Source organism: Lepus europaeus, chromosome 17 (genome assembly GCF_033115175.1).
Source record: "Lepus europaeus isolate LE1 chromosome 17, mLepTim1.pri, whole genome shotgun sequence".
Lineage (NCBI taxonomy): Eukaryota > Metazoa > Chordata > Mammalia > Lagomorpha > Leporidae > Lepus > Lepus europaeus.
In genome coordinates, this window is record NC_084843.1 from 79,211,415 (window position 1) to 79,273,722 (window position 62,308).

General features: G+C 53.5%; 1 pseudogene; it reads left to right on the forward strand.

Moving 5' to 3' along the window:
• The first annotated feature begins 30,667 nt into the window (after positions 1–30,667).
• LOC133775832 (low-density lipoprotein receptor-like) lies at positions 30,668–60,309 on the forward strand (annotated as a pseudogene).
• Positions 60,310–62,308: the final 1,999 nt, after the last annotated feature.

Sequence of the window (62,308 nt, forward strand, 5' to 3'; positions counted from 1 at the left end):
CAACCAACAGAATGGGAAAAAATATTCGCAAACTATACTACAGATAAAGGATTGATAACCAGAATCTACAAAGAAATCAAGAAAATCCACAACAACAAAACAAACAACCCACTTAAGAGATGGGCCAAGGACCTCAATAGACATTTTTCGAAAGAGGAAATCCAAATGGCCAACAGACACATGAAAAAATGTTCAAGATCACTAGCAATCAGAGAAATGCAAATCAAAACCACAATGAGGTTCCATCTCACCCCGGTGAGAATGGCTCACATTCAGAAATCTACCAACAACAGATGCTGGAGAGGATGTGGGGAAAAAGGGACACTAACCCACTGTTGGTGGGAATGCAAACTGGTTAAGCCACTATGGAAGTCTGTCTGGAGATTCCTCAGAAACCTGAACATAACCCTACCATACAACCCAGCCATCCCACTCCTTGGAATTTACCCAAAGGAAATTAATTTGGCAAATAAAAAAGCCATCTGCAAAAAAAAAAAATAAATAAAAATTATCATGTCAATCTTCCATCCTTCAAAAATTTCCATTCATAGAACAAAAAAGACCTCTGCGACCACCTGACGTGGACCACGCCTCTTCCCCACACCTGACCCCATTCTTCCCGCACACTGCTCTCTGGTCAGGGCACCAGGCATGGCTCCTGTCATCTTTCACATCTGAGATTGAATGTGACTTCTTTGCAGTGGTCTTTCCTTGTTGCCTGTGTACAGCAACCTGCTTGTTTTCCTGCTGCACTCTGTAATTTCATACTATTTGTTTTCATATTAATACTTGCATTGGTTTTTTTCACTTGTTTAATAGGTGGGCTCCAACATTTTTGTTTTAAGACCTTATCTTTAGCCGGCGCCATGGCTCAATTGGTTAATCCTCCGCCTTGCGGCGCCGGCACACCAGCTTCTAGTCCCGGTCAGGGTGCCCGATTCTGTCCCAGTTGCCCCTCTTCCAGGCCAGCTCTCTGCTGTGGCCAGGGAGTGCAGTGGAGGATGGCCCAAGTGCTTGGGCCCTGCACCCCATGGGAGACCAGGAGAAGCACCTGGCTCCTGCCTTCAGATCAGCGCAGTGCACCGGCCGCAGCGCACTGGCCACGGTGGCCATTGGAGGGTGAACCAACTGCAAAGGAAGACCTTTCTCTTTCTCTCTCTCTAACTGTCCACTTTGCCTGTCAAAAAATAAAAAAAGACCTTATCTTTAAACCACTGTGTCTCCAGGAGCTACCACAGTGTCTGCCACACAGAGGCTTTCAGCAAATGTGTATTGAATTATTGAGGGCTGTGAGAGCATCTAAATTCCAGTTATTTCCATGTGCATTAATCTGGGTGAATTCAAATAAAAAGCAAACCAGCATGCAAGAGTAAGCTCTCTTATGTCTAGAAAGTAGCCTAGAAATGTTTGTTTTAAAGATAGCGCATCAAAGAGTGGCACCAGCAGTCTCCACCTACCCAACCATTTACACTTCAAGTTCCTGCTGGGCCCTTCTCCAGGCTGAATTGCTGATGATGACCAGCTCGCTGGCCCAGGTCGCCTCCCTACCCCAGGTCGCCTCCCCGCATCTGAGCAGATTTCTTAATGTCCATTTGATGAAAAGGGGCCACACATCTTACCCTGATGGCCAATTTTGACATTGTTTTAAAATATTTATTTATTTACTTGACAAAGTAAAAGAGAGGGAGAGATAGAGAGATACAGGGATACTTCCATCCCAAATGCCCACAACAGTCAGGGTTAGGCCAGGTTGAAACCATGAGCCAGGAACTTTCCTTGGGTCTCTCTGTGTATTTGGGGCTTCATCCACTGCCTCCCAGATACACTAGCTGGATTGGAAGCTCAGAGTAGCCAGGACTCAAGCCAGAGAGTCTTTTTCCTGATACGGGATGAGAGCGTCCCAAGCAGCAGGTTAACCCGCTATGCTAAAAAAAATGCCATGGCTGCCATGACATGAATTTTTGTCTTCTTTTCCAGCCAGCAGCTTAGAACATGGTGCAGGGGAGAGACCATGGAATCCAAGAGATCCAATTTAGATCTGTTTTTCACACTGCTCACTTTGTTGGCATCTCTGACTTTTAGTTTCCTCATTGTAATGTGCTACAAGTAATATTTGTATCATAGGATGTCTGTGAGGATTAACATAAATAAAATATTTAAAGTGTGTGGTACAAATTGCCAGGAATTCTGTGAGGCTCACCTTGTGGTGTTCAGAATTTAGGAGAAAGCTGTCAGCACAAGCTCATTTCCTCTGCTTCCCTCTGGGTCTGTATTTGCTGGCTAGGAGTCATCCTCCAGCTCCGGGCTGTCTTTCCTTTCCTTCCCAGGATCCTTTCTTTACTGTTGTCCATTTTGCTCTTGGCCAGAAGGTCCCCCTCTGATTGGGGCCCTGAGAAGCACTGGTGGGGTTAGCAGGAGCCTGTATTCCCGGCTGCCTCCCTGTGGGACTGCCAGGAGGGTCTGTGTTCCTCGGCCAGTGGTCTGGGCTCTGACAGAGACCCTGTGAAGGGCATCCTCTCTGCCTCTGGGCTGCTGTAACTGATCTTTGCCCTTGCTCCTTTGAGGAAGGTGATGCCTCTCTGCTTTACTCAAGGTACCGGACTTCCTTCTGTGGGCCCCTGGTATCCTACTCACCCCCTTGTCAGTGGTCTTTTTGTTAAGCTGTCTTTGAACTATTCTAATTTGGGTGTGTCATCTATTTCTGCCTGAACTGGCCTGATCTAAGTAGCCAGTAGTGTACTCTCAGTCCTGATCCACACTTTGTCCAGCTTGAATACACACACACACACACATGCACAAACAGATACGAGTCATGTACTTGCTTCTACCATTTCCCCTTGTGGGGACCAGAGAGCACTTCCTCGCTACTGTTTCACTCTAGATGAACCTGTATGGCCTGTGGCAGCCATAAGCCCAGCCAATGGGCCCAGGCATCTCTCTGCCAATACACTCCCTTGCAGGACTGTGACTGCTCTCTAGTGACTGCTCCAGTTGGCCATCCCATCAGTGTCCTAATCTGAGTAGGCACTTTCAGCCTCCCTGGTCTGGGAACAGCACCAGTGCTGTGGGTCTCTGACACCTGTAGAAGTGGCTGTCAGCTGTTGTCTCAGCTGAAACTCTCCTGCAAGATCTACTCCCTTTCTCTGTTCACCTCTGCCAGGATGGGGAGCAAAGTGTTTCCTCATGTCCTGGTCACTTGCACAGCCGCCAGGTGTGTGGAAGCATCAGGGCTGCCAGGCAACGGAGTGAGTGGCAAAGAGGCCAGCATGGTGGAACTGTGGTCCAGCTCCCTGGACTACAGTTAGGCCAGTATTTTTGGTAAGGGCCCTGGGATGCTATTGTTTTACAAATCAAGAACCCAGCTTGAGACAGCTGTGATGTTGTGGCTCCATGCATCCTTCATACTTCCTTGCAGATTTCAAGTTGCTGATTGTTATGATGTTTGAAAAAGATGTTCAACTCACAAAAGATTTTCCTTGTTACTACCAGGGCACACTTCTAGCCTCTAAAACACAGGTGAAAGGATACAATCTGCCTTTCCTGGTGGGACTCACTGTCTTGCTTCCCTTAACTCTGGAGTCAGACTTTATACACTGCCCTAAAGTCTGTCAGCCAAAGCCACAAACAGCTGCTGACCCTCTCCAGGCTTACCCACAATGCCCTGGGCATGGAAGGAGTGCCATGAGTTATTACATATTTTAAGATTTATTTTATTTATTTGAAAGGCAGATTGACACGGAGAGATGGAGAAAGGGATCTTCCATCCATTGATTCACTCCACAAATGACCGCAAGAGCTGGGCTGGGCCAGGCACATAACAGGAACCTGGACCTGTATCCTTGTTTCCACATGGGTGGCTGAGGCCCAGCTACTTGGGCCATCTCCCACTGCCTTCCCAGGCCCATTAGCAGAGCTGGATGAGAAGCAATGCAGGGCCCCAACCAGTGATCCGATACAGGATGCTGGTGTTGCAGGTGGTAACTTAACCTGCTATGCCACAAAGCCAGTCCTACTTTTATTTTTGAAGCTCTGTCTTTGAAAGGACTGGTGAAGAGGAGAAGCATAATAGACAAATGGGACCATTTGAGATGGTCCTTCTTGACAATATGGAGAAATAGAGGTGGGCTCAGACAGAAATTAGTGGCATTGTAACTGGTGACCTCTGCTAGCAAAGGCTGTCTATTAATAACATGTCCATGTGGAGAGAGGCCTCTGAGAAGCTGCTCGTATGTAATACTCCCTCCTGTCCTGCTCAAGACCCTCTCACAAAATTCAGTAAAGAGCTAAAAGGACTACTTATTGATATCACTTATGACATACAACTAGGCCATATAGAAGGCATTTGGGTGGCAAAAATAGGATCCAGATGCTCTCAGTTGTTGGGAAAAATGGGCTAAAATTTGCAAGGAAAAATCAGAAAAATTCAGAGCTACACACACACACACACACACGCAAAGACAGCTTCTTCTTCTTCTTCTTTTTTTTTTTTTTTTTTTTTTTTTTTTTTTTTGACAAGCAGAGTTAGGTGCTTCCTCCTGGTCTCCCAGGCGGGTGCAGGGCCCAAGCACTTGGCCCATCCTCCACTGCCTTCCCAGGCCACAGCAGAGAGCTGGCCTGGAAGAGGAGCAACCGGGACAGAATCCGGTGCCCCGACTGGGAGTAGAACCCGGGGTGCTGGTGCTACAGGTGGAGGATTAGCCAATGAGCCGCGGCGCCGACCAAGACAGCAGCTTCTAAAAGCAGGCACTATCTGATGGGAATTTCCACCAACCACAAAGCAAAGCAAACTGTTTTTGAAAAGCTCCTACCCAAGTTCAGCCTCAGGATGTGACCACGTGAAAACAGCCGGGAATACCATTTATCCTGCCTCTGCTGTCTGCCTCCTCACTCTTATCCTGGGTTGGCCAAAGCTGAAAACATATCAGCGTTCACCGGCAGTCCCTGCGAGGAGGCTGACTCCAGGTGGTCCAAGAGCCTGACAGGACTGCCTCAACCTTGCATTTTTCTATCAGGAGCCACTGACTCAAATAGCTCCAGGGTCTAGGTGGGAGGTCAGCTGAATGAAGTGTGGGGGTGGGAGAGGTGGGGCTGTAGTGAGCCCAGGATGCTGAGGGAGTCCTGATGCACACCCACATCTGGCAGCCTCGCTCAGTTCCAGCTGCTGCCAGCTTTGACGGGAGCGCTCTGTCACCTTCTGGCCTCTGCTTTCAGCTTCTGTTAAATCTCTGAGTTAGTTAACGTTGGCATTGATTTTTCTTTTTTCTTTTTTTGTGGTAGACTTTGTGCAGCATAAAGTTTACCGTTGTAACCATTTTCAAGCACATAATTCAGTGGCATTAACTACATTCACAGTGTTAAGCAACCATTGCCACCATCCATTTCTGAAGCGTTTTCATGTTCTCCAACAGAAGGCCTGGCCCTGTTAACAATAACTGCCATGCCCCACTCCCTTTCAGCCCCTGGCAAAGTGCATTCTAGTTTGTCTTTATGAACTGGAGTAATCCAGGTACCTCATCTAAGCGGAACCATTACAATAGTTGTTCTTTTGTGTCTGACTTACTCATTTAGCATAATGTCTTCAAGATTCAGCGTTGTTGCCACGTATGTCAGATTTTCACTCTTTTTAAGAAGTATTTTTGTTTTTTATTATGGTAAACATAAAATTTGCCATCCTAGCAATTTTAAGATTTATTTGTAATTATTTGAAAGGTAGAGTTAGAGAGAGAATCCATCTTCTATCCACTGGTTCGCTCCCCAGTGAAAGGCTGGAGCTGGGCTGATCTGAAGCCAGGAGCTTCTTCCAGGTTTCCCCCATGGGTGTAGCGGCCCAAGCACTCAGGCCATCTTCCGCAGCTTTCCCAGGCCACAGTGGGGAGCTGAGTTGGAAGTGGAGCAGCCAGGACTCGAACCAGCACCCATATGGGATGCTGGTGCAGCAGACAGCAGCTTAACCCACTGTGCTACAGCACTGATTCCCATCTTAGCATGACTGAACTGTAATTTTTAAAAACTGTTAAGTGTATATTCACATGGTTGTACATTTTTTTTTTCTTTAAGACAGAGTTACAAAGAGGGAGAGACACTTTTTAAGGCTGGACCAGATTTCCACATGTATACCACATGGGTCTCCATCTGTTGTAGGCTCTTAGGATGCTGCCACCTTTTGGTTGTTGTGAGTAATGCTGTGACTAACATCAATGGGCACATGCTTGTTTCAGCCCTGTGTTTGTCCAGAACTGGAATTAATGGGTTGTCTGGCAATTCTGTGTTTAATTTTTTGAGGGTGTCCTGTTTCATTCAATGTTTTACATTCCCACTGGAAATGCAGAGATTTCAAATTTCTCCACATCCCACCGACCACTCGTTACTTTCTGTTTTGTTTGTTTGCTTGCTTTTATAATAGCCATCCAAATGGGTTGAAGTGGTTTGATTAGTTTTTCTGTAATGAGTAGGGTGTTGATTAGTGAATTTAGGTGTTTATACTGCCTGTATATCTTATTTGAAGAAACATCTGTTCAAATATTTTGCCAGTTTTTAAACTGGGCTTTTCATTTTTAAACTATTGAGGCATAGTTCTTTGTACATTCTGGATATCGATCACAGAGCATAAGATTTTCAGCTATTTCGATTATTCTGTTTTGTCTTTCACATTGTTGATAATGTCATATGATTCCTAAAAGCTTTTAGTTTTGATGAAATCCAACTAGTTTATTTTTCTTTTGTTTGCATGTGCTTTTGGTGGGTATCAGATCCAAGAAATCATTGCCAAATCCTAAGTAATGAAGCTTTCTCCTTGTGTTTTCTTCTGAACATTTTTTTAAAAAGAAAGTTAACTCTTATATTTAGATCTTTGATGAATTTTCTAAAAATAATTTTAATGTATATATTATTGGTATACAATATGATGTGTTGGAACACATATAGATCGAAAAAGAGCTACCATAGTGAAACATTAACACCATCATCACATAGAGCTACCTTTTAAACCTTTGTATGTTTTCGGCCATAGTGTATTTTCACTTATTTAAGTTTAAACATCAAAATATTTTATTAGCAATAATTGTACGTATTTATGAGGCACAGTATGGCATTTCAGCACATGTATACAGTATGTATTGACCAGATCAGGGTGATTGGCATTTCCCTCTCTTTGTCATTAATTCACGATTAGCGTCTTGAAGCCTCTCTCCTTTATTTGCTTAGAAGCTGTATGATAGGTTGTTGTGACCCGCAGCTACCCCACCGTGCTGTGCAACACCAGGAGCTTACTCCTTTTGTCTAACTCTGACTTAGTACTGATCTAGTCCATTCTGTTTCCCCACCCCAGGCTCTAACTCTAGGCTCAGATTGAGTTTTGCAGCTTGCAGCTATGAGGAAGAACATGTAATATTTGTCTTTATGTATCTGGCTTATTTTACTTAACATAATATCCTCCAGCTCTATTCATTTTTTTCTGCAAATGACAGGATTTCTTACTTTCTTATGGGTAAAGAATACTCCATTGTGTACATATGCCACTTTCTCTACCTGTTCACCTGTTGATGAACATCTTGGTTGATTCCATATCTTGGCCATTGTAAATAATGCTGCAGTGAATGTGGTGGTGCAGGTTTGCTCTCTCTGATACAGTGATGTCATATCTTTGGGATATTTACTCAGTAGTAGGACTACTGGATCATTTGGCAGGTTTATTTCTAGTTTCTTAAGGAATTGCCAAAATGTTTTCTATTTCTGTTTGTTTTTGTGGCACATGTAGCTAAAATCTTACTCATTCAGCATGAATCCTAATACAGTTGATTTGTGGCTACTCTATAAAGTATGAAGATCCAGTTAAATTTTTTTGCATGTAGACTGCAGTATCCCCAATGCCATTTGTTGAAAGAATGCTATTTTTCCCACTGAATGGTCTTAACACTCAACCATATACTTATATAAGGGTATATTTATGGACTTTCTATTTCTATTCATTTATTTCAATTTCTAGTCAGTGTATTTCCTATTACATTGGTCTATATGTCTGGCTTTATATTTGTACCATTAAGTTTTTTTTTCAAGATTTATTTATTTATTTGAAAGGCAGAGTTACAGAGAGGCAGAAGCAGAGGGAGAGGTCTTCAATCCCCTGGTTCACTTCCCAAATGGCTACAACTGCTGGAGCTGCTCTGATCTGAAGTCAGAAGCTTATTCCTGGTTTCCCACATGGGTGCAGGGGGTCCAAGGACTTGGGCCATCTTCCACTTTCCCAGGTGCATTAGCAAAGAGCTGGATTGGAAGTGGAGCAGCCGGGACTCGAACTGGTGGCCATATGGGATACCAGCACTGCAGGCAGAGGTTTTACCTGTTACACCACAGCACTGGCCTCAGTAGGTCCACTTCTAAGTGAGACATACACACATACACACACCCCTGTTAGTATCTAGACAGAAAATAACGATAGATTCCCACAAAGAAACAAGTCTCAGACTACCCTGATTCTATCTACAGCATGAAAATCTGAAATACCATAAAGCAGTGTCTAAAGACGATTGATGCAAGAATGTTTCTTAATCTAAGAACTTCAAACTAAATACAGTTGTCTGTTGATAGCAAACAGCAGACATTTTCAGATGTGAAAGATTTCAGAAAACTTCTGTATACACAGTTGTCTCTTGATAGCCATAGGGGATTGGTCCCTGGATCCCTGGAAGATAGCCAAATTGGCAGATAATCATATAAATCACACACATGCTCTTATACTTTAAATCTTGTCTAGATTACTTATAACACTCAGTACTGTGTAAATACTATGTAAATAGTTGTATACTGTATTATTTAGGGACTAATAACAAGATGAAAATTTTGTACACGTTTGGTACAGTCGTGACTATTTTTAAAGCTTAATTATTGAAAGGCAGAGAGACTCAGAGAGATCCCATCCACTGCTCCACTCTCCGACGCTGACAATGGCCAGATTTAGGCGGAGTCCAGGAGCCCCGAATTCAATCCAGGTCTCCACTTGGGTGGTGGAAACCCAAGCACGTGAGCCATCCCTGCTGCCTCTCAGGGTCTGCATTGATGGTTGCTGGAGTCAGGAGCCGGAGTCAGGCATTGAACCCATTCGCTCTGACAGGGAGTGTGGGTGTCTTCAGTGCTGTGCCAAACGTCTGCCCCCAGGTGTGGTTGCTTTCTTGAGTATTTTCAGTCTGTGACTGTTTAAGTCCATGGGTGTGGAACTCACAGCAATGGAGGGCTGACTTTCTGTGTCTAATTTCACTAACAATTATTTGAAGACAAACTCCAGTGTCCTTAAAGATGAATCAAAATGAGTTTCTCCAAAAAGTGAAGAGATCATAGCATGGAAGTATCAGAGGGATATCTGACTTGGAGCAAAACCAGCTGGCTCAGCTACATCAACAGGAATCATCACACAACCAGAGGGGACATTGAGAAAACTGGGCTCAGTGTCTTCTGTGGAATGCTCCGGTGTTTGCCAGTGAAACAGAGAGACGCTGCCTCACACAGAGCTTTTCAATTTTTCAATTTTATTTCCTAACACATCCTGGACTTCCCTACTATTCAAACCCTCTCAAGTAGCCCTTTTTAAAAGAATTGTTTTAATTTTTATTTAAAGGAAGAAAGGGAGGGAGGAAAGGAGGAAGAGAGACATGTAGCTTCTGTTTACTAGTTCATACCCCAAATGCCCACAACAGCCAGGGTTGAGAGAGAAGAGAGACAGAGACACAGAGAGACAGAGACAAATATATTGATTCAGAGAGATAGATAGATCTCCTCTCTGCTAGTTCACACACAAGATGCCTGCAACAGCCAGGACTGAGCCAGGCCAAAGCAGGAGCTGGGAACTCAACCTGGGTCTCCCATGTGAATGGCAGAGACCCAAATACTAGAGCCACTACCTGCTGCCTTCTAGGATGTGCATTAGCAGGAAGCTGGAATTGGGAGTGGAGCCAGGATGTGACCCCAGGCACTCTAGTACTGGATGTGGGTGTCCCAAGTGTTGTCTTAACTGCTGTGTCAAATCAGATACTCACCCATCTTACATAACCTTCTAACAATTTCTTTCACATCCCTTTTTCTTTGACTGCTTTATTTCTAGTTTTCATATTCTTTGAGTCATGATCCAAATGAAGTCCATCTATTACAGTTATTTCATAAGTCTCTTAAATCTGTTTTAATCAATAGATTGGAAGACATTTTCTGTAAATGGCTGGATAATTAATATTTCTGTCTTTGAAGGCCAGATACTCTGTCACAACTACTCAAGTCTGACATTTGACCATGGAAGCAGCTATAGATAATAGATAATGAATTGACATGACTATGCGCCAGTGAAGCCTCATTTACAGAAATGCTGTGGTGGCTGGATGTGGCCCATCGACCATGGTTTGTTGACCCCTGTTTTAATCTATACATGCTCTCTTTCTCCTGTTTCCCCTGTGCTCTTTGCTTGTTGAAGACATCGTGTCATTTATTGTATGGAGTTTTCCCCAGCCTAGATCCTACTGATCGCAGGGCCCTCTGTGCTCTGCATTTCCTGTAAGTTTTTGTGGATCCACAGGCACCATCAGACTCAATTATGATGTTTTAACAAGAAGCCGGTTGTTTGCTCTTCTGTCACCCAGTGCATACAGTGAAGTTGACTGTCCTTTTATGATGCTGGTGGTGACCACCACCTAGATCTGTTAGTCCATGAGGATGGTGTTTTGTAATTATGCTCTCCCTTCTCCTTTACTAGCATGGACCGTCCTAGAAAAGAAATGTTCCCCCATCAGCTGTCTCTTACCCAGGTATGTGTTTTCTATAGGAGAGGCAGGAACAGTGTTTGATTAGTTCTCATTACTTGCCAGCTTCAAAATAATGAATTGGTTATCCAGTATCCTCCAAAGTCAACCAGTGAGTCGGCACGTTCTATTGCCTGTGCTGTTTGTGTGCGGGGGGAGCTTCCTCAAGGTGTCACCGCCATCTTCAGGGAGTCCCTCAGGGGGTTGACGCATTCTTTGCGTTCAGGTAGGAAGAGCTGTTCAGCACATCGTCCGTGATTCCTGCTCTGCGTGGTTCTTTTCAGAGGGACACAGTGTTTAGAGAATACAACCTGGAAGAGAAGGTGCTCATGGCTGCTGAGTCAATCTTTATTTCTAGGCTTTTGCAGTAAACAGATGTAGGAAGTGGTGTTTTAAAGTTAAAAATCACTGTAGCTTCATATTGATGCTTCCGCTCAAATAAGAGTGTAGGATCCTAAAGGTTTTATTCAGCGTTGTTTAGTAGGCATGCATTAGAACACTTTCTCTGCATGTGCTGCCACCATGTGGTGACACCCCCAGTTCAGCAGAGAGTTAGGTTCACTGGCTTCATGTATCTTTCTAATTTTAGAAGTTTAAAAGTTGCTTTTGTTTTATAATTCTGTAAAACATTTATAGAGTTCCAAAGTAAAGTTGCAAACATGAGAACTATAGATTTTCTCCTTGACCTTGCCCTTCTGTTTCTTCTCACCATCTATTGAAAGCTATTTTTTCTACTTTAAATAAAAAAGCAAATACTTGCATATCTGCATAACACTCCCTTCTTAGAACACTCATAAGCTAAAAATACTTTTGCTTCTTTGCCATTTCACTCAATAATATATCCTGGGCACCATTTCATAGCAGATATGGAAATCTCCCCAAATCCTTGTATGTTTATTTTTATTAAGGCAGAGTGACACACAGAGAAAGGTGGGGGTAGAAAGATCTTCCATCCTTGGTTCTCTCCTCAAATGCCCACAATCGCTGGGGCTCAGCCATGATGGTGTTAGGAGGCAGGACCTCCATCTAGGACTCACATGGCAGTGGCCCAATTACTTTGGCCATCATATGCTGTCTCCCAGATGTATTAACAGGAAGCTGTTTCAGAAACAAAGGAAGTACTTGATCATGAACACTCTTGGTGTGGGATGTGGCATCCTAAGGGACAGCCGAACAGTGTGTGTCCTAAGGGACAGCTGAACCTGCTGTGTCCCAGTTCACGTTCTTTTATCCCTAGTGTCTGTCTCTCTCTCTCTCTCACCATACCCAGAAAAGACCCTTTGCTTCTGAGGAGTCAAGTGATAAGAAATGGATTATCTAGGATAATATCCTTACCAAGGTCTTTAATTATTTTTTAAAACAAATTTTATTTATTTGTTTGATAAGCAAAGTGGCAGAGAGAGAGAGAGGGAGAGATCTTCTATCCACTGGTTTACTCCCCACATGGCCACAGCAGCTGGGGCTAGGAGGGGTTAGGCTGAAGCCAGGAGCCTCTAACTTCATCCAGGTCTCCCGCATGGGTGAAAGGGGCCTGAGATCTTGGACTATCACGTGCCGCCTCCCAGGCAGTTTGCCAGGGAGCTGGATCAGAAGCAAGACAACCTGGACTAGAACTAACACTCCAGTATGGGATGCTGACATCACAGGTGGCAGCTTAACCCACTGTGCCACCACTACGTAGGCCCCAAGGTCTTTAACCTTGAAATCACATCTACAAGGTCACTCTTGCTAGCTAAGGAATGTTCAAAGCAGTTTATTTGTGATAACCAAATATTGGAAAGGACCCAAATGCCCTTTGGAGGGTGAATAGCTAAACCATGCTACACTCACACCATGGAATACTATGCAGTAATAAAAAGGGGGCAGGCTGTGCATAGATCTCAAGGGCACTATGGCTAGTGAAAAAAGTTAATCTGAAAAGGTCATTGCCGGCCCGTGCTGTGCCATAGTAGGTTAAGCCTCCACCTGTGCTGCCAGCATCCCAGATGGGCACTGGTTCGTGACCCGGCTGCTCTACTTCCCATCCGGCTCTCTACTATGGCTTAGGAAAGCAATGGAAGATGGCCCAAGTCCTTGGACCCCTGCACCCATGTGGGAGTTCAGAAGAAGCTCCTGGCTCCTGGCTTCAGATTGGCTCAGCTCTGGCCAATGTGACCAACTGGGGAGTGAACCATCGAATGGAAGACCTCTCTCTCTCTCTGCCTCTCTTCTCTCTGTGTAACCCTTTGCAATAAATAAATAAATCTTTAAAAAGATACACTTGGTCTAGTGCAGATTTTGATGTCAATTGACCAAGGTGGGGACTGGGAATGGGCACTTATTAGAACTCTCCAGATGATTCCAGTGCAGAGCTGAGGCTGAGAACTACATCTCTCAATCCTTGTTATTCCAAGTGTCTTCTTTGGGCCAGCAGCAACAGCGCATGACCCAGGAACTGCTACAACCTCCAAATCCCAGGCCCTACCATGGGCTTCCTGCATGAGAAGTGCATTTTAACAACATCCCCGGTTGATTCTTAGACACATGGGGGTTTGAGAAGTACTGCTGCGCAGCAGGGTTTCATGCTGAGGAGCAAAAAATAAGAACAAAAGGAAAATATCAGTTTTAGACAGCAACTGTAATGAGAGCCAAAGAAAAGGCTGCTGATGAACAGGTGGTTCCTTTCATCTGCATTGTCAAGATGAGCTCCCACATTGATCAAATCATGGGCTAATTGCCGACCTTCCTCCCTGTACCCGTGGCTACAGATGAACTAAATGATGGGAGCCAGGTTAACTGGCTGCTCAAAACAGATCTCATTCCCTTCCTGGAGTGCGGATGGGACATACTAAGGAGCCTCATCTGTGCCCATCCTAACGAGGCCATGCTGGGATTTCTCCAACAGTGTCTTGCCTGCATGGCTGAAGCTGTGTGGAGTCCATGGCACCTCAGCATATAAACCAGATTCATTAATCCAGCTGTGTGTAGCCATTTATTTGTGTGAGCCGATCTTATTCCGGGCATGGTTAAGAAGGCATTAGGGTATAGAGATGAAGACAGAGAGCCTGCTTGGAGGAACTTGATGGACTAGGGGGTCAGAGGCTCTGAGAGGTACTTAATGCCCAGTGTGAGGAGAGTAGCGGAAACCCCAGAAGGACAGCCCCATGACCACATTCGGAGGCGGTTCATAGTCAGAGAAGGTGATTGTCAGGATCATGTCGAATCATTCCTGTTAACTCCCCAGGCTGTGAGGATGAGAAAGGGCAAGGGGGCATTAAGCAGACAGGGGGAAGAGGGAGAGCAAAGCCAGGAGACATGAAATTTCTGGAAATCTTGCTTCTCTTTTTTTATATTCAGGGTTTGTAAAAAAAAAAAACATTTTGGATCTAGAAGCTCAAATTGTTTTCTTTTGTGGAGAGTCAGGGAAGTGATTTATGCTTAATTTTGAGCTTGAAGCCTGAAATATTTCCAGTGTGGACAGAGACCCTAAAGGCTGCTACAGTCTGAACAGAAAAGCATAAAGCAAAAAGGAAATGACTGCACTGTTTAGAGTCTAGGGGCCCCTGGCACATGGGGGTCTACTCAAGGTCCCTTCTGATTTTTTTACCCAGGACAAGCAGTCAAACAACCTCCCCCTGGAGCCTTGTGACATAGGGATACACATGGAGGAGGCTGATAGCCAGCAGGATGGAGAGTCCATCTCTCAGGAAGCAAACAGATCCAAAAGGCAAAAGGAGACTTGACAGGGACTAGACCCACTCGATGTCAGTCTCTGGAGCTCTGTATCAGAGATGGAGTCAGAGACATGGGTTCATATTAGAGCCTTGAAAGCCACCAACTATGAGAAAAAGTCTGAGTAAAACACCAAACACGAGGCCAAGTTTGATATAGGTGATCAACGCCAATTCCCCTCCCGGCCACAGCCCCCTTTCCGTGCTAACGTTCTGGGAGCCAAACCCAGATTTCAGTGGTAACTAGCACTGTTTGCTTCCCTTTGACTTCTTGTCTTCAGTGAGAGCCTCTTTTGCTGTTGGGTGAAAATCCATGGAACAGTCAACCAAAGCATTGAAATGTCCCCCTGTCTTCCTTTCTTTCCTTCCTTGCTCCCTTCCACATTAAATGAACCCACTGCAGCTGTCTGCATTCTGAGGGCTGAAACACACTCCGAATGAATGCAAGGAATTAACATTCAAGGGTTATTTCCTTTCAACCCTCAACATAGCTCCATGAAGTAGGTAATAGCATACTATTCCCATTTTACAAGTTTAGAAACATTGAGGCATGTAATCTTGCCCAAGACCACTCAGCTCCCAAGTGTTGGAACTGATCTGTCCAAGTTTACCCTGGACTGGGCTGCTTTTAGTGGGGCCGTTTCCTATGCCCATGGCTCAGTAGACATTACAGGGACATGACCTCGGGTGCCCCAGTTGCCATGGTGTTTGGGTCACCACCCATGGAAAAAGACTCCGATGATCTTGGAACAGTCCTGAGATGGTGAAATGTTGCCATGGGTATGGGTTCTATGACCTGAGACCAGATAGCCTAGGGCTGCCTGGAGAGGGTTCACGTGACGTGTCCACATGTCTCATTTAGAGTGTGTGTTGTATCGTGGGATCAATGCGGGACTGGGATCCAGGGACAGGCACATGAGTCACAGCTGCAGAACGATTCCATTCTGTTGGATGCCAGCAGGCGAGTTAGCCTGAAAACAAGTTATGCTTACGGAAGGGTTGGATGAGTCCGTTGTGGACAGCCCTGAGTGCAGCGGGTCATTTCTTGTCCTTAATTACTCTGGCCTCTGTTGGGGATGGAAAATAAGGTTAATCCATTACAGTCTGTCCCTAGAGCCAAGACCCCCTTGGTTATGTCTGCTTTTAAAATCCCTCACTTTTTTCAAACGAATGTGATTATTGTTTTAAATTTGTAAATGAATAGAATTAACAAAGAAATTCTAACTCAAGTGCAGGATTACATTTATTTGGCATCTACTCCATTAACGTCTAGTGTTGAAAAAGCATTGTTAATTGTGTGCACGCTGTTAATTAACTCAACATGCTTAATGGTTGTTTTCTTAAATAACTAGTAGGCCACATGTAAATGATCTTTCAAGCATTCACATTTCATTTTGTAAAAGAGTAAAGCACAGGACAGATTGCTGGACGCATTAGGTTGAACGCGGCCCATGGCTCACTTGTGCTCTTAGGGAAATGGAAAACCCTCCTCACCACCTCAACCTAATGCCCATACAAACCCAGAGAGGCCCACATTCCTGCACTTGGAAATATTACCACATTGTCAAAAGAGCAGCAGGTCCACAATGTAAATTGTGAAACATGTTGATTCTGTTTTTCCTGTAACAGTAAACTCAGCATTCTTTTAAGCTCAGAAACAAAAATGGTAACATCTAGCACGACCTGTACACGGCATGGGGGCTGGGGCCATTGCTGCCTGCAGTGCAGGCATCCCATATAGGTACCAGTTCATATCCTGGATGCTTCGTTTCTGATCCAGCTCTCTGCTATGGCCTGGGAAAGCAGTAGAAAGATGGCCCAAGTCCTTGGGCCCTTGTACCCGTGTGGGAGACCAGGAAGCTGCTCCTGGATCCTGGCTTTGGACTGGCACAGCTCCGGCCATTGAAGCCATCTGGGGAGTGAACCAGCAGATGGAAGACCTTCTGTCTCTCTCTCTCTCTCTGCCTCTGCCTCTGCCTCTTTGGAACTCTGCCTCTCCAATATAGATACATCTTTAAAAAATAAGGGGGGATGGGTGCCTTTTTTCCATTTTACTCTCATAAAGCTCCTGCAATTAATCTGTGTATCATCCCATTTTATAAACCCAGGCAGGTAACATTCAGTTTCCCTGGGTCGCACACCTAGTGTGGTAGCCACTAGGGACACTTGGTGAACATTTCTTATTTCCTATTCATCTAAGTGGGATTGGCCAGCAGTCTCCTTTGGTGGTCATAGCTGAAAACAACTAATTGCCCAGGCTGGAACTGTGGTGCACAGGGTTAAGCTGCAACCTGTGGCGCCAGCATCCCATGTGGGAGCCGGTTTGTATACCAGCTGCTCCACTTCTGATCCAGCTCCCTGTTAATGCACCAGGGAAGGCAGCAGCAGATGGCCCAATTCCCTGGGCCCCTGCACCCACATGGGAGACTAGAAGCTCAAGGCTCTTGGCTTCGGATTGGCCCAGCTCTGGCCGTTGCAGCCACTGGGGGAGTGAACCAGTGGATGAAAAGTCCCTCTCAGTCTCTCTCCTTCTCTTAAAAACATTACCCCACTTCTTGCTTGTTGAGCATCTGTAGGAGACAGAAGATTCATTCTTCGGCACACCTGGAAAACTTCTTCTGTAATCTTCCTTGGCATGGTGTGTGTATTGAAGCAGATGTATCGGTCTGCTCAGGAGGCAGGAGGGTGTGTTTTTGACTTTTGTGGTTTTTTTGTTTTGTTTTACTTACGATGCAGGGAGGCACCATGGTGAATCTAGAGGAAGGAAAGAGGCTGTGTGTGTGTGTGTGTGTGTCGAGAAAAAGATGAGCAAGTGCATGTGCAGTAACAAGTCAGAACTAGAGATGTGTAGAGCGGCACTAAGAAAGTACTACACTAACATATGAGGGCTCTTGGAAAATGAATCTAATGAGAAAACTATGCATGGAAATTTTTAAAAAAAGGTTCTGTAGCAAAACAAAAGAATCATGTAGGTATACTTCCAACAAAACCTGCAAAATCTCTATGAGGTTCACCACAAAGCTCCGAAAAAAGTCTCAAGGAAGAACTAAACATTTGGAGACACATTCTGTGGTCATGGATTGGAAGACTCAATCTTGCCCAGATATCTGTATTTCTTCACTTGATAGACCAACACAGTCTTAATCAAAATCCTATCAACAGGACCAGCAATGTGGTGTAGCAGGTGCTGGCATTCCATATAGGTGCTGCTTCAAGTCCCAGCTGCTCCTCTTCCAATCTAGGTCTCTACTATGGCCTGGGAAAGCAGTAGAAGATGGCCCAAGTGCTTGGGCCCCTACCATCCGTATAGGAGAATTGGATGAATGTCGGGGCTCCTGGCTTCGGATCAGCACAGTTCCAGCTGTTGTGGCCAACTGGGGAGTGAACCAGCAGATGGAAGACACCTCTCTCTCTCTCTCTCTCTCTCTCTCTCTCTCTTTCTCTCTCTCTCTCTCTCTGCCTCTCCTTCTCAGTGTAACTCTTTGAAATAAATCTTTAAAAAAAATCCTATCAAGATGTTTTACAGTTACCAAACTGATTTTAAAATGTTTGATATAGGTGATCAACGCCAATTCCCCTCCCGGCCACAGCCCCCTTTCCGTGCTAACGCTCTGGGAGCCAAACCCAGATTTCAGTGGCAACTAGCACTGTTTGCTTCCCTTTGACTTCTTGTCTTCAGTGAGAGCCTCTTTTGCTGTTGGGTGAAAATCCATGGAACAGTCAACCAAAGCATTGAAATGTCCCCCTGTCTTCCTTTCTTTCCTTCCTTGCTCCCTTCCACATTAAATGAACCCACTGCAGCTGTCTGCATTCTGAGGGCTGAAACACACTCCGAATGAATGCAAGGAATTAACATTCAAGGGATTATCTCCTTTCAACCCTCAACATATGTCCATGAAGTAGGTAATAGCGTATTATTCCCATTTTACAAGTTTAGAAACATTGAGGCATGTAATCTTGCCCAAGACCACTCAGCTCCCAAGTGTTGGAACTGATCTGTCCAAGTTTACCCTGGACTGGGCTGCTTTTAGTGGGGCTGTTTTTTCCTATGCCCATGGCTCAGTAGACACTGCAGAGATGTCTGTATGACCTCAGATGCCCCATTTGCCATGGTGTTTGGGTCACCATCCATGGAAAAAGACTCCGATGATCTTGGAACCGTCCTGAGATGGTGAAATGTTGCCGTGGGTATGGGTTCTGTGACCTGAGCCCAGATAGCCTAGGGCTGCCCGGAGAGGGCTTATGTGACGTGTCCGCATGTCTCATTTAGAGTGTGTGTTGTATCGTGGGATCAATGCGGGACTGGGATCCAGGGACAGGCACATGAGTCACAGCTGCAGAACGATTCCATTCTGTTGGATGCCAGCAGGCGAGTTAGCCTGAAAACAAGTTATGCTCACGGAGGGTTGGATGAGTCTGTTGTGGACAGCCCTGAGTGTAGCGGGTCATTTCTTGTCCTTAATTACTCTGGCCTCTGTTGGGGATGGAAAATAAGGTTAATCCATTACAGCCTGTCCCTATGGCCAAGACCCCCTTGGTTATTTCCACTTTTAAAATCCCTCATTTTATTCAAACGAATGCGATTACTGTTTTAAATTTTTAAATGAATATAATTAACAAAGACATTCTAATTCAAGTGCAGGATTGCATTTATTTGGCATCTACTCCATTAATGTCTAGTGTTGAAAAAGCATTGTTAATCTTGTGCACACTGTTAATTAACTCAACATGTTTAATGGTTGTTTTCTTAAATAACTAGTAGGCCACATGTAAATGATCTTTCAAGCATTCACATTTCATTTTGTGGAAGAGTAAAGCACAATTCAGATTGCTCGACACAGGTTAAACGTGGCCCATGGCTCACTTGTGCTGTCTTAGGGAAATGGAAAACCCTCCTCACCACCTCAACCTAATGCCCATACAAACCCAGGGGGGCCAACATTCCTGCACTTGGAAATATTACCACATTGTCAAAAGAGCAGCAGGTCTGCAATGTAAATTGTGAAAAATGTTGATTCTGTTTTTCCTGTAACTGTAAACTCAGCATTCTTTTAAGTTCAGAAACAAAAATCATAACATCTAGCACTACCTGTACACGGGATGGGTGCTGGGGTCAGTGCTGCCTGCAGTGCGGGCATCCCATATAGGTACCAGTTCGAGTGCTGGCTGCTCCATTTCCGATCCAGCTCTCTGCTATGGCCTGGGAAAGCAGTAGAAAGATGGCCCAAGTGCTTGGGCCCCTGTACCCGTGTGGGAGATCAGGAAGCTGCTCCTGGATCCTGGCTTTGGACTGGCACAGCTCCAGCCATTGAAGCCATCTGGGGAGTGAACCAGCAGATGGAAGACCTCTCTCTCGCTCTGTCTCTCTGTCTGCTTCTGCCTCTTTGTAACTCTGCCTCTCAAATATAGATAAATCTTAAGAAAATAAGAGGGGATGGGTGCCTTTTTCCATTTCACTCTCATAAAGGTCCTGCAATTAATCTGTTTATCATCCCATTTTATAAACCCAGACAGGTAACATTCAGTTTCCCAGGGTCACACACCTAGTGTGGTAGCCACTAGGGACACTTTGTGAACATTTCTTGTTTCCTATTAATCTAAGTGGGATTGGCCAACAGTCTCCTTTGGTGGTCATGGCTTAAAACAACTAATTGCCCAGGCTGGAACTGTGGTGCACAGGGTTAAGCTGCAACCTGTGGTGCCAGCATCCCATGTGGGAGCCAGTTTGTATACCAGCTGCTCCACTTCTGATCCAGCTGCCTGCTAATGTACCTGGGAAGGCAGCAGAAGATGGCCCAAGTCAGTGGGCCCCTGCACCCACATAGGAGACTAGAAGAAGCTCCAGGCTCTTGGCTTCGGATTGGCCCAGCTCTGGCCGTTGCAGCCACTAGGGGAATGAACCAGTGAATGGAAGGTCTCTCTCTATCTCTCCTTTTCTTTAAAACATTACCCCACTTCTTGCTTGTTGAGCATCTGGGCTCAGCATCTGTAGGAGACAGAAGATTCATTCTTTAGCACACCTGGAAAACTTCTTCTGTAATCTTCCTTGGCATCGTGTGTATTGAAACAGATGTGTTAGTCTGCTCAGGAGGCAGAAGGGTGTGTTTTTGACTTTTGTGGGTTTTTTGTTTTGTTTTACTTATGATGCAGGAGGCACCATGGTGAATATAGAGGAAGGAAAGAAGGAGTGTGTGTGTGTGTGTGTGTTGAGAAAAAGATGAGCAAGTGCATGAGCAGGACCAAGTCAGAACTAGAGATGTGTAGAGCAGCACGTAAGAAAACAACTACACTAACATATGAGGGCTCTTGGAAAATGAATCTAATGAGAAAACTATGCATGGAAATTTTTTTAAAAAAAGGTTCTGTAGCAAAACAAAAGAATCATGTAGGTATACTTCCAACAAAACCTGCAAAATCTCTATGAGGATCACCACAAAGCTCCTAAAAATGTCCTAAGGGAGAACTAAACATTTGGAGACACATTCTGTGGTCATGGATTGGAAGACTCAATCTAGCCCAGATATCTGTATTTCTTCACTTGATAGACCAACACAGTCTTAATCAAAATCCTATCAACACGGCCAGTGCTGTGGCGTAGCATGTGCTGGCATTCCATATAGACGCTGCTTCGAGTCCCGGCTGCTCCTCTTCCAATCTAGGTCTCTACTATGGCCTGGGAAAGCAGTAGAAGATGGCCCAAGTGCGTGGGCCCCTACCATCTGTATAGGAGAATCGGATGAAGGTCGGGGCTCCTGGCTTCGGAACAGCACAGTTCCAGCTATTGTGGCCAATTGGGGAGTAAACCAGCAGATGGAAGACCTCTCTCTCTCTCTTTCTCTGCCTCTCCTTTTTTGTGTAACTCTTTGAAATAAATAAATCTTTAAAAAATCCTATCCAGATGTTTTACAATTACCAAACTGATTTTAAAATGTGTGTGGGGATGAAGATACCCCAAAGATCCCACCGCCCATAATTGAAGATGAACACACTGGGGGACTGACGTGTCACAGCTGCCCTAACTTATGAGACAGCCAATCATGGCAATGTGGGACCAGTGAGAGTCAGAATGGTAACCCCAGAAGAGACCTTCTCGAATACAGTTATGAGACCTTTGACAGGAAAGCAAGGTGATACATTGGAGAAAATCTTCTTAAGAAAGGGCACCAGATTTGTGAAATCTCCATTCCAGGAGAGGGCAAAGGACTGTCCCCAAAGGCAGGTGGCTTTCAATGGAGACACATGCCTGCAGGTCACCCTGCACATGGCTGGCCAGGGGAGGATGGTTCGAGGCCATAGGCAGCAGGAAAGTCTCTAGGTGTGCGTTCCCATTAGTAACACTGTTTAGGGCATGCGCCTGGACAGGTGGACTGCCTGCACATCTCCGAGTACACTGCGGTCCACCCAGGAAGCCAGGGCAGAGCAGGGAGCACAGCACAGGCTTGACCTGGACAGGGGCCTTTCCCATCCACTTTGCCTGCCCTGTAGCAACCTTGCCTGCAAGCCCATCATCGGGCTCACATCTGCCGCCAGATAAGGAGCAGAAGAAGCAGCTGAAGACTCCAAAATATGGCCTTATGGTTCCCAGGAACAAGCGGACCAGCCTTGAGCACTGGAGAACAGGAGCAGGCTCATGACTGGCCCATGGCTGTGGCTCCCCAGCCTGGAGAGATGAGTCATCAGCACAGTAGCCACTTGTCACCCTCTATCTCATCAGCTTCTGGCCTCAGTGTGATTCTGCAAAAAGCACCCTGTGGGGACCAGCGATTCTGAGCCCTTGGGGTCCTGCCACTGACACAGCCATGGCTCATTCAAGAAGAGAGTACAGAGTGGTCAACTCCAAACCAGACTCAACACCTAGAGAATCCTGGGCCTTCCAGACCCAGGGGAAAATGGGTACAGCCTATGCAAGCCCCATTGGCATGACCCAGGTAGCTTCTGATGAACAGGGCCTAGTCTCCCTTGGAGGTCTTGTGGGTTGAGGAAGAGGCTACAAGTGTCTGGGACCCTTGGAGAACTGGGATGCTATCTCTGCCCAAGGCAGGGTTCCAGACTCCTTCCCTGTGGAGCCTCCAGGCCAGGAGCCTCTGAGCCAGGAGTCTCTTCTCCCAACATCAGGGGACATATTCACCATGCTAATGATCCCTAGGTGACAGCATGACCTAGAGAAGCTGAACCCACTGTGACAGCAGCCCAGGAGGCCTGAGCTGCTAGAGGGCATGTGGGCATCTGGACAGCCAGGTGTGCCACCAGGACCACCTGGACATTCTGGGCTGCCTCCACCCGCTGGCATCCTGGTCTGTGATCAGAAGCGCCCTGGGGTCCTCTCGCGGGCTCAGGCCTTGAGATGCTGGATTGTGAGATGGGGCAGGGGAGGATGGAAGGCAAAGAAAGAAGGAAGAAGAGCCGGTGTGTGGTGCCCACACACCCAGAACAGTGCATGTCGGGGCCAGTGGCCCTGGCCTGACATGAGATGCAGCAGGCTGAGGCTGTCCCTTATCTAATCCTGTTTCCAAGACTTTTCGTCCCATATTCCTGCAGGCAGGATGTGACTTCTGATGAAGGTTTATGATGTTCTTTGCTCTATCTGCAGAGCTTGTACCCTGACCATTGCTACTTTGTAAACTTGCTCTGTTCCTGTGCTATGCATGATTGCACACAATGAATGTTATCTGTATGGGGTCTGGGGTATATAACCTTGTCTTTCTGTGTGCTTGGGGCTGGAGGCTGAAGAGTTTCTTCAGGGAGACTGCCTTCAGTCCCTCTCACCGGGCCCCCTACTTTGGCCTGGAACGCGATGAGGCAATAAACGTGGTGATGAATTGACTGAGTGCTGCGTGTTTCCATGTGGTTTGTCGGGTGGCCTCCGACAAGTGCACAGAGGTGATCATGGGCCTGGTCCCTTGGCTGGGCCCACACTCCTGAACTATCCCAAAGGCCACATGTCCCCAGCCATTGCTGCTCCTCCAGTCCTCCCCTGGTCCACACTGGGCACAGGTCAATCTCAGGAACTGATGGAGCACCCTGAGCCAGGTCTCTGACTGTAGCTGGAAGCTGTGGCACCTCCAGCCTCTTGCAAGGGACTCAGGGACCCTTTGTGGCCGCTCAGCTCTAGGGATCACAAAATCAGACTGAACACATTCTGAAACAAATAATTTAATATACAATCAACAAGGGGGCAGAAGTTCCCGGGTTCCCTCACGAAGGTGGGAGGGGTATGTGGCAGCCTGCAGGTGCCTGGGTGTGTGTCCTATGTCATCTCCCTACTCTGGGGAGCCCATACCAACTGTGGCAGTGGATTGGCTCCTTGCCCGAGATGAGCTAGGGTGAGGCTGCTTAGAGAGGGGAGAGGAGCTCCAGAGAGGAGCCTTGTCAATTGGGGAGGCCGCTGGGCATAGAGAAGCTAGATACTGGCCGAGTTGAGCTAGGGTGAGGCCGCTCAGGGAGGGGGAGAGGAGCTCCAGAGAGGAGCCTTGTCAATCAGGGGGGACGCCGGGAATAGAGAAGCTAGTTGCTGGCCGAGCTGAGCTAGGCTGAGGCCTCAGGGAGGGGGAGAGGAGCTCCAGAGAGGAGCCTTGTCCATCGGGGAGGCTGGTGTGCTTAGGCAAGTTAGGCTTCTGGCCCGTCTGAGCTGGACACCTGCTGTGCTCTTCTTCTCCTCCAGGTGCCCACACACATCCAGCTGCTCCATGGAGTGGGCAGCAAGGAGGCCTTGAGCCAGGGAGGGCACGCGGGCCTGGTCTACCAGCCCAGGGCTGGCTCCTGCAGGCTCCAGCCCATGACTGTCCCCAGAGTGCATGGGGCTCCCATGCAGGGAGGGTGTCTTCAGCCCTGCTCCCAGGGCTGGCACAGCCTGCATGGGCCCGGGTTCCAGGGGCTCCGAGGCAGGTGGGGGAGGGGCCCTGAGACCCTGCTGGCCGCCCAGTTCCAGGGGCCAGAAATCAGCGCCTCTGACATGCAGGCTGAGATTTGGGAGGCCCCCCCATCGGGACAGGTCTCCCCTGCTCTGCAGGCTCTGTGGGGCCGAGAGGCCCGGGCCACGCAGAGACTCTTGAGGACTTCACAGACAGGGCTGGGGACGAGGGCTCCGGGGAGGCGCCCTCTTCACGGCCTCCCTCCTCGTCTTCAAAAATTGTCTCCGGCAGGACGAATCTCAGGTCCCGCAGCAGCTTTGGCCAGGGAGACGCAGGGCACTCAGCAGCCAGCTCTTCCTCCTCCTCTTCCTCCTCTTCCTGCTCCTCCAGGCAGCTGGAGTTCTCCTCGTTGTCAGAGTCAGAGTCGTCGTTGAAGGTCACGTTGAGTTTGGTCAGGGAAGTCCAGCACCGGAGGGGGCCTGGCTCGTCCAGCCAGGAGCACTGGGGGCCCGAGAGGTGGGCGGCGCCCCCTGACCATGAGGCACCCGCGGAGGAGCCCTGGCCGCGGGGCTGGATGCTGCTCTCGCCATGACTGCCCTTCTCCTCCTTGGTGTCTTGCTTGGAGTCGGGCTGGACGGCAGATCCGAGAGGACTGGTCTCGGGGACAGACGCTGAAGCCCCCGCTGGCTCCTGGGGAGCTGCAGCAGCGGGGTGGCAGCCTTTGCTCACCTCAGCGATGCTCTTGCGCTTGAGGGACACTGGCGGGGGAGCGCGCTCCTGAGAGCCAGGCGGCACCTGCAGGGCCGGGCTGCCATCTTCCGTTGGTTTTGCTGGAAGAACAGATGGGTTTTGCTTCTGCACGGCTGCTATCTGGCCTGCAGGGTGCCTGCCCTGACCTGACCCTTAGGGTCCCCATCGCTCGGTGTGACGCTCAGGACACCTCCAGCCTGCTGGCCACAGAAGGAATGGTGCATGCAGCCTGGGCCATGGGAGTGCCGGGGACACCTCTGGTTCTTCCTGCAAGGCCCCACCGGCTGGACACTCCTTGAGTGCCCCTCCTCACTCTCTCATCTCTGGGGACCGAGGCACCAACTCAGGACCCCGTCACTACCCCACCTGACCTCCTGGGCCCTATCAGTGCATTGGCTGAGTTACCCACATCTGAGTCTCTCCTAAATTGTAGGAAAGGAACTGAGCCTAAGATGATAGGGGTGAGAGCTGGGGCTGTGAGGCAGACATGGGGTCTGGTTCAGGCCCTCAGGGACAGGGAATGCGGTTTCTAAAGAGGTGGCAGGGGTTCCCTTTGTCCTCTGCCCCTGAGCCACTGTCCCTTTCCCTGTGAGACTGGGCTGTCACCACTTCTGTCCCACAAGCTCCCAGGGGAGGCAGCACCTGGAAGCACAGTGGGGCCACCCCAGTGCCTGAACAGCCTGCACCTTTGCCTGCACTGCCAGCCTCTAGAGCTGGGACAAACCCATCTCTGCTCTGCATGGGGCCCCAGGCGCTCAGGTCCTTGATGGCAGCAGCAACAGGGGACGAGCACGGGGACCCCTGCCCACCAGAGCCCAGAGGCCAGTGCTGCTCCGGGTCCCGCTGACTTGTGTTGGCCCGAGGCTAGGACTGCAGAGCCCACACTCAGCTGCACTTGGGTTCTGCCGTGGGGGCCTGCAGCGCCTGCCTCTGCACCCAGCCATGCTTACAGGAGTGGACTTGGCCCCATTACTGGGCTGAGGGCACCTGGGCCTTCCCGGGGTCCTGAGATGGCTGAAGGGGATCCAGTGCCTGCTGGACCACCCCGCAGGAGGATTCAGGGAAGCTGCCCGAGGCCCCACCAGGCCATGCTGTCAGAGCATCAGAAAGCAGAGCTGCTGAGCCCAGGGTGGACAAGGAAGATGAGGAAGAGGTGAGGCCCTGGGCAGGGCTGCCACTCCCACTACTGACTCCCCCAAGGGAGCATGGGAGGGGGCCGTGTGCTGGACTCACCTTCGGGAGGCAGGAGGCACTGGAGCTTCCCCAGCTCACGCATGGAGACCCGCAGCTGCCTGATGACCGCATCCTCGCTCAGTGACCAGGCCTGCTTCAGGGTCACCTGCAGGAACTCCCGGATGTGGTCCCTGGACATCTTGAGCAGGCGCTCTAGACATGGGGGTGGCATCAGGCTGGGAGAAGCCCTAGGGATGGCGCAGCCACCATGGCTGCTCAGCTCCTATCCCTGCACCAGACATGGGCTGCAGACCACCTTGGACACCCATGAGTGTCAAGCACTAAGGGGACTGACCAGGGGCCACTTTTCCTGGGCAATGACCTTGGCCACTTCTCCCTGTGGACTTTGAGTTTTTGGGTTGGGGATGAAACGGGATTCTGAGTGCCCCTTAAGCCAGGCAAGAACTCAGAAAACTCGTCCCTCCCCCAGGTTCTGCTCACCCGTGCCAAGCATGAGACTCCCCAACTCCTCCCTCCCCAGCACCATGGCCTCTGTGGGCCCTGAGAACTTACTTCAATGGACCTTGAGGACGGTGTATGCCATGGTGGTGCGTACGTGCACACCCTCAAGGAATTTAGATGTCCTGAGATGGCTGAAGGGGAACGGCACCTGGGGGACAGAGGCATTGGAGGACCCTGCCCACCAGGGCCTCAGCAGGGCCCACAGTGGGTGGCTGTGCAGTGTCATAGGGCGTCCTAGCTGTGTCCTAGAAGCCCAGAGAGAAAGAGCACCAAGGCCTATCCAGGACCCTGGGGCCACCCAGACTGCTCTGTACACTTTGGAAGCCACACTGGAGATGCCAGACACCCCAGGGACCTGGGGGATGGGTCAGCCCTTGGGCTGTGCTGCCACCAGCCTGTGCCACCCAAGCTCTATGGATCTTCTGCCTCTCACTGTAGGGCTCTGGCCTTTGCCAGGTTCTCAGGATGGGTCCTGGTGGGACCTGTGCCATCCTTGCTAGCCCTGAGGCTCAGCCTCAGCGTGGACCACCCTCAGCAGGACAGGGCCTGCCTGGTCTGCACAGCAGGCTCCCTCCTGTGTCTGCTGGGGCTGGGGGAGCTCAGCCCTGCTCAGAGTCGCAGGCTTCCAGGATAAGAGAGCCAGGCACTGGGGCAGGAGCTTCCCTGGGCAAGGGGTCCCCGGGGCACTTACCACATCCAGGAAGCCCTGGTTGTACCAGTGCGCGGTGTAGTCCTCCAGGCACACACCCTCCTTCTCCTAAGAAGAGGCAGAGGGGGCTCAGGGCCCAGGGCACAGGCCTGACTCCCTCTAACCTGAGCCCTGTGGCAGAGCCCCTGGGTGCAGGAAGCCCAGCAGCAGGTGCATCCCCTCTCCTAGCCATGCAGGTTCCTGAAGGGACACAGGTCCCTCAGTCCACTCTGCCCTGGGGGCAGCGTCTCCCTTCAATCTACGCAAACTCTGGGGGACTAGTGCTGGAAAACAACACCCAAGCTGCCGCGGACCCCAATAACCAAGGAAAGCCTTGGTGAGGACGTGGCCTCCCCTCGCCCAGGAAGCAGTCAGGACCCCTCTCTGTCCTCCCCTCCATGAGCACAGAGCCCCCGAGAGGAGAAAGGAGATGCTTTACTTACCAGGTGTTTCTCCAGGGAGGGAAGCACGCGATGCATGATAGCTCCCAGGTGGTGCTGGAATCGCTCCACTTTTGGGGAGTCTGGTGTATAGAAATCTGAGTAATAGCAACCCCCCAGCCCTCACTTCAGAGTGTCTTCCCAGGAAGGCTGGAGAGCCAAAGGCTTGGGGTGGGGTCTTTCTGAGCACAGAGGGTCAGGGGGGCTCTAACGGGCAGGGGAGCATCAGGGGAAGGGTGGTACAGCTGACAGCCCAGGGCAGGCTGCCTAAGGTGACCGCTGGGCTGGCTGCACTCACACTGGGTGCCTCAGGGCCATCTGGACACTCGGGGTGAGGCGGGGTCAGCCTAGAATGGATGCTCCTTCTGCAAGGGTAATGGCTCAGTGGGTGGGAGTCTGGGTAACATGTGAAGCAGTAAGGCCAATAGGGACCTAAGGGTCATGTGTCAAAGACAAGGCACAGGACCTTTTGGTGATGGGAAGTGAGGAGTATGGCTCGGTATTGGGCCCTCTGCCGGCCCTGGCTTCTAAGGAACCATCCTGAGGGAGGCTGCCCTATGCACGCAGCAGCCAGCGAGGGACAATATCCCAGCCACTTGTCTGCATGTCCATCCCTGCACTTGCACGGACCACGCGCACCACACCCATCACCCACCATGCATCGCGTGCTGGCTGTCCTCCATGAGCTGGACCAGGGCCCAGAAAGCATCCTCTTCACTCAGCCACATCAGCAGCAGGGCCGCCACGTGGCTTAGGCCCTGGCTGTAGCCCAAGTCCTATAGGAGCACAAAACACATCAGAGGGACCTCCCCGGCTGGGATGATCTCACGTGGCAAGGGTGACCTCTCCTGGGAGGGCTGAGCGTTACCCCCAGGCCCCACTGCTGCCCCTTGGGTGTCAGGATCTCAGGGACTGGAGCACACGCCGGCTCTCAGCGTTCCTGGAGAGAATCCTGCAGGGTCTGAGTTCAGGCTGCACAGGGTTAAGAAGAGGTATGAGCCCCACCCCAGATGTCAGAGAGGGGAAGACTGTTGTGGGAGTGCAGACTGCACACCCGTGACGGCCTCTGGAGCTCTCTGCTGCACAGGTGCCCTGCTGGGCCCCACTGCAGACGTGAGGAAGAAGCACCTTAGTAAGGCCTGCCTGGGCCAGAACAGAGCCCAGCCCAGGAGAAGGCTTCCGTTGTGCCCCCAGAATTGAGGTTGGGGCCAAGGAGGCCATGAGCCTGAACTCTACCCCTCTGTCTGCCTTGTGGATTAGAGATGCCCCCTCAACCCAGGCTAGGGTCTCTGTGTCCAGGGGCGCCCTGCATGGACAGCTCTGGATATGACCTTGGAACGGTATCCCAGAATACTCACGGGGTTGTACATGGAGTATGCGAGGAGCACCTCAAATAAGGAGCGTTGTCTGGAAGAGAGGACAGAGGCTGTGCGTCCTGTGCTGCCGAGGCCCTCAGTGTGGCTCTGCCTAACAGAGCCTGACAGCCACACACAGGGCCTGTGACACTCTGCTCATGAGCAGTGACGTCGTCAGGGTACCTGCCTGTGGTCCACTGTGTGGGTGAGCGCTGCCTGCAGGGACACACACACCTCGCAGGGTGCAGTCACATGCAGTTTCGTTTCACCAAGTGGGTGTTCATTGCACAGGTGAGCGTCCCACTTGGGAGGTGTAGTCCCGTGGGTCTAAGCTGTGGAGAGTCAGCCTCCCATGCACGTTCAGCCTGGTAAGGAGCAGCTCCTGTGGCCCATGTGTTTCCCATGAGCCTCCGTGGCGAAACTCCTCACCTCTCCCAGCCTGTGGCCACCACTGCCCTGTTGTGTGTCCGGAGTTCGGCCTCTTGCAGACGTCCTGTGAGTGGATCACAGCACGTGTAGCCTTTGAGGGATGCTTCCTCTCTTAGCAGGATGCACCTGAGATGCCTCCAGGTGAGCCCAGGGCTGAGCCTCGTCCTGCCTCTCACTGAATCCCGTTCTAGGATTCAGCTGTGACACGGGTTGCTTATCTGTTTCCCCACTGAGCATCGTGCAGGCTACTCCCGCGTCCAGTGACTGTGAACACAACCCTGAATCTTGCGTGAGGGTTTTCTGTGCACTCAGCTGTTCTAGTGCTTGTGTACATGAGCGTGTATGCTGGGGGTTCGTGTGGAAGGTGTGTGTCTCTCATTGTGAGAAATGGCCCTGGGTGCTGCCGGGGGCCTGGGCCACCGTGCTCTGTTCCTGGCAATGAACCAGAGTGGCCCTCGCCTCACGTTCTGCCCAGCACCCGGCGTCCTCGGTGGTCTAAGTTCCCCTATTCTCACAGCTGTGTGCTGGTGCCCTGTTGTGGTTTAGGTGCTAAGTGTGTGTTCAGGTGTTGAGTAGAATTGTGTGCGCCATCATGCAGGGGCCCTCCTGAGCCTTGGCCCATGTCAGGGCAAGGAACCCTCATTTGCTTTCTTGTTATTGAGATTTTTGAACTTGCTAATTTTATGTATTCTGCAAATACTGTCTCCCCTTGTGTTACTTTTCACTTCATTCCCACCAAAGTGTCTTTGGGGAAGCAAACTGTTCAGTATAAATAGAAGGCCATGGATCCATTTTTTTCAGTTGTAGAGGAATTATGCTTTAGGTTTGAGCCCAAGTGATGTCACAGTCACTGAGGATGTGCACTCTGGGCTGGGAGGTGACCAGTGGCCAGTAGTGCATCTACTGCCCAACTGACCAGGTGTTGGTAGCGCAGGCAGGAGGCACATTTGACAGAATCCAATGGATTCAAGATGGAGGTGAGTGGGACTGGCTCTCTGCATGACCTGTGACGTGGGGAAGGTCGCGCCCAGGTGGGTGGCACTGGTCTTCCATGCCAGGTTCCATGAGTGATGTGGCTGAGCTCTCAGTGGGCCCCTGTGTGCAGAGCGTGTATACAGTTGTCTCATTCCTCCCACTCTGCTGGGCACCAATGGCGAGTGGGCCTTGGTGTGAGTCTGTGTCAGACACGGGTTCAAGACTAGGTGTCAGATCAGCTGGTATCAGGTGGGGCAGAGAGGTCGCCTCTGAGAGCCCCAGAGTTGCGGGGGCTGGGAGTGGGCCAGGGAGACCCTTAGACTTGGGCTCCCTGGAAGACACGTGGATGGCAGGCTGGGGGAGGAGCGTCCTACCTGAGGGCAGGTGAGGTGAGCAGGGGAGGGGCTGTCCTTCCCCATCCGTCCCTAGTCCCTGTGCTCTGGATGAGTCATCCTCCTGGGACCTGACCACCAGGTGCCCACTTGCCTGGCTGTGTGGCTGTCCCCCAGGGCAGCAGTTCCCCTGGGCTCCCCTGTGCTGGCTCACATGTGTGTGTGTGTTTTATAGATTGGATATGAATGCCCTGAGGTCCGGAAGGGCCCAGGAGCGAGCAGCCATCATAATGAACTATGAGCAGGTATGGGCCTGGGTGCTGGGGGAGGAGGTAGGCCCTGCCTCAAAGACTGTGCCTGTGAGAGCCAGACCCCGCCTCCCTGGGGACAGAGTGCAGGGCCGGCAGCTCAGCTTCCTCAGTGACTTCTCATCCGGGTCTCCTCTTGGCTGCAGGGACGCCGAGGAGCGGCACTGTTAGAGCCTGAAGAAGAGGACGATGAGGGCAGCTGCCTCATACCAGACAGGCTTGAGTTCCTGCAGTGAGTCCTCCGCACCCCACCCCACCCCAGGGCAGGGACTGGGGTCAGAAACCCCAACATGAGGTGCCACACCTGTCCCCAGGCCCCCACCTTGAGCCCAGCTGTGGTCACAGGCAGGCACTGGTCAGCATTTGGCCAGAGCCGAGTGACCCTGTGACTCAGGACTGCAGGCAGAGACAGAGCTGGACATGGGGCAACCACTGGGCACTCTAACTCTGAGGCCTCTGTTTCTGTTAAGTAGAGGGGGTGGCTTGAGGGTCCCCATGCTCCCAGGCAACACAGCCTGGCCATCGTCACTCCAGAGCTGTGTCCACAGGGTTGGGGCACCAGCCTAGCAGCTGGGCAGTTGTCCAACAGGTGCCTGGGTCTCAGGGCCCAAGCTCAAGGCTTCCTAAGACCTAGTCTGAGGGATGGCCAGGGGTGTGGCCTCTGTGGCTCTGAACCTGCCTGCGGGCTCCCATAGTACCGACCGCGGGGAGGGTGCAGCTGAGAGCCCTACCCCCGGGTCTGTGCTGGAAGGATGAGGCCTGCGAGCAGGAGGCAGACTTGGAGGCTATTCCCACAGATGTCAGCGAGAGAGGCCCCATGGCTGGAGGGTGGGCTCTGGTGACCTAGAGGGATGGAGCCATCTCGGGCTGTCTGTGGCGTGACTCAGCAGCCCACCTTAGCTTGGAGATAGGGGGTACTGGCTCCATGTTGTGCCAGAACCTGCAGAAAGGAAGGAGCAGAGTGGTGGAGAGATGGCCAGGGTGCGGGCTGGCAGAGGAGGGGTAGGTGTGGAGCCAGCACCTAAGGCGGCCAGTGCACAGGGGAGGAGAGTTGTCAGGGGGCATTGTGGGGGTGTGGTGGTCCCAGGTGCCTCAGCCCCAGGTGCACACTCACAGCACTGAGCATCTCTCAAGCAGGTCACCCAGACTCGGTCAGTTCCAGGGTGACTTCTTGGGGAGAGCTGATGTGGGGACACTGCTGCTAACCCCTGGGCAGCTTGGCCCTGCTCAGAACAGCAACCCCCCAAACGGGGGGCGGGGGCGGCCACACGCCCAGGACAGTGGACCTCTGACAGGCCTGGAGCCCCCCACTGGCAGCAAGGGCCCCTGCAAAGTCCTGGGCTCCTTGTGCTCACGGTCACCAGCCCCTCCCTTCCCATCTCAGTCCCCTGGGATGAGAGGATGAAGCTGGTCCTTCCCTGGCCCACTAGGGAGGTAGAGGTGCCGGTTGTGGTCCTGTCCTCACCTCTCCACCTCCCTTGCTTTCCAGTGAGCAGAAGCTGCCCAAGGACAGTACCCTAGGGGCAAAGGTAAGGACAAGTCCTTGGCCATAGGCCAGACATCTGGAAGCAGAGCTGGGTGGAGGGGGCACATGGGGCTCGGCAGTGGTTAGTGGGAGCGCCATAAGGTCCCACGATGCTGTATTTACACAGCACCTGCTGACATCTTAACCCACTCACCTGTCCCAGAACTGAGCTGCAGCTCAGGGGCATCTGCCTGTTGGCCGCCCTGACTTATTGGCATGCTTGGGAGTGACCTGGCTGGAGCTCAGGGGCTCTGCCTTTACAACAGGGCAGCTCGGGTCAGAGGCCAGGCCACTGACACTCCCCCAGACAAAATACCCGGGGCTCACGGCCTGTGCCTTTTCTGGCTCCTTCCTTTGAGCGCACACAGAGCTCCTGAGCTGCATCTGAGAGCCACTCTCAGAGCCTGAAGCTGGGCTCATGCCATCCTATCCCGTTTTCCAGTGTAAACAGGTGCGCAGCATCCAGAAATGGATCAAGATGATAAAGAACCACAGCAAATACCGTGGCAGCGAGAAGGTACCGTGGAGCTGAGGGCCCCTCGGGGACACTGAGAGCTGAGTTGGGGTTTGAGCAGTGCCCATTCCCGAGCCAGGCACCGCCTGCCTCTCAGATGCCCAGGGGCAACTGTCCAGCCCCTAGGGACACAGGTCATCTGCACCCCGTCCCAATAAACACAGGACACTGTCCTGGTAGAAAATCTGAAGTCACTGCTGAAGACAATCCCAGATGCAGGGCAGGTGTGGTTCCAGGAGCCCTGTAGGGGGCAGTCAGTGCAGGGCAGAGCCGGTGCCCCTGAGCCCTTGGCCCCCAGTCACTGTGCGTCATAAAGCCCCCATCTGGGCAGATCCTCCCTCTGCCAATACACACGGAGCCCCTGGCTTCTCACTCCTGCTGTCTCACCCTGCATTCCCTCCCCGAGTGGCCACGTTCACCACTCATCAGAGCCTCCTCTCTCCTGTAGTTTCAGCGCAGAATACACAAAGGCATCCCTGCCCAGGTGCATGGGAAGGTGTGGGCCGTGATGCTGGAGGTGGACAAGAAGAAGGCCCAGAATCCGGGCAAATATGCGGTACGGCTCTGCACTCAGCCCAAGGGGTCCGGCCTGCTGGGGCCTGGTCTGGAGCCTGAGTCTCCGTGGAGGACCGTCCCTCACTGAGCCCTCGGGAGCCTCCTCCCCATCCTGCCTCCCTCTCCCTAAATCCTAGTCAGTGCCTCCTCCACGTCTTCCCAGACCCAGCTGGGACTGCACATGTGTGTTTTGTACCAGAGGCTTTAACCTGCTCTCTGCTGAGCTCACCGGGCCTAAGGCCAGAACAGAGGAATTGCTGGGCCCATGATGGGCGGGGGTCTCCCAGTATGAGATCACAATGGTGTGAGGTCGGGAGCCCCACAGGCTCTGTGCTAACAGGGTCTGCCCACAGCTGGCCCCGCCTTCACATGGACTTGCAGCCCCTGGCATTGCCCTTGCCTGGAGTGGCTGGTCCAATGGTCAGACAGCTCTCAATGCTTCCAGGAAAGGAGGGAGCGAGGGCTGGTGTGAGCAGAGGGCTGTCAGCTGCAGCTGGCTCTCATGTCCCCGGCTGCCATCAGGGAGCAGGGCCCAGCTGTGTGGCCCACCCTGCCTCCCCCAAGTCTGCAGTTTGGGGCTGGCCCTGGGAGCTGGGCCTAGAGACAGTCATTGCCCAGGCTCGGCTCCAAGCCAAGGGTGGCTTCCAATGTCTAGATGGAGATGGGCCCCTCCAGCAGGGGGCGCCATGGAGCAGTGGTCAGGCTGTGGCTGACTCCTGGAGGGCAGGGCCTGAGATGCCTGTGAGGAGGATCTGAAGCCTGGCTGGGGTCAGACCGCGTCTGTGCTGAGAGCTGAGGGCAGGCAGGGGTAGTGCACAGGGACCTTTCAGAGCCCCTGTCTGATGCTGACCATCGGGGTCCCAGTGGCCCCCTCAGCAGGGATGCTGGCCATGGGGGTGATGTGGACAGAGGCAAGTAGGGAGCCCATGACCCTCCCTCAATGTGGGACCCAGAAAGGAATGTGCTCCCTGCAGGGAACTCTCCCTGTCAGCCAGAAGAGCTGATGTGGACTTGAGGTCCTTGTGTGGCATTGGGGCTTTGCTGGTCCTGAGGCTGGCCCCTCCTCCTTGTCCCTGCCCTGCAGGAGATGAAAGAGCAGGCCAACTGGGCGCCACTCACTTCCATCACATCGACTCCACCATCACATGGACTTTCAGAAACCACCTGATGTTCCGGGAACGTTACGGAATGAAGTGAGGCCTCTGGGCTGGGGAGGACCTGTGGGTGGGAGGAGCAAGGGTCCTGGGGCACATGGGGTCCCTAGGGAAGACTTGGGTGCAAACCTAAAACAGTTCACTTAGCACAGAAAACAAAATTGCCTTTTATATATAATATAAACTTTTTTATATTATATAAACTTCCCCAAAGACACTGTGGAGAGAATGAAATGAAAAGAAACCCAAGGGGAGACAATATTAGTGATCTACCTAATTAAGGTATTGTTTCCAGAACATTCAAGGAGCCCTCAACTCAGTAAGAAGGAAGCAGTGGGCAGCCTCCTAGCACCCCAGGGACACAGGCTCAGGAGGGCCCCTGCATGACGGGACACACAATTCTCCTACTCAACAATGAACACACACTTATCACCTAAACCACAACGGGGCAGCAGCGCACAGCTGTGAGAATAGGGGAACTTAGACCACCGAGGACGCCGGGTGCTGGGCAGAACGTGAGGCGAGGGCCACTCTGGTTCATTGCAGGAACAGAGCACGGTGGCCCAGGCCCCCGGCAGCACCCAGGGCCATTTCTCACAATGAGAGACACACACCTTCCACACGAACCCCCAGCATACACGCACATGTACACAACCACTAGAACAGCAGAGTGCACAGAAAACCCTCACGCAAGATTCAGGGTTGTGTTCACAGTCACAGCCTGCACGATGCTCAGTGGGGAAACAGATAAGCAACCCGTGTCACAGCTGAATCCTAGAACGGGATTCAGTGAGAAGCAGGATGAAGCTCAGCCCTGAGCTCACCTAGATGCATCTCAGGTGCATCCTGCTAAGAGAGGAAGCGTCCCTCAAAGGCTACACGTGCTGTGATCCACTGCAAGAGGCCGAACCCTGGGACACACAACAGGGCAGTGGTGGCCACAGGCTGGGGGAGGTGGGGTGTTTGGCCACAGAGGCTCATGGGAAACACATAGGCCACAGGAGCTGCTCCCTACCAGGCTGAACGTGCATAGGAGGCTGACTCTCCATGGCTTAGACCCACAGGACTACACCTCCCACAGTGGGACGCTCACCTGTGCAATGAACACCCACCTGGGGAAACGAAACTGCATGTGACTGCACCCTGGGAGGTGTGTGTGTCCCTGCAGGCAGCGCTCACCCACATGGCGGACCACATGCAGGTGCCCTGACGACATCACTGCTCATGAGCAGAGTGTCACGGGCCCTGGTGTGGCTGTCAGGCTCTGTTAGGCAGAGCCACACTGAGGGCCTCGGCAGCACAGGACACACAGCCTTGCCTCTGTCCACTCTCTTGCAGCCAACGCGCCTTATTCCAAGTGCTCATGGCATATTCTGTTTATAATCCTGTGAGTATTCTGGGATCGTATCACAGGTGCTATCCCGGCAGTCCATGCAGGGCATCCTTGGTCACAGAGATCTTAGCCTGGGTTGAGGGGGCCTCTCTCATCCACAGCTCTAGGACAGAGGGGTAGAGGCCAGGCTCCAGGCCTCCTTGGACCCAATCCTAAGTTCTGGGAAGAGAAAGGCAGCCTTCTCCTGGGCTGGCCTCCAGACCCCAGGGAGCTTGGCCGCATTGGGACGCCCCTCCCAGGACTAGCATTCCACACAGTGGGGTGGGGGGCAAAGGCAGGGCAGATCAGGTGCATGACTTTGCTCATCAAAGTGGAGTCTGGGCCCCACTGATGCCATTACACCCACCAGATGTGTGGTTGGACCCATGGGCCTGAATCCCACTCCACACAGCGCCACTGCCACAACCACCCACTCAGACCTTTCCCATGTGTGGAGCAGGTGCAGGGCTCCATGGGTGACCCAGCAAGGCCTGGAGTCCCCATCTCCCTGACCTGCCACTGGCCAACCCTGCCTGGTGCCCTGGTTCCCAGGGGGCCTGGCACTCAGGAAGCCCAGGCCTGCACCCGGGACAGAGGCACACCTCCTGTTCTGGTCCTGGTAGCACTTCCTGGCTTACTTCTTCCTCATGTGAGAAAGGGCCACCAGGTCACCCACAGAGCTCAGGGGTCCAGAAGCTTCCATGGGCATGGGTCTGGATTCCCACAGCAACCTGGCCCATCCTGACAGCTTGGGGGTAACAGGTGCCCATACCTCAGGTCTCCCCCCTCTGCTGCCTAAGCTCAGGCCCTGCAGGATTCCCTCCAGGAACTTGGAGAACTTCCATGGGCTCCAATTCTTAGGCTGCTGACACCAAATGCCAGGATTCAGGCACAGGGGCTCCCTCCCCAATCTTCCTAGACCCTTCAGTGGGTAACCCTGGTCTCCCTGAGAGGTGGGCCATCCCAGGATATCATTCTTGCCAGGGGAGGTCTCCTAAAGTTATTCTGGGATCTTGCAGGAGGTGGGCTACAGCCAGGGCCTGAGCCATGTTGTGGCGCTCCTGCTCTTGTATATGCCCGAGGAGGACTCTTTCTGGGCCCTGGTCCAGCTCATGGAAAACAACAAGCATGCAATGCATGGTAGGTGGATGGCGTGTGGGGCCCAGTGCATGCAAGTCTGTGCACAGCCCTCACTGGCTCCTGACTGTGCTGGACAGTGTCCCGGGTAGGGGGAAGGGAGGCTCCATAGAAGCCAGGGCTAGCAGAGGCCTCCTAGACTGAGCCACCCCCCTTATTTCACCACCATCCAAAGGCCCTGCAGCTTGGCCATGGCCATCCTGTGTGTGGAAACCTTCAGAACAAGGGGTCCTGTCCTTGTCCAGTGACTCAGGTTGTTTCTGGCTCTTCTGCCTCACACAGGTCTATGCAGACTCTCAAGCACAGAGCCACACCCAGGGAACTTGCAGAAGGCAGCATCCCCTGTAGGGTCACTCCCCCCTCGCTCCTGAGTCTTGGAATGGTCAGGAGACACCCAGTTTGACAGCACTCACCCCAGTTGGATATAGGGGGCAGCCTGGCCTGGGCTGCACACAATCACCCGCCTGCACCCACCTCCCAAGCAGATGCTCTGCCCTGGCCATGTTCGTTCCCACCTGCCCCTGTTTGAGCCTCCCCTGACCCTCAGTGCTCAGAAACACCCCACCCCGGCCTTGGGCTCTCCAGCCTTCCTAGGAGGAGGCTCTAACGTGGGGGTGTGGCCGATACTACTCACTTTTCTACAAACCGAACACCCCAAAACTGGAGCAATTCCAGCACCACCTGGGAGCTATCATGCATCGCGTGCTCCCCTCCCTGGAGAAACACCTGGTAAGTAAAGCATCTCCTTTCTCCTCTCGGGGGCTCTGTGCTCATGGAGGGGAGGACAGAGAGGGGTCCTGACTGCTTCCTGGGCGAGGGGAGGCCACGTCCTCACCAAGGCTTTCCTTGGTTATTGGGGTCCGCGGCAGCTTGGGTGTTGGTTTGTTTTCCAGCACTTGGTCCCCCAGAGTTTGCGTAGATTGAAGGAAGACGCTGTCCCCAGGGCAGAGTGGACTGAGGGACCTGTGTCCCTTCAGGAACCTGCATGGCTAGGAGAGGGGATGCACCTGCTGCTGGGATTCCTGCACCCAGGGGCACTGCCACAGGGCTCAGGTTAGAGGGAGTCAGGCCTGGGCCCTGGGCCCTGATCCCCCTCTGCTTCTTCTTAGGAGAAGGAGGAAGTGTACCTTGAGGACTACACCACGCACTGGTACAACCAGGGCTTCCTGGATGCGGTAAGTGCCCCGGGGACCCCTTGCCCAGGGAAGCTCCTGCCCCGGTGCCTGTCTCTCTTTTCCTGGTGGCCTGTGACTCTGAGCTTCCCCAGCCCCAGCAGACACAGGAGGGAGCCTGCTGTGAAGACCAGGCAGGCCCTGTCCTGCTGAGGGTGGTCCAAGCTGAGGCTGAGCCTCAGGGCCAGCAAGTGGGGGACAGGGCCAGGGTCAGTGGTTGGAGCAGGAACAAGGGTTGGAGCAGCCATGGTGGCTGCGCCATCCCTAGGGCTCCCCCCAGCCTGATGCCAGCCCCCTGTCTATAGCACCTGATGAAGATGTCCAAGGACCACATCCGGGAGTTCCTGCAGGTGACACTGAAGCAGGCCTGGTCACTGAGCGAGGATGTGGTCATCAGGCAGCTGCGGGCCTCCATGCGTGAGCTGGGGAAGCTCCAGTGCCTCCTGCCTCCTGAAGGTGAGTCCAGCACACGGCCCCATCCCATGCTCCCTTGGGGGAGTCAGTAGTGGGAGTGGCAGCCCCGCCCAGGCCTCACCTCTTCCTTATCCTCCTTGTCCTCCCCTGGCTCAGCAGTTCTGCTTTCAGAAGCTCTGACAGCATGGCCTGGCAGGGCCTCGGGCAGCTTCCCTGAACCCTCCTGCGGGGTGTGGGTGGAGTGATGGCTCTCCCTCCATGTCTCTGGGGCTGGGCTGTGGAGCTGTCCTAGGGCTCTGTGTGTAGCTCTGTGTGTGAATCAGCTGACCTCCAGTCTGGAGTGGATTCGAGGCCCCACCTTGAGCTACCCTGCCCAGGTCTGGAGCAGGTACCCTGGCTCAGTGCCCCCAGGAGCCTGGAGCACAGCTGGGCCCCCACTCCAGCAAGATGAGAAGCGGCCTTGCCTGCCCAGGGGCCTCTCCCCTACTGACCCCACACAGGCTCCTGGCACGATGACCACAGCTGTCTGCACACAGGACCCTCCTAGGACAGGGGTGGGCGGGGCTCCCACCTGCATGTGGGCAGGGCTAGAGGGAGGTGGGGCTGTGGGAGACCCTGCACAGTGAAGGCCAAAGCCAGCCAGCACTGGATCCCCTTCAGCCATCTGAGGACCCCTGGAAGGCCCTGGTGCCCTGAGCCCAGTTGTGGGGGCCGAGTCCACTCCTGTGAGCAGGGTGGGTGCAGAGGCAGGTGCTGGGGGCCCTCAAGGCAGAACCCAAGTGCAGCTGAGTGTGGGCTCTGCAGTCCTAGCCTCGGGCCAACACAAGTCAGCAGGACCCGGAGCAGCACTGGCCTCTGGGCTCTGGTGGGGAGGGGTCCCCGTGCTCATCCCCTGCTGCTGCTGCCATCAAGGACCTGAGCGCCTGGGTCCCCATGCAGAGCAGAGATGGGTTTGTCCCAGTTCTAGAGGCTGGCAGTGGGGGCCCAGGTGCAGGCTGTTCAGCCACTGGGGTGGCCCCACTGTGCTTCCAGGTACTGCCTCCCCTGGGAGCTTGTGGGACAGAAGTGGTGACAGCCATGTCTCACTGGGAAAGGGACAGTGGCTCAGGGGCAGAGGACACAGGGAACCCCTGCCACCTCTTTAGAAACCGCATTTCCTGTCCCCGAGGGCCTGAACCAGACCCCATGTCTGCCCCACAGCCCCAGCTCTCACCCCCATCATCGTAGGCTCAGTTCCCTTCCTACAATTCAGGAGGGACTCAGATGCGGGTAACTCAGCCAATGCACTGATAGGGCCCAGGAGGTCAGGTGGGGTAGTGACGGGGCCCTGAGTTGGTGCCTCGGTCCCCAGAGATGAGAGAGTGAGGCGAGGAGGTCAGAGACATCCACCCTGTGGGGCTGTGCAGGAGGAGCCGGAGCTGTCCCAGGGCTCCCCTGGCCCAGGCTGCACACACCCTCCCCTCTGGGGCCAGCAGCCCGGAAGAGTCCTCAGCGTCACTCGGGGTGATGGGGACCCTAGGGTGAGGTCAGGCAGGCACCCTACCGGCCAGACGGGAGCTGTAGAGAAGCAAACCGCATCTCTTCTTCTTCCAGCCAAGGCCATCGAACGGTGTAGCAGGCCTCTGGGGCAGGCACGCGTCCTCCAGAAGCTCGTTCCTGCCCCCACTGCTCCGAAGTCCAAGGTCGCCATTCAGGACACAGTGGCAGTGCGGGAGCAGACCAGGGTCCCGCTGACCGTGCAGTGGTGATCCATCCTCCAGAAAGCTTTGGCCTCTGCATCGCCGAGAGGGAAGGCATGGAGGAGAGGAGAGCTGCGAAGGCAGCCCAGAGCCCCTCGGCCTGGGCTTTGCTGTGGGGGCGCAGAATCTCCATGTGTTACCACCCTTCCGAGACTCCAGAGAGCTCGTGGGGGAGGGGAGGCCTGTGCCAGTGTGCCAGTCTCCCTAACCTGAGCGGGCCAGGGCACAGGGAGGACGACTCCTCTGACACTGGCAGCCGGGAAGGCCTGTGGATGTGGGCTCCTCCACAGGCCTCGGAGCTCTCGGAACCAGGGCCCATGCAGGCTGTCCCAGCCTGGGGGCCATGGCTGAAGACTCCCCCCTACTGGCATGGCAGCCCCATGCACTCTGGGGACAGTCACGGGCTGGAGCTGGCCAGAGCCAGCCCTGGGCTGGGAGACCAGGCCCGCATGCCCTCCCTGGCCTGAGGCCTCCTTGCCTCCTGCTCCATGGGGCACCTGGATGATGGGTGCCTCCTAGAAGAGAGGCTGAGCCCACCACGTGTCCTGCCCAGGCTGGGCAGCAGCCTTCCGTGTGTCCTCACGGCATCCTATACACTTGGTTGAGCCCCCATCCCCCAGGCTCTTCCTGGGGCCAGGACACCCCGTTACTGCAAGACAGCAGCAGTGCCGGGAGCCACTGTACTGTCCTCCCTGCCCCTCCCCCGCCACCCTCAGGTGGTGCTGATCCTGTATTAAATGGTTACATGGAAATGTGTTGGCTCCAGTTTGTGACCCTGGCGCCCAGTGGGCACTGGGTCAGGGAAGGGAGAGCAGCAGCCGTGAGTGCTGTGACCTCTGGGACAGATCAGCACAATAGGAATAGTCATGGTGGGAGGGCCTGAGTCACATTAGTTCTCTCGCCTGGATCTGGGTGGCCTTGGCTCCTGCATCCCTGGCTTGCCCCCATGTGTCTCTCCCTTCTTTGCTACACATTCCGGAACCCTGTTCCTCTTCCCCTGAACCTGGGAGAGGGCACCAAGGCTCTTGAGTGACGCCCTAGGGAGACAGCAGCAGGACCTCTGCACTGCTGACCCCTGCTGTCTGCACTGAGCTGCTGGGGGTGGGGCATGGTGGGCTGCTATGGGTGCCATGCACTGGCCCTGCTCACCCCAGCTAGGCCTGAAAACGGGTGCCCAGGAGTCCTTGGGCAGAGAAGGATCCCACCCAGGGAAGGAGACCCCCAGGGTCCCTCAGCACCCAGGGCCTTGCACAGACACTGGCAATTAGACCCAGCACCACTGTGACCCTGCCTAAGGCTTTTCTCTACTGCTCAGCATTGTTTGCATTCCAGTCATTGCTTCCAATACAGCTTTAAGACCTTTTTGTTTGGAAATGATCCTAGGCAGAGGCCTGGAGCCCCTGGTGCCCAGGTCTGGGCCTGACTGGCAGGGCTCGAGACCTGAGCACTCAGGAGTGGGCAATGGTGACCTGGTGGGGTGCAGCTCACAGAAGTAGGCCAGAGAAGGTTCCTGTGCCGAGAGTGTGCTCCTACAGGTGTGCTGGGGCGCAGGTGTCCTGCCCATCTCTTCTCTCGTTCCTCAGGGGCAAGTGTATCCCACAGTCTCTGCCTCACCACGCTTCAGCAGCCTCCTTCCTCTGACCCCCCTCAGCCGGTCACACGCATGTGCCTGGGAGGTCCCAGGAGGCTCCGGTATCTGGGGTTCAATTGCAAGCTGCATTCCAGAGTGTGGCTGATCACCATTGTTAGGGGTTTGGCTCTGGGGAGGCCCCTGTGTTGGTGATCCTGGGCCAGGTGCATCCTTGGCCCCAAGAGTCCCCTGCACCTGCACCTCCGGGCGGTGTGGACAGTGATGCCACCTGCTCTCAGAAGCCCTGATTCCCTGGCTGGTGTCTTCCCTCTGAAGGCCGCTCCTCCTCTCTGTCCATCCTGGGGGAATGCCTCGGTGCACCTTGCGGGCCCTCACTTCCGCCATCTGCCCCGGACTCCCTAGAAGGTTCCAGATTTCCTCAGCCCCTGAGTCAGCGCTCTCTGGACAGGAGACTTGCCATGATCCTGAGACCCAGGGAGGAGGTATGGAGTGTGCAGACCCTGGCAGGACTCCAGCAGCCCTGCTGGAACCCCATCCCCAGGCTGGGGAGCAGCTATGGCTGGATGATTCTGCCCACCCTGGTCATGGCTGACTCTGCTCAGGGGCCAGAGGTAGGAGGTGGCTCTGAGGGACCCACAAGTCCCTTGTTTCAGGAAATCCTGGCTGAGGGTCAGAGACTCCCATGGGGTGGTCCACAGCCCAGCTGTTCCTTTGAGTGTGGGAGGGGGCAGATTGGCAGGAGAAGGTCATGGGTTTCTCAGGTCTCCGTGGTTGCTGGATCCTGGGGAGGACTCCTCCCCTCCTTCTGTAAAGCCCCTTCCTCATGGCCGTCACCTTGAATGGACAGCTGCCTCTCTGTGAGCTTCAGTCTCCCGCTGTGGAGTGCCAGGTGGACTGGATATGAGGCCTTGCTCCCACCTGTGTCTTCAGCAACCCCATTCTGGCCACGGAAATGAACCTGCTCCCTCATCCTACCCTGCTGGTATCTAGAGCACTGGTCACCCCCTTTTTGCTCCATGGCCACCCATGATGCTGTGTGGCTCACTGCTTCAAGTCAGCTCCACTGCAGTGACCACAATTCAGCCTGATCCCACGGGCCCCAGGCCAGAAGCTTTCTCCCCCTGTCTGATTTCCTCCATGTTGCTGGCCCCCAAGTCCTGCCAGGGCATCTCTAGACTGCACTGGTCAAGGCTGCAACTCGTGGCAGTTGGTACGTCCCACGACACTGACATGGGGAAGCCCAGCGCCCACACTCCTGCACTGTAGAAGACCCCCCTCCCACTCCACCCCCTCCATATGGGGCCCAGTCTGACCCTCTCCCCACCCATGCTGGACAAGAATGCTCCTAAGGTTTATTGATCAGTACTTCCTTCATGGTAGACACTTTGTCCATGATCCTGCCCGTGGGGCCACCCAGACACCCCGTGCCTGTAGAAGGTTCTGTCCTCCCCCTCTCTCCAGGAGCCCCACCCTCATGTCCTGCCACACACCCTGAACCTCTTTGGAGCCCATCCTGCACCTCTCAGAGGCCACAGACCATTCATCCCTCCCCAACCTTGGATCTCCTGGTGAGTGCTGGGGAGGCAAGAGCAGTGGCCCTGTGACCAAGAGCTTGGCACTGGGCGGCAGCTCTTCTGATCCTTTGTCACCCTCTGGGCCCTCTGTGGACCGAGCCCTTCCCCTGTCTCACCCAAGGAGCCTCACAGAAGTATGCTGCAGTCACTTGTGGTTCAATGCCAATCTCAATGTGCCATTGGCATCTTGATAAGGATTACACTGAATCTAACTCACTTTGGGTAGTGTAGACACTTTAATAATAGTGATACTTCTAACCCAGGCACCAGGAGAATTTTTTAAAAGACTTACTTTATTATGTGAAAGAGTTACAGAGAGAGGGGGAGAGAGAGAGAGAGAGAGAGAGAGAGAGAGAGAGAGGTCTTCCATCCATTGGTTCACTCTCCAGATGACCGCAATGGCTGGAGCACTCATACAAGAAGCCGGCACTGCAGACCAGAGCTTTAACCCTCTGCGCCACAGCGCCACCCCTCAGGAGTGATTTTTGGATTCTCCAGTTCTTCCACTTCAGGGGCGAGCTTTTGGGCTATCATTAAGATGCCCATGGTTCACCTTAGAGTGACCGAGTCTGAGTCCTAGCCACTCCCCCACTTCCGGCTTCCTGCATATGTGCACCAGGGAGGCAGTAGGTGATGGCTCGGGTACTGTGTCAGTGCCACCCACATGGAAAACTTGAATTGGGTTCCTAGCTTTGGCCTGACCCAGGCTTAGCTATTGTGGATGTTTGGGTAGTGAGCCAGCACATAGGAGTTCTTTCTTTTTTCTAATCTTTCTTCAAAGATTTACTTATTTATTTAAGGGTCAGAGATATACAGAAAGATGAGAGAGAGAGAGAGAGAGAGAGAGAGAGAGAGAGAGAGAGAGAGGTCTTCCATCTGCTGGTTCACTCCCCAATTGGTCACAATGGCCAGAGCTGCACTGATTCGATTCAGGAGCCAGGAACTTCTTCTGAGTCTCCCACAAGGGTGCAGGGGCCCAGGGACTTGGGCCATCTTCTACTGCTTTCCCAGGCCATAGCAGGGAGCTGGATCGGAAGAGGAACAGCCAGGACTAGAACCTTCACCCATGTGGGCTGCCGGCACTGCAGGCGGCACCTTTACCTGCTATGCCACAGCGCTGGCTCCGAGGCGCTCTTTCTATCTGCCTGTTCATGGGCCTGTCAGTTTCTGTCTCTGTCTCTGTCTCTAAAATAACTGGATAAACATTTTAAAAATCCTAAGCCAAACCTTAAAATCCAAGGACCATCATCAGCACAAATATTTACAGTTTTCATTGCAGAACTGTTTGTGATTACAGGAGGTTGAAAGCAACCTAGGCGGGTACTGGGAAAGAGGAAACAGCTCGATGTTCGGGAGTTGGCCAGGTACTATCCACAGGGCATGGCTGCTCTCCCATTGAACATAACTTACACACCATGAACATCAGAAAAGATAAGACTAGGACCAGAGTGAATCGAGACAAAATAAAACCCCTTCTAGTGACACTGAAACATGAAGGAAGGCATGAACACCGCCGAGCCACCCAAAGGAGCAAATGCAGGAGAGGCAAGAGCTTGCTTCTGGGGGCCTGTGGAGGAAAGGAGGGTGAAATAGGGGCGTGACAGGCCTCGTGGGCATGCTATGTGTGTCCCCCATGGCCCTGTGCCTGGAATGGTAGTACTTGGTTTAATGCTCCGCTATGCCACCTTGAGTTCTGAAGGTGTTTTGAACACAGGATCCCCCACTCTAATTCTGCACTGGGCCCCACCAATTCTGCGGTTGATCCTCGGTATGGTGGGGTGTGTTGGGGGCCATCCTCCATGGCTGGTGTAGGGAAGAACAGAGCACAGGGTTGGGCACAGACAGCTGGTTTTGGAAATGGCCTGACCTAGCGGGACCACCCACACTTCTGTCTTGGTCACAGTTTCCTGGGCTAGATGGGAGAATGCGTAGGGTCTGGCAGAGGCTGGCCCAGGCACCAAGCCAATGCTGCTCAGGAGACCAAGGATTAGTGAGGATTAGGCACCAGTGTGCTTCCACATTCTAACCGAGGAAAGCAATCACAGCGTCTGGGGCACAAAGGGAGGGAGAGATGGAACCAATGGTGCACAGAACGATAGGCATTGCTTTAAGAGCTCAATACAGGGAGAACTCAGTGGGCCCTGCAGGTTATAGCTTAACGCCCAGAGTTTCAGAGTGCAGAGAAAACCCTGAGACTGTGGAAATCAGAGGAAGGAAGCAAGGACATGCCCGGTGCGCCTGGTATCTGTGGAATTCAGATCCCCGCAAAGGGTGTGGTTGTTGTCCTGAGTGCTTGCACTTGTGTGACCTCGTTTTTGAATGGCTCTAAGAAAATGTGTGCAGTCTGCCAAGCAGAAAAATGTGGAAGACTTGAAGTGCAGGAGAACCGTTAAGTGCCAAAAGGCATAAACCTGGGGTGAACTGGAGGGATTGAGGTCAAACATTCTGGAGGTGTTTCGAGCTTTTCATTGCCAAACTGGAGAAGAGGAGACTCAGGCCCCTCTGCTCAGAAACTGGACAGCTCAAGAGAGGGCTCGCAGGACTGGAGGCAGGAGGGTTCACCAGATCCCAGAAACCTCATCCGGTGTATAACGTTTCCAGTCTTACATACAAGGAGGACTTCCCACAGACACACACAGCCTTGCCAAGCAGCGTGCCAGGAACTGCTTGGGTGCTGTGGATGCACGGTGCAGGAATGGCACACCCCTCGCACTTGCACTCCTCGGGATTCTGGCATCTGGTGGAAGACAAGGAGGGGCCACATATCCCACTGTGCGAGGACTGGTGGGCTAGATATGACTACACAGCTCCCACATCTCCTCCCCACCCCCATCCCGGAATAGCCGGCCAGTCTACAACAGATCAGCGGATTGTCCATCTGTGTAGCGGCAGCACAGGCTACAGCAAAAGAGCCTGGTTCCTCGTAAGCCTCATTCTACAAATAACAGACAAGACTAAATCCCCTGGTATCCCTGCCCTCAGAGCTCCCTCTGAGCCAACACCTCTCATCCACTCCTCCCCCCAGCCCACCTCCCCAGAAGCACTACCATGGTGGAGGGCATGTCTGACCTTCTTGGGGCTTTTCCGGGTGCTCAGGTGTGTGGACAGACACATATGCACGCACGTATATGGGCTTGTTTATGTGCATATAGGTCTGGGATGGTTTCACATGATTTTACATACATAATTCTATACCTCTCATCATACAAATTTTAAAATATCACAATTTGTCGATCCAGAGTATCAAAAAATTTTAAATTTCTCCTTTTTATTATTTGGGAGACAGACAGACAGACAGAGCTCCCTCCCATCTGCTGGCCCAGTCCCCCAATGCCCACAGTGATCTCAGCTGGGGCTGAAGTCAGGCGCCAGGAAGTCGATCCAGCTTTCCCACATGGGCGGTGGGGACCCCACTCCGCGAGCCATCACTGCTGCCCCTCAGGGTCTGCAGTAGCAGACAGCTGGTGTACGGAGCTGGAGCCAAGGCCGAAACAGGCGTCTCATCCAGCGACATGCCTGCTCCTGACTCCGTCTCTCCCACTGCTGCACAGTGTTCTGCAGGATGAACGAACAGGGTGCATTCAGTCATGCTGCCGCTAGAGGACACTCAGATGACTGCCGATACTCACTGTTACCAGGGTGATCCTGACTATGCTTCCTTGTACATGCCCGCAAATGTCTGTATCTTAATAAATAAATTTCCCTGCACGCTGACTATACCAATACCCACCACCACTGGTGAGACACGAGGGTACCTGTTTATCAACTGATAAACTTGATGTTATCATTATTATTATTATTATTTTAGAGGTAGAGTTACAGACAGTGAGAAGGAGAAACAGAAAGGTCTTCCTTCTGTTGATTCACTCCCCAGATGGCCACAATGACCGGAGCTGCGCCGATCCGAAGCCAGGAGCCAGGTTCTTCCTCCTCATCTCCCATGCAGGTGCAGTAGCCCAAGCACTTGGGCCATCCTCCACTGCCTTCCCGGGCCACAGCAGAGAGCTGGACTGGAAGAGGAGCAACCGGGACTAGAACCTGGTACCCATATGTGATGCCGGCGCTGCAGGCAGAGGATTACCCAAGTGAGCCACAGTGCCAGCCCCAATGTTATCATTCAAAGACACTTGCCAGGGCCAGCATTGTGGCCCAGTGGGTGAACACCCTGGCCTGAAGAGCTGGAATCCCATATGGGCACCGGTTCTAGACCTGGCTACTCTACTTCTGATTCAGCTCTCTGCTATGGCCTGGGAAAGCAGTGGAAGATGGTCCAAGTCCTTAGGCCCCTGCACCCATGTGGGAGACCTGGAAGAAGCTCCTGGCTTCTGGCTTCAGATCGGTCCAGCTCCAGCCATTGTGTCCATCTGGGGAGTGAAGCAGCGGATAGAAGACCTCTCTCTCTCTCTCTCTCTCTCTCTCTCTCTGCCTCTACCTCTCTCTGTAACTCTGCCTTTCAAATAAATAAAATAGATCTTTAAAAAAAAAAGGCACTTGCCAGTCTGATCAGTCAAAAAGGCATCTCAGTGCAATAGTATTTGTATTTCATCAACAACTAGTGGTGTTTGAGCATTTTTCATGCTTGGCAGCAATTTGTGATAAACCATGACTCTACCTGGGGTTAGAATTGTAAAATGGGGACCAGCACCATGGCATAGCAGGTAAAGCCACCACCTCCAGTGCTGGCATCCCATATGGATGCCGGTTCAAGTCCCAGCTGCTCTACTTCCTATCCAGCTCTCTGCAATGGCCTGGGATAGCAGTGGAAGATGGCCCAAGTCCTTGGGCCCCTGTACCCGCGTGGGAGACCTGGAAGAAGCTCCTGGCTCCTGGCTTTGGATCGGCACAGCTCCAGCCATTGCAGCCAACTGGGGAGTGAACAAGCAGATGGAAGACCTCTCTCTCTCTCTCTCTCTCTCTCTCTCTCTCTGCCTCTCCTTCTCTCTCTGTGTAACTCTGACTTTTAAATAAATAAATTAATCTTAAAAAAATTGTAAAATGACAGTCACTTTCTAATGGCTCATTGAAGACATAGTCATCTTGTATCCAGCACTGCTAGTAAAACTTATAAGGATAGATGATCCTCTGTGTTTGACTTTTTTATTTAAACAAATAATCAAAAATAAATACATATTATTTATTTGAAAAACAGAGTTACAGACAGAGAGATGGAGAGATGGAGAGAGGTCTTCTATCTGCTGGTTCACTCCCTAGATGACCACAACAGTCAGGGCTGGGCCAGGCTGAAGCCAGGAGCCAGGAACTTCATCCAGATCTCCCATGTGGGTGCGGGGGTCCAAGCACTTGAGCCATCTTCTGCTGCTTTCCCAGGTGCATTAGCAGGAAGCTGAATTGGAAATGGAGCAGCCAGGACTCGAACTGGCACTCATATGGGATGCCGAGGTTTTAACTCACTGCACCACAGCACTGCTCCACCACCCTCCTCCACCCCCTGTCTCCTCTTACACTGTGTTCTGCAGGAGTGGGGCCTCTGGAAGCTGAGCCTGGGTTTAACCTTCAAGTCCTGGGAGAGATGCCAGCTGGACCATGCCCCAGGGCCTTGGCTGCAAATCTTGCACACTTTGTCATGGATACCCTGAAAGGGCACAAGATGGAAACCCAATGCTGCAGAGTGAGGCACTGACTTTCATCCACTGGGATTGACCCTCCAGTTTTCTTGAAAGCCTTTCTTCATGGAAAAAGATAAGATTTTAGGAATTGTTCTTGGTTGAATGTAGGAGGAAAAAGAGATCATTTCATAAATGCTTCTGAACTCTGGAGAACAATTGTGTGGCCTACCCTGACGGTTTCAGGATAAACGTATCTATGTGTGGTCCACCTCTGCCATCTCTGACAGATGGAGTTTCTGATGCCTCACTTGGGCCTGGCCCACCCAGTCCTGACTATCGTGGCCATTTTGGAGTGAACTAACAGATCGAAAATCTGTTTCTCTCTGTCTCTCCTCTCTCTCTGTCATTCTGCCTTTAACATAAAGAAAGAACTTTTGCTGTTCCATCGTTGTGAAAAATAATACCAAAAACTCTTGCACTTCCCCAAAACCAACAGAAGTATTTTTCTAAAGTTATTTGTTTGCTTGAAACGCAGTGTGAGACAGAGGGAGAGAGAGGTAGGTCTTTCATTAGCTGATTCACTCTCTAAATTCCCACAACAGCTGGGACTGGGCCAGACCCAAGCCAGGAGCCAGGAACTCCATCCATGTCTCCTATGTGAGTGGCAGGGACTATAGCCATGGCCTGCTGCCTCCCATTAGCATAAGCAGTTTGGGATGCAAAGCAAGCAGGACTCAATCCCTGGTACACCCTCCAGCATGGGAAAGGGGCCTCCCTAGTGGCAGCTTAAGCCGCCATGCCATAATGCCCACCCCAACAGAATTCCTTGTAAAGATGTTTTTTCACTGACTTACAGTATGCTTATAGAAATGTGCACCTGTTGTAACCATAGACTCAAACAACTTTTGCACCTATACCTAGTACCTATACCCAGTACTCAGATTAACAAATGGGTCATTGCCATCAGCCTCACCAGGAGCCCCTCTGTCCCCATCCAGTCTCCGTCTTCCTCTCACCCAAGGTCAACAATTGTCCAGAACCCTAAATAGCATGGGTTCATCCTGCCTATTTTTGTGCCTCACATAAATGGAATGCATTGTCCTAGTTTTGCATCCCCTGGGAGCTGACCGACGTAAGGAATTTGGGAGGCACAGGGAACACTGCGTGGGGCATGAGGAAGCGAGGTGGGCAAGGAAGGCAAGCCACACAGACTATGATAGGAAGCCAGTACCACAGAGGTGCTGGGACCTCACCCACTGGGGCACATCTTATCCGTGCTGGAAAGGGCACCCCTCAGAGTTACCCTGTCTGGGGGAGCAGGCCACTGAGCTGTTTGTAGATCAAGTCATGAGGTCTCTCCTTTTTTTTTTAAGATTTATTTTATTTATTTGAAAGACAGATAGAGAGAGGTCTTCCATCCGCTGGTTCACTCCCCAGATGGCCGCAACGGCCAGAGCTGCACCGATCCAAAACCAGGAGCCAGGAGCTTCTTCTGGGTCTCCCATGTGAATGCAGAGACCCAAGGACTTGGGCCATCTTCCACTGCCATCCCAGGCCATAGCAGAGCTGGATCAGAAGTGGAGCAGCCAGGACTCGAACCAGTGCCCATATGGCATGCTGGCACTACAGGTGGTAGCTTTACCCACTACGCCACAGCGCTGGCCCCTCAATTCTTTAAAAATTTCATTTGGGAGGCAAAAATAGACAGAGAACTCCAGTCTGCTGGTTCACTCCCCCAAATGCCTGCAACGCCCAGAGCTAGGCCAGACCAAAGCCAGGAGCCAGGAATTCCAGCCAGGTCTCTCCCCATGGGTGGCAGGGAACCAAGCACTTGGGCAACCATCTGTGGCTTCCCAAGTGTATCAGCAGAAAACCAGATTGGAAGCAGAGAAGCTGGGACTTGAACCAAGCTCTCCAATATGGAATGCAGGTGTTCCCAACAGCAGTGTAACCTGCTGTGCCATAGTGCCCTCCGCCCAACCCATGTTCTTTACCCCCAGAGAGCTGAAGGAGTCAGGGAGATTCAAGTCAACCTGTGCCGTGCACTGTTACACATGGCAACCAGCAATCTCTGCAAATGAAAAATCCATGGGAGAAATTACAGACTTAATTGCAAATAAATCTTTAAAAATTGTGTTCTTTTTCAATTTTAGAGATTTGGGGACCAGTGTTGTGCCACAGTCAGTTAAGCTGCAGCTTGTGACACTGGCAACCCAAATGAGTGCCAGTTCATGTCCAAGTCCCAGCCGCTCTGCTTCTGAGCCAGCTCCCTGCTCATGTTTTAACATGAGAAGGTAGCAGATGGCCCAAGTGTCTGGGTCCCTGCACACATGTGGGAGGCCCAGAAGAAGCTCCTGGATCCTGACTTCAGCTTGGCCCAGCTCAGCCCATTGCAGCCACTTGGGGAGTGAACCAACAGGTGGAAGATTCTCTCTCTCTCTCTCTCTCTCTCTCTCTCTCTCTCTCTCTCTCTCTCTCCCCCCCCCTCTCTCCTTCTCTTTGTCATCTGCCTTTCAAATAAATAAATCTTTTAAAAAAATAAATAAATGTTATAACTCTAGAGGAAATGCATCTTTTTTAAGAATCTGGGAAGCTTCCCTCTTTCTGATGAGAACATTTGTTTTCTCTTTTTTGATTTATTTTCAGTTTTTTTTTTTTAGATTTATTTATTTATTTGAAAGGTGGTGATACAGAGAGGCAAAAGCAGACACACAGAGCGAACGGTTTTCCACCCGTTGATTCATTCCCTTAAGGGCTGCAAAAGCTGGAGCTGAGCTGATCTGAAGCCAGGAGCCAGGAGCTTTTCCAGGTCTCCTGTGTGAGTGTAGGGGCTCAAGCACTTGGGCCATCTTCCACTGCTTTCCCAGGCCAAAGCAGAAAGCTGGATCAGAAGTAGAGCAACTGGGTCTTGAATCAGTGCCCATATGGGATGCCAGCACTGCAGACAGAGGCTTTACCTGCTACACCACAGTGCCTGCCCCTAGTTTTATTTTTAATTGACACAGTAATTATACAAATGTATGGGATACAACATATACATGTGTACATTATGTAATTATCAAATCCTGGCCATTACACCTCATAGATTTATTATTTCTTTGTGGTGAAATATTCAAATTACCTCTTCTATTTTGAAATATATATATATATATATATAATTGACTTTAGTCACCTTATTTGCTTTGTTTTTCTTTTAGAAAAAGAATTGTTTACTTATTTATGGAAAGGCAGAATGACAAAGAGAAGGAGAGACACAGAGGAGCTCTTCCAACCACTGGTCCATTCTGTACATGCCTGCAACAGCTAGGGCTGAGTCAGGCTGAAGCCAAGAACCAGGAACTCCATCTGGGTCTGCGACACAGGTGGCAAGACCTAAGCACTTGGCCATCTTCTTTGGCTTTCCCAGGCACACCAGCAGGAAACTGGGTCAGAAGTGGAGCAGCCAGGACTTGAACTGGTGCTCATATGGCATGCCGGCGTCGCAAGCAGCAACTTACCTGCTGCACCATCGCAGTAGCTGCTTGGTTCTCCTTACTGTACTGGAAACCAGGAGTGTCCTGCCCATGTTCTGATGGAGTTACAATGGTCTTTTCACACCCATGAGTTCCTCTGTCATCTTTCCTTATCTTGATTTGACATTTCAATTAGATTAACCTCATTGCCTGCCCTCTGTGTAAAAACCTTTGGAAAAAGACACAATGTTAATCTTGATATCTGGAGCTGGATGTGGGCCATTGCCAGCCTGGACAGGTGCCCTGGAAACCGGGCCTAGAGCAGGAATTCCCAGAGGTGTCTTGTACACAGAAACCATGCTCCACTGATAATGTAAACCCCAACCTCAGAGACCCAGTAATTAACGAAGCAATCAATATTTGCTGTTATTAATAAATATTGGCTGTAAAAAAGTATTTGTAGTAATTGCTGTAATTTAGACCTAAAATATAAATAGCTTATGAATAGAGGCTGGGGCTGTGGCATAGTAGGTTAAGCCTCCACCTGCAGTGCCGGCTGCTCCACTCTGCTCCAGCTCTCTGCTATGGCCTGGGAAAGCAGTGGAGGATGGCCCAAGTCCTTGGGCCCCTGCACCCAGGTGGGAGACCCGGAAGAAGCTCCTGGCTCCTGGCTTCGGATCAGCTTAATTCTGGCCTCTGTGGTCATTTGGGGAGTGAACCAGCAGATAGAAGACCTCTCTCTCTCTCTCTCTCTCTGGCTCTAATCTCTCTGTAACTCTTTCAAATAAATAAAATAAATCAGAGGGAGAGAGAGAGAGCGAGCAAGCTGTGTGTAATTAAAAGCTAACGGACCCTAATGTGAAAGTGGAAGGTGTTAATCCGCACAGAAGCAGCCCTACCTCAGGCACACCCATACTCAGGCTTGGGCTGAGTGTGGGACGTGAGACACGTACCGCTGGCACCCGCTACAGCAATATTACAGAGAGAGGTTTTCTGGGGTCTGCTCCACTTCTTCTTTTTTTTTTTTTTGCCAATAAAACTTTATTGAAACCCACAAGCAGCGGGCCGCGATTTGCTGGCCCCACTCCGGGTGTGGGTTATAATGTATGGGTGTGGGTTCCTGGGTATTTCTTAATTACTGTTTTATCAGCGAACGTGCTGGTGTACGTCCTTGCTTGAACGAACAACCCCCGCGTGCCGGGCTCGCGCACCTCACCCTCCTGTCCTCTGTCCCTCGCAGTGATGCTGTGCGAGGGGCCCAACAAGTTCAAGTGTGGCAGCAGGCAGTGCATCTGCGGACAAACTGTGCGACTCCGCCAGGGACTGCCTGGATTGGTTGGAGGAGTCCATCAAAGAGTGCAGTGAGCCCCAGGGCACGGGCGGGGCTGGGGTGGGACCAGGACAAGGCAAGCTGCGAGGGCTGCGGAGACGCCAGCCCCCCACCCCACCCCACGCAAAGCCAGAGCACGCGGGTGCAGCGTTCACCCTCCCGGGACCGGTAGCAGGGAGCTGGGTCCGAAGCAGAGCTGCGGGACTGGAACCAGAGCTGTGCTAGGGGATGTGGGTGTCACACGCAGTGGCTTAGCCTGCCGCGCCACAGCACAGAGGGGCAGGAGAGTGACCACTGTGTGTCCCCCCACCCCTGGCGCAGAGACCGAGTGCCTGGAGGACAACGGAGGCTGCTCCCACATCTGCCATGACCTCAGGTCGGCCACAAGTGTCTGTGTCCCGACGGCTACCGGCTGGTGGACCAGCGACGCTGAGAAGGTGACTCCCAGTCTCCAGCTTGCCTGGCTGTTTGTGTGGGGCATGCGGAGCACCGGCCTCCGTGGCTGCAAGGGCTCCGCCCCGGGAGGGGAAGGGCACGGCCAGGGTCCCTGTTGCCAGAATGCCCTTGGCTCTTTGGGCTGGGTCCCAACCAGCTCCCCACCCCAGAAGCCCCTCCCCCCCAGCCTCTTCCTCGGTCTGCAGATATCGATGAGTGTCAGGACCCCGACGCCTGCAGCCAGCTGTACCTGACCCTGGAGGGTGGCTACACGTGTGAGTGCCGGGCCGGCTTCCAGCTGGACCCCCACAGCAGGGCCTGCAAGGCCGAGGGTGAGTGCGGGGCTCGGGCCAGGGTGGCCGTGGGTGAGTCCTGGGGTCTGTGGGGAGGCAGGGCTGGGAGAACCTGTGGGCCGGGGCCGGAAGCAAGCCACGGGCTGACCAGGTCAGCTCAGCCCACGTGGGCCAGCGAGTGAGCTCCTGGCTCTGGGACTCGACATGCAGTCCAAGCTGATGGGGCGCTGCATGTGCCCCAGGGTTCAGGTGCACCTGGCCGCCGGGGCCCTCCCTGACCTCCCACATGCCCCTCGGTCCCCAGGCTCCATCGCCTACCTCTTCTTCACCAACCGGCACGAGGTGCGCAAGATGACACTGGACCGCAGCGAGTACACGAGCCTCATTGCCAACCTCACAAACATGGTGGCCCTGGATGCAGAGGTGGCCCGAAACCACGTCTACTGGTCAGACCTGTCCCAGCGCAAGATCTACAGGTGAAGCCCCACCCTGCCTCAGTCCTGTTTGCCAGGGGGGTATCCCCGGGCCTGGGCCTGAGCCCCGTGCCTCCTTCCCCAGCTCGCAGATCAACAAGGCACACCGCTTCCCTGCCTACGACACTGTCATCAGTGGTGACCTACAGGCCCCCGACAGGCTGGCTGTGGACTGGATCCACGGCCACATCTACTGGACAGACTCTGTCCTGGGCACTGTGGCCGTGGCCGACACCAGGGGGTCAGGAGGAAGACGCCGTTCCAGCAGGAAGGCTCCAAGCCCAGGGCTATCATGGTGGACCCCGTGCACGGGTAGGTGGCGGTGGGGCATGACAGGGTTTGAGCTGCGGCAGGAGCCATCCTGAGCTGTGGCAAAGTGGAGGCCTCATGGGCACTTCCTCCTCTCCCACCAGCTTCGTGTAGTGGACTGACTGGGGTGTCCCTGCCAAGATTGAGAAAGGGGGCCTGAATGGCATGGACGTCTACTCCCTGGTGACTGAAGACATCCAGTGGCCCAATGGCATCACCCTGGGTGTGTGTGCGGGCGCAAGCAGTGTCCAGGCAGCTCTGGGCCTTACCCGTGCAGCTCCCCTGCCTCATGGGTGGACAGAGCTTTTCTGGAAGTTTCTCTATGAGTCACTAAAAGCTTCTCTCATGGGAGGTTTTGCTCGCACGTGCCTCCAGCCTCTGGCACCGCTGGGTGACCACTTGTGCACCTGTGTGTTCTAGATATTTCCAGCGGCCGCCTCTACTGGGTGGACTCCAAGTTGTACTCCATTGGCGTCAACAGGGGCAACCGGAAGGCAGTGCTGGAGGACGAGAAGCGGCTGGTGCACCCCTTCTCCTTGGCCATCTTTGAGGTGAGTCCAGTGCAGGGTTGTCAGCCCCAGGCAGAACCACCAGGGGGTGCTACTGTGTACACACGGTGCTAGATGCACAGTATCTCTGGAGCAAGCTTCCAGACAGAATGCATGATCGGGGTGCCTGCTTCAAGTCCCGGCTGCTTTGCCTCCTGTCCTGTCCTGCTGATGCGCCCTGGGGGTAAAGAGTGTCAGAGAGAGGTTCTACTGGCCGAGAACCTGCTGTTCCCAGAGGACATCGTCCTGTTCCACAACCTTATGTAGCGGAGAGGTGAGGACGGGTTGGCCGTACCACCCCCCCAACCAGCCAAAATGGCCCTGCTGGTGCCCTGGAATGTTCTAGAATTTCCTCTCCCCCTGCCAGGGGTGAACTGGTATGAGAAGACTGCTCTCCCCAATGGCAGCTGCCAGTACCTGTGCCTGCCGGCCCCACAGATCAACAGCCACTCACCCAAGTTCACCTGTGCCTGCCCCGACAGCACGCTGCTGGCTGCGGACATGTGGACCTGCCGCAGAGGTCGGGGCCCGGGCCTTGCTCCGTCCATGCCGCTGGACCTGCTGGGCTTTGCTTAGCCTGTGTGTGTAGTGGGAGCATGAGGCTGTTACCAGGAATGCTTTTATCTAAGATTTAGTTATTTGAAAGGCAGAGTTACAGAGAGGCAGAGGCAGGGAGAGAGGTCTTCCATCACTGGTTCACTCCCCAAATGGCCGCAATGGCCAGAGCTGGGCTGATCAAAAGCCAGGAGCTTCTTCCGGGTCTCCGTGAGTGGCAGGGGCCTAGGGACTTGGCCAGCACCTGCTGACTGCCAGGCTACAGCAGAGAGAGGAATTGGAATCAGGGCAGCTGGGGTATGGGCAGCCCAGGCAGCAGCTTCCCCCGCTGTGCCACCACGCGCACCCCTTGACTCTCCTGGGTGCCCGGCTGGGGACTTAGACCTGGCTGTCCCGTCCTGCACCGGTGGAGCCAGACGAGGAGAGGCCCTGCGGTTGGATCCTCTGGCCTCGGTCGGGGGCCGTCTGCTTCCTCCCTGGCCCCCGTACTGCAGTTCAGGGCATTGGCAAAGGTCAGTGACGTGGCTGGTGGTGTTGGATGCCGGGAGTTCTCAGCCTGCGGTGCCCTAGCTCAGCCCTGCCTCCCCCCCTCCCCCTCGAGCGCTGGCAGCCTGGGGCAGGCACTAGCGGGTGTCCCATTTGCAGTGTCTGTCGCGTTACCTCCCTGCGCCGGCCTGGGAGCTGCAGCACTGGGGACGTGTCCTCCTGTCCCTTTCAGAGGCCGACATGGTCCTGAGCACCCAGGGGGTGTTGACAGCCACACGGCTGAAGCTCATGGGCAGCCAGCTGCCAGCCGGCACTGCACAGCAGCCCCTAACCGAGCCCACACTCAGCACCATGGAGACAGTGACCACATCCCAGCAAGGTACGGCCTGGGCCACTCCCTCTGCAGGGCCCCTTTGGGGTGCAGCCTGGGCTCCCTTGCTGACCAGCTCGGACTTGCCCTGTGTGTCCTTGAAGCCTCAATTTTCCCATCTATAAAATGGGCCTGATGACAGGCCTGCAGCTGTGGGGCTGGGAGTCTGAAGTGTTTTCAAGACCCCTGTGATGTCCCTGCTTCAGATGTGCAGCCCCATGGCCGGAACCAGGCGAGGGGAGTGAGGCCGGGCGCCCCTCGCCACACAGCACATGGAGCCAGAGGGCTCCCATCTGCTGGGCCACTCTCCAGACGTCCACGATGCCCAGGACTGGGCCACAGCCAATGCTGGGAGCTCCCTCTGGGTCTCCCATGCGAGTGGCAGGAACCGAGGCACTGGAGCCATCACTGCTGCCTCCCGCGGTGCCCATGAGCAGGGCGCTGGAGTCGCTCTGATATGGGACACAGGCTCCTAACTGCTGGGCCAGCACCTGCAGTATTTAAAGGTGCAAACCACGTTGAGCCCAGCCCGTGTGCAGGCCACCTGGCTCTGCACAGAACGTGTGATCAGAGTGACCAGAGCCAGGGCTGGGGGATTCTGTGTTGGCTGTGATATAGCAATGTTCCTGGGGGCGGGGTCCAGCACGGTGGCTAAGGTGGCGCTAGGGACACCCACCACTGCCCATATCGGAGCACCAGGGTTCGAGTCCAGATCCAACTCCCTGCTAACCCGCACCCTAGGAGGCGGCAGAGGGTGGCTCGAGTGGGTCCCTGTAGGCATTTGGGGGCGCTAAATCGGGGGATGACTTACCGCATATGTAAGGATCCGCCTAGGTTTTAGGCAGCGCAACTGTGCTGCCAGGGAGTGGGCGTGTGGTTTCCAGCCCGCTGTGGTGGATGCCAGGGGCTAGGGGCTCTGGCACCCCCTGTGTGGCGCTGTGGCCTCGGTCGCCCAGCCTGGCTTGTGGTGAATCTACCTGTACTTTGTCCACTTGTCCACCAGAGGGCGCGCCCGGCACAGGCAGCACGGAACCTTTCTTACTGTCCCCCAGAGAGCAGCTGAAGCCTTTGTTTAGCCTTAAACAAAATGACAGGAGATCTTCTGGAAAAGCCACGCCCCGGACGTCCCCGTCCTGAGTCCCGGGCGTCTCGGAGCTGATGGGGACCTTTAGGATCCTACTGCTGCCCTCACCTTTTTTTTGTTGAAGATTTTTATTTATTGGAGAGGCAGAGTTACAGTGAGAGACAGAGAGAAAAGTCTTCCATCTACCGCCTGGAGCTGCAGCCAGGCCTCCTACGTGGCCATCCTCAGCTGCCTTCCCAGGCCACAGCAGAGAGCCAGATCGGGAAGTGGAGCAGCAGGGACTCTAGCTGGCACCCACATGGGATGCTGATACCTCAGGTGGTGGCTTTACCCACTGTGCCACAGCACCAGCCCAAGGGGTTTGGTTTTGTTTTTGAAGTCTTCCAAACGTCATTCAATCCCAGTTCCCACGGGCTTTTTGAAGTCCTCTGGGATAGTGTCCCACTGTGACATGGACAGAACAGGGCCACCGCCTGCCCCGCCAGCATCCCATGGGAGCTTCCAGCCCTGCTCCCTGCTGTGGCCTGGGAAAGCAGCAGAAGATGGCCCAAGTGCTCGGGCCCCTGCACCCATGTGGGAGACCAGGAGGAGGCTCCTGGCTCCTGGCTCCCGGCGGGCTCAGTCCCAGCTGTGGTGGACATTTGGGGGTGAGCCAGCGGGTGGAAGAGCTGTCACTGTCGGTCTTTCAAATACACGAAGGGCTCCAGTCGGACGCCAAGGGCACGGGAGTTGTGTGGATGCTGCGCCAGGGCGAAGCCACTGCCTGTGACCCTGAGGTTCTAGAACCTCCCATCTGCGGGCGCCGAGGGCTGGGCCCCCTCCCACAGCCGCCCCCCCCCCCCCCCCGCCCCAGCTCGGGACCGGTGCCCGCCCTGCCTGAGTTCCCCGGGCCTGTTCCCTCCGCAGCCCTGCACAATGCGGAAGGCAGAGGCAGCGAGGGGACGCCGGGGAGCATGGGGGCCCTGTCTGTCGTCCTGCCCATCGGTGAGTGCCCGGTGTGACGTCGCCGCCCTCATTCCCCACGAGATGGGCCCCGCAGGCTCGGCTGCCCGGTTCCCCCCCAGGGTGGGTCCCGCGTGACCGCCCCGCCGTTCCAGGGCGTCAGCACCCTGGTCCTGTGGCAGAACCAGCGGCTCCGCAGCGTCCGCAGCATCAACTTCCATAACCGGGTCTACCAGAAGACCACGGAGGACCAGTTGCACTTCTGCCAGGGCCAGGGCGGCTACCCCTACCCCTGGGGAGCGCGGACAGGTGAGCGAGGGCCTGGGGCTGGGAGCGGCTACACCTACCCCTGGGGAGCGCGCGGGCGGGGGGTGGCTACCCCTACCCCTGGGGAGTGCGCGGGCTGAGGCGGCTACCCCTACCCCTGGGGAGCGCGCGGGCGGGGGTGGCTACACCTACCCCTGGGGAGCTAGGACAGGTGAGCGTGGGCCTGGGGGCGGCTACACCTACCCCTCGCGGGGGAGGGGCTGGGGGCGCGGCTTCACTACCCCTCGCTGAGCCTGCAGGGGACTAGAGGCCACAACACCTACCCCGGGGAACACGCGGGCGGGGGCAGCTACACCTATGCCTTGGGAACACGCGGAGGCTGGGTACGCGGGGCCCCACCACCCGCCCGGCCGAGAGCGGCCGCCTCCTGCCCGGGCCGTGTTTTATATATTTATTCGCCCGGGACGCGGGCCGGCTGCTTTCTGGACAGAGGGGGTCCCCAGGCCTCCCTGCACTGCGCCCGGACTCATCTCAGGAGCTCCTGTGTTTACTTCGCCCACACCGGCCCCGCACCGGCCTGGCCCCCACCCGAGCCTGAGCCGCCGGTCGCCCTTAACTGTGGGAGAAGTGCGAGAAGTGCCTGCGCCCGCCCCAGCCTGGTCTCTGGTTCCCGCACTTGGGCGGCTCAGGGCTGCACCCGGCCGCGCTCTGGCTCTGCACGTGGGCTCGCAGCGTGGGGCAGGGGCTGGGGGGAGCGCGGCCCCGGGGCGTGCATGGCATTTTAGCTTTGCACCTAGCAAGCCACGCGCGCTCTGCCTGCGCGCGCCCGCGTCTGTGACATTTGCACTTTGTATGTTTCTGGAGAGCTTAGCGCATGTATAGAAATCTATTTATTTTTGCTAACGCTGGCTGCTCTGTCCACGGGGCCGCCCGTGGTGGGGGCGGGGAGGGCTCGGTGTCGCCTTTTAACCACTGTATAGAGTTTTTATAGGCTGAAGGGGTCCCTGTGGTTGATTAAATTTCTTTAACAAGTTATGTGGCTAAAGCTGCTGCTTGCTCGCTGGCTGGGTCAGTTGAGGCTACACAGATGCCCCTGGCCCCATGCCCCCGCCCAAGGCCCAGGGAGAGGGTCCTGGCCGGGGACCAGGCGGGCTGCGGGGGCCACAGCCCTGGCCGGGGGCTTCCTGCCGAGTCTGTGAGCATGCGATTTGCCCATCCCCTGCTCTGCTCGTCCATCCGATGTGGCCAGATGGTCTTCCAGGAATGCAGCTCCCCTGGCCACCACGTGTGCACAGCGGGCCAGGCCAGAGCCTCCAACCCTGGCTCCCATCACAGCACTTGGAGTCCCTGCTCTGCTTCTGGTCCAGCTCCCTGCTAGCGCACCTGGGAATGCTCCACTTCTGATCCAGCTCCCTGTAATGTGCCTGGGAAAGCAGCAGAAGATGGCCCAAGTGCTTGGGTCCCTGCACCCACATGGGAGACCTGGAGGAGGCTCCTGGCTTTGGACTGGCCCAGTTCTGGTCATTGCAGCCACTTGGGCAGTGAACCAGTGGATGGAAGATATTCCCTCTCTCTCTCTAATTATGCCTTTAAATAAATAATAAATAATTTTTTTAAAAAAAAAGCAAACCTTTTTCAAGGGCAGGATGCTACTGGGAGCATGGAGGAAGCTGGGCACAGGCTGCGGCAGGCCTGCAGTTGTATTGCCTGGAACCTCGGTCAAGGCAGAACTTGATACCGACTGCAGAGGGAGTGTGGGCGGTGGGTGCTTCCAGCATTCAGCTCTTCTGGGGCCCGTGGTCTTTCGGGATGACACTGGGAGGCCTGCGGCTGCCCTGGGGAAGCCTCATCCAGTATCTGGGCAGAGCAGGACACAAGTGCTCACCCATTCCAGTCCTGGCGGTCGCTCTGACGAGCAATCACTGCTTCAGGGTGAGCGCCAGGGAGACCGAGCCTCTGCAGGGCCCCAGCACAGTCCAGCGTCTTCCTGTGACCCATCTGCTTTCTCCCCCTGGGGCTCTAGTAAATGTCAGGCACCTCGAATTCCATAGCTCCTTCTAGAGGACTTCTCCCTGGACAAAGCCTAGCAGCTCCGTCTCCGTGTTTACAGAGAGCACAAGGGAGGACAATGTCCGCCCT